The 60,948-nt window shown below is 38.7% G+C and overlaps 5 protein-coding genes across 8 annotated transcripts; 2 read left to right on the forward strand and 3 right to left on the reverse strand.

Moving 5' to 3' along the window:
• Positions 1 to 952: 952 nt before the first annotated feature.
• On the reverse strand, positions 953 to 3,652 carry LOC146569726 (kunitz-type U19-barytoxin-Tl1a-like). The gene is made up of 4 exons (XM_085281374.1): positions 3,596 to 3,652; positions 3,231 to 3,354; positions 2,109 to 2,285; positions 953 to 1,792 (listed from the first exon to the last, which is right to left on the reverse strand). Exons 1-3 carry the CDS (start codon positions 3,650 to 3,652, stop codon positions 2,122 to 2,124), a joined length of 345 nt encoding a protein of 114 aa, XP_085137500.1. The 3' UTR covers positions 953 to 1,792; positions 2,109 to 2,121.
• Positions 3,653 to 25,799: 22,147 nt separating this feature from the next.
• On the forward strand, positions 25,800 to 34,805 carry ca12 (carbonic anhydrase 12). The gene is made up of 9 exons (XM_085282217.1): positions 25,800 to 25,947; positions 26,241 to 26,261; positions 28,518 to 28,697; positions 29,713 to 29,855; positions 32,210 to 32,305; positions 32,391 to 32,454; positions 32,639 to 32,796; positions 32,960 to 33,086; positions 33,740 to 34,805. The coding sequence occupies exons 1-9, from the start codon at positions 25,884 to 25,886 to the stop codon at positions 34,390 to 34,392; spliced, it is 1,506 nt and encodes a 501-aa protein (XP_085138343.1). The 5' UTR covers positions 25,800 to 25,883; the 3' UTR covers positions 34,393 to 34,805.
• Positions 34,806 to 39,398: 4,593 nt separating this feature from the next.
• Positions 39,399 to 48,636, forward strand: man2c1 (mannosidase, alpha, class 2C, member 1). The gene is made up of 26 exons (XM_085282216.1): positions 39,399 to 39,606; positions 40,125 to 40,250; positions 40,338 to 40,461; positions 40,549 to 40,619; positions 40,717 to 40,894; positions 40,983 to 41,172; positions 43,560 to 43,666; positions 43,760 to 43,870; positions 43,951 to 44,043; positions 44,155 to 44,271; positions 44,350 to 44,445; positions 44,536 to 44,681; positions 45,031 to 45,154; positions 45,624 to 45,745; positions 45,831 to 45,916; positions 46,196 to 46,342; positions 46,432 to 46,511; positions 46,593 to 46,687; positions 46,765 to 46,869; positions 46,968 to 47,124; positions 47,212 to 47,355; positions 47,479 to 47,588; positions 47,680 to 47,759; positions 47,883 to 48,025; positions 48,136 to 48,239; positions 48,319 to 48,636. The coding sequence occupies exons 1-26, from the start codon at positions 39,506 to 39,508 to the stop codon at positions 48,428 to 48,430; spliced, it is 3,069 nt and encodes a 1,022-aa protein (XP_085138342.1). The 5' UTR covers positions 39,399 to 39,505; the 3' UTR covers positions 48,431 to 48,636.
• neil1 (nei-like DNA glycosylase 1) lies at positions 48,626 to 53,639 on the reverse strand. Of its 4 annotated transcripts, none has more exons than XM_085282220.1 (10): positions 53,202 to 53,639; positions 52,327 to 52,786; positions 52,119 to 52,238; positions 51,550 to 51,655; positions 49,823 to 49,919; positions 49,628 to 49,749; positions 49,518 to 49,545; positions 49,366 to 49,436; positions 48,847 to 49,042; positions 48,626 to 48,762 (listed from the first exon to the last, which is right to left on the reverse strand). In XM_085282220.1, exons 2-10 carry the CDS (start codon positions 52,779 to 52,781, stop codon positions 48,728 to 48,730), a joined length of 1,230 nt encoding a protein of 409 aa, XP_085138346.1. In that variant the 5' UTR covers positions 52,782 to 52,786; positions 53,202 to 53,639; the 3' UTR covers positions 48,626 to 48,727. The 4 variants fall into 4 exon arrangements, with proteins under 4 accessions (XP_085138346.1, XP_085138345.1, XP_085138347.1 ...); XM_085282219.1 differs by having other exon boundaries at positions 52,327 to 52,805; XM_085282221.1 differs by having other exon boundaries at positions 49,823 to 49,916; positions 52,327 to 52,811.
• Positions 53,640 to 53,790: 151 nt separating this feature from the next.
• On the reverse strand, positions 53,791 to 60,719 carry commd4 (COMM domain containing 4). The gene is made up of 8 exons (XM_085282222.1): positions 60,574 to 60,719; positions 60,246 to 60,317; positions 60,075 to 60,140; positions 59,938 to 59,977; positions 55,783 to 55,902; positions 54,530 to 54,610; positions 54,251 to 54,427; positions 53,791 to 54,157 (listed from the first exon to the last, which is right to left on the reverse strand). Exons 1-8 carry the CDS (start codon positions 60,574 to 60,576, stop codon positions 54,117 to 54,119), a joined length of 600 nt encoding a protein of 199 aa, XP_085138348.1. The 5' UTR covers positions 60,577 to 60,719; the 3' UTR covers positions 53,791 to 54,116.
• Between the last annotated feature and the right edge of the window lie 229 nt (positions 60,720 to 60,948).

A 60,948-nucleotide genomic window follows, 5' to 3' on the forward strand; every position in this document is an offset into this window, starting at 1 on the left:
CTAGTTCATGCATTTATTGCTTCTAGGCTAGACTCCTAAAAACTTTAAAGGCCTTTAGCTGACCTGAAATGCTGCAACAAGACTAAAGGGTGGAAATAGAGAGCACATATTTCTCCTATATTGGCTTCTTTTCATTACTTCCCTGTCAAATCCAGAATCCTTCTCACCACTTACAAGGTCTTAAATAATCAGGCTCCATCTTCTCTTAAAAACCTCACAGTAACATCCCAAAAAGAGTACTGCAGATTTACTTTTGGTTTCTGGGATATTTAAAAGTAGAATGGGAGTTCAGAGCCTTTGGCTTTGAGGCCCTTCTTCTGTGGATCCAGTTTGGATTCAGGAGACAGACATTAAGGGCAGACATTTTAAGATTAGGCCCAAAATTTTATTTTTGGTAGCGCACATAATTAGAACTGGATTGGGTGACCCTGAATCCTCCCGTATTTATGCTGCAGTTGGTATAGGCTGCTGGGGGGGCCTTCCCATAATGCCCTGAGCGTTCCTTCTTCACTCACTATGTGTTTACACATCAATATGCATTCAATCATTAGTTATTATTAATCTCTGGCTCTTTTCCAAAGTGTGCCTTTGTTCTGTCTTGTCTTTAAGTAAAAAAGCACCTTAAAAAGAAGACTTGGTAATACACGAAGAACAACACTGAGAATATTTCCTGCAGTGGATAATAAACAGTAGATGGCAATTAACATATTTTATGAACCTTTAGGACTGTTAAAAAGGCACTGAATACTGAGAATGCATTTTATGCAGCTAGTACAATACTCAAGCAACATAACATTATATTGTAAGATTTATGAATATCTAGCAAGAAAACAGAGTCAAAAGGCATCACAGTGCAAAAACAGGTTTAAACATATCTGGTGTTTTTTAATTGGCACATGCATTCAGATTTAGTTCAGTTTTCAAGAAAACACTAGCTGATAATGCTGTTATATTTAAATAATTATAAGACCACAATACTAAAAGACCTTCAGGCAATTGTGCACAAGTGAATAAGTATGAGAACCTAAAATTATACGTTTAGGTTCTCATACTAAGAAAACCTAAAAGTTTGCTGTTGTTGTTGAGTGTTTTTCCCTCTTTTCCTGCTTCTGAGTGACAGGTGTCCAGAACTGCTGAAACACAACTCATAACACGTGAAATTACTTTCTGTATCTGACCAACAGTTTAAAAAAGACAAAATTTTAAGTTTGTTATAACACAAGGCAAGAAAAAAATTGTCAATATGAAAAGTAGTTATTAAAAAGTGCTCAGAAAAACAATAGAATAAAAAAATCATTACTTTACATTTGTAATGTTGATTAAGTAAAATGTAAAATTGGGGATCACGTAAGACTTTTAGATACACGAGGAAGAAAAATCAAAAGTTGAACATTGAATCAGTGACCACCATGATATTATTTGATGGAGTCAAATGTTGTCCTGAATTATCCAGTCAAGTAAGGGCCTAAAGAAAAGAAAACAAAAGTTATATATAAAAAATAAATAAAAATTATTATATAAAAATAAAAATTATATAAAAAACTGCTTAAAAGTGGACAATCAAAACTCCACATAGTATAGCAATTTAAAAAAGACCTGTTTAATGATTAAAGACATTAAAGACAAAAGGTTGTTTCACCCCTCAGAATCTTCAAAAGCTGTTAAACAGTACATATATTTATGTTGGCAACCAGGTTGGACTAAAGCAAACGTATCCTACATTGTCTCTTTTTAAATAAGAGTGTGATCTACTGACCAGTCGGAGTATCCACCTCATCCTCCTCAAGACCATCTAAAATCCAAAACAGTTCATGTCAGTCTTGATGCATGCTCCATCATCTACATAAGGACATCGAAAAAACATTGATTCTGTTTATTTGGACGTAGCATTTTCGAAATGTTTCTCCCACTGAAAACGTTACTTCCAGATGAACAGAATCAACTTTTTGGGAGTTCAGGTCAGTATGTATAAACACATATCACTGTGTTGTTTTGGACAGAATTATCACTGACTAATTCGTTTTTACAACATGTAATGATTTATTGATATATGAACATGTGTTAATATCCGAAACTGTATAGAAAAAAAGAGAGCACATCGTGCTTACACTTGACACCTGATCAGGTGGAGTTGCAGCTGTTGTAGTCGTGAAATCTGTTTCCATTTCCAACGCATCCGGTCCAAATGAATTCTTTGCATTTTTTATCACTGGAATCATAGTAGTACTTCACACAGTTGCCATTGCATCCACCTTCAGCTCTTTTTAGGAGGCAAGCTTTAGATGCTGTTCAGAGAAAATAATAATGATAATAATAATGGATTGGATTTATACAGCGCTTTTCAAGGCACCCAAAGCGCTTTACAATGCCACTATTCATTCACTCTCACATTCACACACTGGTGGAGGCAAGCTACGGTTGTAGCCACAGCTGCCCTGGGGCAGACTGACAGAAGCGAGGCTGCCATATCGCACCATCGGCCCCTCTGGCCAACACCAGTAGGCGGTAGGGTAAAGTGTCTTGCCCAAGGACACAACGACCAGGACAGAGAGCCCGGGGATCGAACCGGTGACCTTCCGGTTACAGATACGCTTCCCAACCCCCTGAGTGCTCGTCGTCATCATCATCATCATCCTCAAAATAGGCATAACATTTGTTTTGGTTGTTTTAGCATTTTTAATTGTCATTATATTAAAGGTTTTTATCAGAGGTAAAATTTAAACACAAATATTTTAAATACTAACACAACATGTTTGAAGGCATTCGACTTTCAGACATGTAGACATCTTAAGCCTCAGTAAACATTTACCAAAGCCTCAGGCATGCTGCCAGTAGATTTTACCAAACTTACAAATACTAAAAATTGATTCTCTGAGAACTTGAGAAGTTCATTTTTAGAACTTGGTGACATCTGACTGGTGCTTAGTGTGAACACTTTGTTCCTACAGCCTCTTGTGAAGTAATTATATGTAGAAATGGTTCATAGAAAAGTCTGAAAATCTTAACAAACCACAAATGTTCCTCTCTCTCTATATAAGATTCTGCCTTGTCAGACAATTCATCCTCCGAAGACCTCAGATAATAAAGAAGTAGGACAATGACATATTTTTCATCTTGTCACATCTGCTTTTGGTGGTCATTAAAGATACATGACATATATTTACCATCTGAAGGTTATCAGTTAAACACAATAAATTATGCAGTTATTCTTTTGTCCTTATAAATCTTACCATCCATAGGGTAGATATTCTCTGCATTATGTGAACAGTTTCTCATGCACTCTGCTTCATTTTCAAAGCGGTTTGCATTTCCTCCTTCACCTTTATATATGTTTGATTTTTTTATAAAAAGTTTCTAAATTGCACATTTAAGAGGATTGGTCCTCAGTGTTAAGTAACAAAGAATGAGTGAATTAATCATCTATTTTAAATATTTATTATTACCAAAGTCTAGAGAAAACACATGTAACTGTCCTGTATTTTGGATAGAAGTATCACTGACTAATGGTTTTAGAACATGTAATGAGTTATTGATATATGAACATGTGTAAATATCTGAAACTATGTGTAGACTCAACAGAGCACACTGTTCTTACCTTTGACACCTGAACAGGTGGAGTTGCAGCTGTTGTAGTCGTGAAATCTGTTTCCATTTCCAACGCATCCGGTCCAAATTAATTCTTTGCATTTTTCCTCCCTGGAATCATAGTAGTACTTCACACAGTTGCCATTGCATCCACCTTCCGTTCGTTTTAGGAGGCGAGCTTTAGACGCTCTTCAGAGAAAATTTTGTTATCATTATCAAAATAGGTATGACTGTTGTTTTTAATCTTTTGGTTTTCCATTTTGTTAACAGATTTCACCAAACTGACAAAGTCAAAGGACATTTTATCTATATTTCTTACATTTTACATAGTTTTATAAGTAAATAAAATTGTTAGTGTTTTCTCTCTTTTTTTCTTTCGTTGGTTAGTTCCTATACAGGCATTACCCAAAGTGGGGGGAAAAGAGCAAAACCACAAACCAAAACCACTGTAAGCCTACTAAGACCATTACACTGAGTTATAATATTACCAACAACCAAAGAGAAATCAGTGTACTGCTCACCTGTCAATCACGAAAAGAGAAGAAGAAAGACCTTTTTAGATACATATACTGACTGTCCATTAAAATAAATATTCTAGATACAAACAACCTTTATTTGTCACATACACAATCATACAGAGGACGATATGTAGTGAAATGCTTGTGTCCAAGCTGAGGACGTAGCTGTGCCATTCCAGGGCTTGGTTTTAGCATGGGCGGTCTAGCTAGGACCCTTACTGAATACTGGGTGGGAATCGAACTTGCAACTCCTGCTCCGGTGTGTAGTTTTATCACTATACTATCCAGATGCTGATACACTTCACTATAGAAGAAATTGTCAGAATTTAAATTCTAGCAGTTTCACTAGCAATCTTAATTTGCACTGTCACAGGACTACACACAAAGATATACACTGACATATTTGTGGAAAAAGTCTCTGACCCCTTGGGCTATTATGGCTAAAGAAGATTGACATCTCTGTGACTGATGATGGATTCAAAGATGCTTAATCCCAAGTGTACCATGCAAAATCATCACCGTTTTGTATAAAATTTGAGTTCATGTTAACTGTAGAGTAAAGCATAATAATCTTGCAGGTTATCTACAATGTTTCCCTGCATGTTTGATCAGTTTGGGACAATTTGTCTGCAGTGCCAAGAAAGTTAGAAATGTTTTGAGAAGTATGCTGAAGGAATTGTAAAATCGTAATTAGTAGTCCGGCTGCTCTTTGAGCACTTGGTGGCATATGGCTATTGCACAATGTGAACACTTTGTACATGGTGTACATGACATTATATTTTGCATCTTACCATCTAAGGGTTATCAGTCAAACATAATAAATTATTCAGTTATTCTTTTGTCCTCTTACCATCCATTGGGTAGATATTCTCTGCATTGGGTGAACAGTTTCTCATGCACTCTGCTTCATTGTTGGCATTTCCTCCTTCACCTTTATATATGAAAGGACTGCACTGATCTTTGGTGGAATCATAATACCAGCGAAGTTGAAACTTGAGCCATGACCTTCATTAGGAGTTAAATGACATTTATCTGATGGAATAGAAAATATAAGACAGTCACTGCACAATACACTGTGTTTCACTTAAAATCAGTGGATGCATTGCAGAAAACAGACTAAAAGAAAATCTATCAGACTAATACATACTGATAGATTGCAGGTAAGAAATCCAAAATTATTTTTATTTTAAATGGTGGATTTCATTTCCAGTAACTTGTAACTAATCATCTGTTGTCCACATTAATCATTAAGAAAGTCAGAAAATCTGGAGAAAACACGTATAGGTGTCCCGTGCTTTGGATAGAATTAGCACTGACCTATTAAACATACAGTGATTTATTGACATATGAACACAGTATCTGGAAGTGTGTGTAGAAGAAAGAGAGCCCACTGTCCTCACCTTGGACAACAGCACAGGTGAAATTGCAGCTGTTGTAGTCAAAAAATCTGTTTCCATTTCCGAGGCATCCTGTCCAACTGAATCTTTTGCATTTTTTATCAGTGGAATCATAGTAGTATCTCAAATATTTGCCATTACATTCACCTTCAGCCTTTTCTAAGGTGCAACCTTTAGATGCTGTGTAGAGAAAGCATCACCATAATTATCATCATCATCATAGTAATTAAAATAGTCAAAGCAGTTGTTTTAATGTTTCCAGTTATTTTATCTACTAAAAATCTCAGGTGAGTTTGAATCTCAGTAACATTGACCTGAAAATTAGATTAGTTTTGTTATCATTAGCTTCTGTAATTTTAGCCTTTTTAATATAATTGATTGAATGGTTTTTGTCAGAGCCAAGATTTAAGAAATTCACCACAGATATGAAGTTTTCTCATTTCCTTATTGTTAAAAACTTAGTAGTAACTTAGCTAGTGATCTCTCCACCTGGGTCAAAAATAGGTCTTAGTTACTGTTCCTCCAAGTGAAGTGTAACCAGGGCACACTTGGGGAATCTGTAACAGACTGTATTCTTTTGGTATTTTGTTATTTTTAGTGAAATGTTATCGCTCTATAAAAAACATCTAATTCACAAACATGACCTGCAGACCAGCGCCCTATTTCAGGAAGCCGGTTTAGAAAACTCAGAGTGAAAAACGATACTCAGGGTTGAGTAACCCCGAACTGTCCAACTCGGAATATTCGGTTTCAGAAAGGCTGATAACAATTAGTTCAATCAACGCGGAGTTGCTTTAACCCCAAGTTAAGCGCGAGCACGAGGATACATAAAGCCCTGATTAGTGGACCACAGATTAAGCGAGTCACCATGGAGACGGAGGGAAAGAAGGCGCGGTCAATGTATTTTACAGCGCTTGAGGCCGAAATTCCGATGGCAGCATATGCGCATATGCCGATAACATGCAAATTTTGCAGAAAAAAAGTAACACAGCCTCAGCTGCAAAACAAAGGGAACATGCATGGCAAAACATAGCCGACAGAGTCAATGCGTGAGTTTTAATTTAAACACTGATCTAGGGATTTCCACCCATTTAACACGTTATTTTATTATATTTTATTTTATTTTTTATTTTATACATTTTATTTTGTGATGTGAGCGCAGGTGCAACCCAACAGGCCCCAAACGTTCCTGGCAGCAAGTAAAAATGAAATATAAAAATATAGTCCAAACAGGTAAGGTGTAATTGTATTATGAGCCATAGTGCTTGGTCTGTTTGTCCGATGTAAATCAATTGCAGTTAGAGGCTACATTAATTTCCCCTCTGTAAGCACTTATTGAAATTATCTGAGCACATTACAAGTACATATTTGCTTACTCTGTATGCTCAAATGTGACCCGTTATAGCCAACAGAAAAAAAGCGGAGGCCCGAAAAACAGGTGGGGGTCCTCCACCACCACCACTCACAGAGGCTGAGCAGTTGGCTTCCACATTTGTGATAATGTTGGCAGCATCACATATGATCTTCACAGTGCAGAGAACACAAATTAGCATCCATTACTATAATGAAATAATTTGTTAGTTTGAAATGCTACAGGGAACTATGTACCTGTACATTAATGCTGTGGAAAGACTTCCTGTTCACATAGTCTCCTTCATTTACTGAAGGAGCAATGATTGGAATGTGAGTACCATCTATACAGCCAATCACGCCTGGGAACCGTGAGAATAAATGTAAAATTTAAGTAGTAGTTCAAGTATCACCACATCATGAATTAAGTTTCGTTCATCCTGATACCTGCAATTTTGTGGCATCCCTCTTTGATAAATCTTGTGGGTCTATGACCGGGGAACACCACAAACGAGTACAGGAGACGTTTCAGTGCAACTGTAACATTCCTGACTGCCCGACAGACGGTAGCCTTGGAAACGTGCTCAGCGTCACCAATATTATACAGAAAGCTCCCGTTTGCAAAAAACCGAAGTGCGATACAAATAATATGTACAGAACTGAGAGAATGTCCACGATGTGTCACATGAGCAATATTAGTCCTGAGGATGTTATTCAAATAAATTATAGATTGTGCTGAAAAACGGTAACGTTCACACAGAAAATCATCAGGAAATGATAAAATGTCCAAACGCGCTCTAATCACTCTCTCCCGGCGAAGAGCTCTGCGGAGAATTTGGGCTTCAACATCTACTGGCTCTTCAAGGAAGGGGCACGCCATGTCTGACACTTCCTACAGTCAGGTTTCCGACAAAGAGGCGGAAAACGTCAGGGTTAGTTGAAGTAAACCTGCTAGGGGGCAGGTTAGCTTCACGGAGTGTGTCGTCATAGTAACTCACTCAGAATTAATCTAAACTCGCTTTGTGAAACCGAAAACCCAGAGTTTTCGTTAACTCAGCGTATACTTACTCAGAGTTTGAACTAAACCGGCTTTCTGAAATAGGGCCCTGAAGTCTACAGTTTTCCTGGTCGCCATGTGAACAATGTCACGATTTTAACACTGATAAAAGTAGTAACACAGAAGGCCAAAGCAAGACAAAATGAACCTTAAGTAAAGATGTCAGGACAGAAACTAGAGCTTCACCTCACAAACACAAAAAAGCTATTGTGGTTGGGCATGAAAATCAATAGATCCTCTTAGTGGATGGGGAACATCGGGTTTCACAGGCTGTGACCTCAGGTCTGTTATGTAAATATGGACAAGTATGGTATCCACAGAAACACTGGAATCTCAGCTAAAAGCTCATACAAACCATTTCTATGACCAGCGGACACAGCTAAAACAAAAAAGAAATAAACGAGCAGGTAAACAAATTCTGCAATCCCTCATTCACCTCACGCCACATAAGCAGACAAGTAACAGCTCTACTGAAAACCGACATCTGACAGCTTCATCACGCTCTGACCAAAATTCAGCAAAACCAGCAGAAAAACAGTAAAAACAGTAGTATGTAGCATGAATCTTTATCTTACATGTGTGGTCTTGCTTCAAAACTTTGTACATCACTGCTACTGAATAACTCCATCTCCCACAATGCCTCAGAGCAACACCCCCCCCCCCCCCCCCCCCCCCCGCCACACACACAAACTGTTTCATCATCTGATTTAATATTTACACCTCTGCTGAAGTCTCACAAGTGCTAGCTTTATTGTGATACCAAGATTGTTCACAAAGAGTTTGTAATTACAGAGAAATACTATATTCATTTTGGGGCATGTCATTTATGAGCAGGAACATCAGAAATTAAACTTGGCGTCTATTTAAAGCCATGTAATGAACATTTGGATGAACAAAAGTTGTTCAGTAAAAAGGGAAGTTAAGTTTTCTAAGAGCATATACTGATATTCCATTAAAATAAATAAACTAAATGCATTTCACTGTAGTAACGAAGAAATTGCCAGAATGGCCCTAATTTGCACTGCCACAGACAGAGAGAGGCACACTGACACATCTCTTTGATGGGAAGGTATGTTGGAGAAGATGTTCTTTTAGTGCAAATCATAACTATCTTGCAGGTTATCTGCATTATTTCCCAGCATGTTTGAGCTGTTTGGGGCAATTTGTCTGCAGTGCCAAAAAGTGTAACAGTCGTGCTCTATAAACAGTTGATAGCATTAGTGCTTTGATCCTACAGTCTTTTGTGCGAGGTAAATACATGCTAAAATGATCCAAGAAAAAGGTCAACCTTCACATCTCAAGAAAGTCTCTCTCTCTCTCTCCCTCTCTTTCTTTCTCGACGTGAGATTTATCTTATTAGTCAATTCATGCTCCAAAGTCCTTAGAAAACAAGGAAGTAGGAGAAATCTTTAGTTTACATCCACTCTTGGCACTCTTTGAAGATTACATTACATTTTGCATTTTAAGATCTTAAGGTCAGACGTTAAACATTGAAAATTATTCAGTTGTTCTTTTGTCCTTATAAATCTTACCATCAATAGGGTAGATATTCTCTGCATTGGGTGATGCACTCTCTTTCATTTTCAAAACGGTTAGCATTTCCTCCTTCACCGTTGTATAGGAAAGGAGTGCACTGATCTTTGTTAACATCATAATGAACTGCTAAAGTGAAGCTTGTTCCCTGGCCCACATCAGGAGGTAATAGACAGAAATCTGTTGAAAAAGAAATAATGTACTGTAAGATTTCTTGTATAGGCGAAATTTGATTTAGGTGTTTTGGTTTTAATCAAGTTCTGCACTTCATAATGATCATACGTAGCGCTGGGCCACAATATGTTGTTTTAGTAGAAAACACAAACACATATTTTTTCACATACATTTTCAGACCTCTTGCTTTTGAATGATTTCAAAAGTTCTTTCATCTAAAAATTCACTGGACATTGTTGGAAAATGATCCTGTTATTACCTCTTGGGTGCTAAAATTAATCTCATCATGCTCACAACTGATGGGCTCGGACAGAAATTATCTCATTAGTTAAACGTTTGGCATTATAGAGGAAGAAATCATCCAGTCAGCTTTGAAAGGCTGTCAGGAGTATATAAATAACATTTCCGGGGGATTAAATGTGCAGTAAACACCATTGGTAAAAGCAGAAGACAGTCATTATTCACTTGTAAGTCACAATATGAACATGAAGTCAGTAAAGACCTAAAATACAATTTTAGGATTTTAGATGTAAGCTTAAACATAACCCTGACAGAGAACGACCAGAGGATCAATAAACTTTGTTTTAAATAGTGCCTTCTTTAAATGAACTGTAAATTACCTCTAATTTAAGACAAAAACATTTTTATGTACCTGGAATGTTTGAATGGCTGATTTTGAAAGCTGAAAGGACAAACCCCCAAAACAGAAGGTGCTTCATCTTGCTGCTTGTCTTCAGGATATCTTTCACAAGTGAGAGAAGGTTGTAAACTGCAGTCTGACCTTTGGAATTTCTCTGCATGGTGACACCTTCCAAACGTAAGGTAGTCCTATGGCTTTATTACCGCTACTGTATTGAGTTTATAGCCAGATATAAATGATCTATAGATCACAAAAAACCTGCATTATGACCACCTGCACTACAGCAGAAATCTACACAGACGGAGTGAGGCATACTCTATGTCTACAAAAGCCAGGAAATTTTTGTAAACCAACTTGCCCTGTCCTAGCGTTACAAGAGAGAGTTACTCTGTCTTATTATTTGGCTGTTATTTCTACAATACTTACATCAGCTTTCCACTCTTAGATTTTTAGCATTAATGTATGATCATGTTTGATGTGAGGCTTTCTGTTAAAAAGAAAGTCATCCATCCATTTTCCTCTGCTTATCCAGTTCAAGGTCGTGGAGTTCAGCAAAGCTGGAGGGTATGCCAGCTGTATGTCATAGGGATGAGAGTTAGGCAACACCCTGACTAGGTCACCAGTCTGTTGCAGGGCTAACACATACAGACAGATACCACTGGCATTCACGTTCACTTCTGGAGTCAATTTAAAATCACAAATTAACCTGAACCCCATGCACAACTTTGGAATGCAGGAGAAAGCCAAAGTACCCAGAGAGAACCTGCACAGAGATGCTTCCATCCATCCATTCGCTTCCGCTTATCCTTTTCAGGGTCGCGGGGGGCACTGGAGCCTATCCCAGCTGTCATAGGGTGAGAGGCAGGGTACACCCTGGACAGGTCGCCAGTCTGTCGCAGGGCTAACACACAAGGACAGACAACCATTCACACTCACATTCACACCTAGTGGCAATTTGGATTATCCAATTAACCTATCCCCACAAGCTGCATGTCTTTGGACGGTGGGAGGAAGCCGGAGTACCCGGAGAGAACCCACGCAAACACGGGGAGAACATGCAAACTCCACACAGAAAGACCCCGGCCTGATGATGGAATTGAACTCAGGACCTTCTTGCTGTGCGGCAACAGTGCTAACCACCGTGCCACCGTGCTGTGGAAGCACCACACAGAAGGGGCTCAGACTGGATTCAAAACCAGGATCTTATTTCTGTGAGGTAACCACCGCACTAACCAAAAGAAAATTACATTTGTCATATCTTCAAACAGCAAGTTACAGAGACAGATTGATATCCTTTAATCAGGAAATAAAAGTGGCGCTGGCAATGGTAATCAGGTTCCGCTGTGCTGGAGGAGTGGCTGAGAGTAGTCGCTGTAACCATCATCACAACCTCAGGTCATTTAAAGACATGTTTTTTTAAATCTGGGCATGCATTTCTACCCATATTGCATTTTGATGCTGTCCCCTTAGTTACACCTATTCAACGATGATCTCATGTATTTAGATATGTGAGTATGAATGTACCTACCATTTGTAATATTTAAAAAAACACAGTCCAGTTGAATGGATGTGTGTTTTGTGAGACCCCTTATGTTGGTAAATTGGCTATACAGTTTACAGTTTTTCCCAGAGTTTAAACACAGAAACAACTGTGGCTCAGTTTCTCAGAATGAGTAGTTGCAAAGTTGTTAACTTCTCTGACAAGAAGTTAACTACTTTGCAACAATTCGGCATATCTCTCAAAAGGAAACAGAGCACTCAAGGCCGTATTCTTAAAACGCATTCTTTCCTCCCAAATAACAGACACAGTTGTTTTACACTTTTGGCTTACAGACAATCGAACACTGATGTGATTAAGTGATCAAAACGCTATCAAAAGTGTTCATGTATACTTTGGTTTCATGAAGCCATGTTACATATTTAAATGTATAAAGTGTGTGTGGAAAGGCCTTTTCTTTTGTAGGGTACTACATGTTACACCTATGCAGTGTAAGAACAATGAGAAGCATTGCAAAGAAAGGAGTGGTATCAGATACAAAAAATAACAAAATTAATATTTATTCCTTACTGAGCTGACAAGCTTCAAGGAAATAGGAAAATACTTTTCATAGCCCTATAAACTGATAATCAATGAAAATAAATAAATTGAATACATTTGATTTCACTAGATTTTTGTTCTCTTAGCTCCAAGTTTCACTGACACAGGCAGACACAGTGTCAAATGGATGGCCAAAAATAAACTGTGAGATACATTTTATTGTTGAGAATAGCTTCTGACTTGATGGGCAAGTATGTCTAAAAAAGATTGTCAACACTGACACGTTACTTGATCATGTCTGTCACTTTGAATTCAACAAAACATCGCATTTAAAATGATCAGATTTTTGGATGCAGCTTTAACTTCGGGTTAACTACAGTGCAAACTTTAATTCAGTGCCAGGAAGTTTAGAAATGTGACCATGCAGCTAACAAAAAAATGGTCCCACGGTTCTTTAACCATTTGGTGGCATATGTCTGGTGCTCAGTATGAACAGCCTACAGCCTCTTACATGAAGTAAGTTCACCTAGAAAGGATTCATGAAAAGTAAAGATTAACAATGCATAAACATAGATAGATTTTAGGGTAGTTATAAACCAGTTCCCTTCTATGACTAACACAGTAATCCTTTACAAAGTTGGGTCTCTCTCTTGCTATCAGACCACGTCATCAGCCAGTTCAAGGTCCAAATTAAGTAGGACTCTTTTTAAAAGTGCATCAGTAATATCAGTCATATAACATTACATTTTGCATGTCAACGACCAAAGGTTCATGGTTAAACACAATGCATTGTTCAATTGTCATCCGTTAGGTAGATACAGAAACTGGCTGACATTGCATACTTTACCTTTGTAATATGACTGCACTGATCTTTGCCTGAATAACACAGCGAGGTTTAAGTGTGAGCCATGGCCTTCGCCAGGAGCTAATAGACACATTTTATTTTTTGTATTGTATATAAACTGGTTCTTGGATTTAACTTTAAATCAACAATCACTCGTTTTCTTTAAGTGATAGAGTCATAAACAACAGTGCGACTTTTGGACAAGACAAATTTTAAAAAGACAATGGCAGTGCTGAACATTTATCAGAATCAGAATACTTTATTATTCCTCATTTACAGCGAATACTTTTATTGTATAGGCAAGATATGAATATGTGTACATATATTGCTGACCTACACCCTCAGTATCAGAATCAGAATCCCTAAGGAAATTATGTGGGTTACAGTTGATCCAATACAGTAACAGTAGCAGAAACAGACTAGACTATTTAACAATACTATAAGTTACAGATTTACAGATTTAAAAAATAGAACAAATATATACAAATCACTCAAAAATATATATCAAGGATTGACAGAGGTGATCATAAATAAATATCAAGAATATTGACAGCAACGTTACTGAGTAGAAAACAGCGTGTGCAAAAAGGGTGTAGCTATTGCAGTGTCTACAGTGTATAGTGTGTATAAATGGAGGAGTTGTACAGGGAGATGGTTTCCTGTGTCGTTCAGTGGTGCTTTTTGGTACTCTCAGTCTCTCATTGAACGTGCTGCTGTGGCTAGCCAGCACGTCATGGAGCGGGTGGGCGGTATTATCCAACATTGGCTTTATTTTGGACACCACCTTAAGGGAGTCCAGCTCCATCCCGACAACATTACTGCCCTTGCAGAACAGTTTATTTAGTCTGTTGGCATCTGTGACCCTCAACCTGCTCCCCCAGCATGCAACAGCATAGAGGATAGCACTGGCCACAACAGACTCATAGAAAATCCTGAGCATTGTCTGACAGATGTTGAAGGACCTCAGCAGCCTCAGAAAATAGAGACGACTCTGGCCTCTCCTGTAAAGTGCAGTGGTGTTTTTAACGCAGTCTTGTTTATTGTCTATGTGTACTCCAAGGTATTTATAGTCCTCCACAATGTCCACATCGACCCCCTGGATTGAAACAGGAGTCAAGGGTTTCCTGGTCTTAAAGTCCACGAGCAATTCCTTGGTCTTTGCCACATTGAGCTGCAGATTATTCTGCTTGCACCATGTGACAAAGGAGTCACCCACAGCCCAGTACTCTGACTCATCACCCTTGCTGATGCATCCGACCACCGCAGAGTCATCAGAAAACTTCTGAAGACTGCAGGTCTGTGTATAAAAGTGTCTGTAGCTAAGAAGGTAGAGCAGGTCATATACCAAGCTGAAGGTTTAAGCGGGACAGTGCGTGGAGGTTATTTTATATATTTTTCTAAAAACAAATGTCTCTATGCACCTGTCATTGATTCAGGTGTGCAGTTTTTTTTTATTATTTCCATCACAAAATGATTGTGTCTGCCTGCAGCAGAGTGAGAATCTACACTTTTGGTGAATACAGTGGTTCTTATATACTGTTTTTCTACTCTACTTGTGCGCTCAAAGCACTTTATACAATGTGCGTCATTCACCTAAGTTGAATGCTTCCTATTCACACTCCCACAGATACATCGGAGAACAATTTGGCGTTCAGCATCTTGCCTGAGGATACTTTTTGCATGCAGACTAGAGCAACCAGGAATTGAACCACTAAACCTTAGTGGCTGACCAGCTCTACCTCCTGAACTACAGCCACATTTTGATGGTGTGCGTCAACAACAGCATGCCTAGGGTCACGAGGCCCACTAATGGTGTAGTGAGTAAAGGAAGGCCTAGTGACCTTAAAGCATTTTTGACATATATTGTGTAATTCATTTAGTACAAAATGACATAACAATGGCCAGTGGAACCAGAATTATAAACCTTTTCAGGCAAGGGTTAAAGTGGGATTTGGCAGGTGGAGAACCTTAACCTCTTAAGCCCCAACGCCCCCTGATACGGGGGCAAAAGGCAGGAGATCAGTTAGGCTTGGGGCTTAAGAGGTTAAGTTCTCACCTAATAGGGAAATGAAAGAGAATGTTACATAAACCTTATCTGTTTAAATTCAATCTGATTACTCCTTCCGGAAACAAGTCATGTTAGTCAGCAGCCATAGTGAAATGCACATGGGCACCGACTTTAAAGTATTTTCTTTTATTTTCATTCTAATGGTCAATGAGACATAAAAACGCATGCACAGAAAGTTATAAATGTGTGTGAAAAACAATAACCTAAAAACATTAGCTTACTTGCCCCACAAATAAAAGCCTTCCCCCTAGATTTTGTCTTTCTATCACTACTTTTGCTCTTGCAAAACTCTTAAATTCTTACATTTCCATAGCTGTTTCTCTTATAATGGTGATACTGAGGACCTAAATTAATAATGTCCATGTAAACTCTACCAAAATACTGCAAAACCAGTTTTGCATTTAATGTCCATCATAACCTTTGAATAACATCAAATTCTTATCATGTAATTTGTTAAACACATTACCCAGTATCATAACTTCTGCAAAACATCAAATACAGATCCTCTATTTGATTAAGAAAAATCTAACATGAGCTCGGTCATTACATGTAAGGACAAAATTTCCAGTTTATCGAATGTTGAATGTCACTTGCTAAGCAGGTCTTATCTTTGAAGATTGTTTTTAGTCTTCAGTAGTCTTCAATTTGAGAATATCTTTGACAAGCTCATCTTCCTCTTGAGTCCTCTCTGTCTTACATTTTTCTTCATATATGATAGTGAACTTCTCACATGCTGTTTTTTTTTCTACCTTGCAAATGCAACTACAGTAACTGTGGGCATCTGGAAGATGCAATGTGTGGCTAATAGCACACAGAGCAATATGTGTGTTTGATGATATTTGTTGAGCTTTTTCAAGTGTTGCAAATTAGCTGCCACTTCACTTCTGTTGTGCCTGCAGCTCGTGGTGAAGTTAAACCTCATCTTGATATTATTGGGTTAATGAGCTGCCTATCAGATTTAACTGCAGAAACCATTTCCACATGTCAACACCGACAGCTGAAATATTTTCTCATGCAGTGTCTTGAACTGCTCTCCTAAAAGCCAAACCGCTAAACTTATGTAAAGCTGAAGCTTGTGTGTAAAGAAACAGAAAGTTTAATATGCATTTGATAAAACAAACAAACAAACAAAGCAAACAAAGAACATGTCACGGTTCTGTGTCGGATTGACCCAGCATTTTGAGTTTATTATGTTTTGGTTTATCTCTTGAATCATCTTTGTGTTACCTTTGTGATTTGTTGCTTACTATTTGAGTTCCATGTTTCTGTTTACTCGTGGTTAAGGATTTGTGTTCTCATATTTTGTGTGAGTTTAGTTCTGTGTCCTGTCTGCGTCCTCGTGTAGTGATCTCTTGTTTCCTGTTTTTGTGAAGGTCTGTGTGTCATGTGAATGTGTTCAGTTTTACCTCTTGTCTCGTCTCGTTAATTACTCCCAGCTGTGTCCACCACCTGTGTGTAATCCCCCCTGTGTTTCTCTGTGTGTATTTAAGTCATGTCCTCTGTGATTGTAGTTGCTGGTCCGTCTGTGTATCCACCATGTTTCATCCGTGTGTTCCCTGCCGGCATCATCATGTACCATCGTCTTCCTTCCTTTATGTCCAGGTTTGTGTTCTTGTTCATGCTCAGTAGTTTAGTTGTCCCACTATAGTTTAGTTCTCCGTTTTGCCGTTTGCCTATCTATATTTTGTGTTCAATAAATCACCTTCACACCTTCACAACTGCCTGCGTTTGGATCCTCCTTTACCTTTTCCACACGGCTCTTCTCACTCGCCATGACAGAACATTGCATTTTTAGATACAAAGCATAGTACAATTTCAACCTAAGAATGAGCAGAATGATAATGCAGAAAGCTGCAGGAATGACTTGTGTAATAAAATGTAATACTTAAAGCTTTAAACTTGGAGTATAGCTTTAAAATTTATGTTACAAAGAGATGACTAATTTAAAAAAATAGAGTTGGGAAAATACCAAAAACAAACTTAGTTTAAATATTTTGATCCTGGCATCGTGACTTAAAAACAAAAAAGATCTAAAATGAAGAATCTTAAACAAAGGGCCAGCACTCACAACATATAATGTGACTTTTGGTTTTCAACTGCTCCACCAACACAGATATTGATCGCCATACTGTGAATGCTGACCGTTGTATTATTATTATTATTTTTTGCCTGTCCCGTTCAGTACGAAGGCCAGGAAAGAGCCCAACGGATTTATTTTTTCAAGTGGAGAAAATATGCCAATGCCATATTGTTCCACTTGATTAGTCTATATTATCATTGTTTATTTATTTTATTTTATTTTAGACCCAAGAGAAGTTACTCTTTTCACTGCGGTGGGGGCAAGCAGACCACCACAGGGAGGCCCAGCGTCACAGACCCCAACCAGACTGCCAACTCCTCCCAGCCCCCCAGCCTCTATGGAGTGCAACGAGGGTGTGAAGACCCCATACCTCACTCCGCCCACTCATATGTCGTTTTGCTGCATGCTGTTCTAAAGTGCATTTAAAACATGGGACGAAAACGAAAACAAAATATTCCAGAAACATGCTTTGCCGATCCAATCAGCTGTTCATTACACTTCCTAGTTGGAATAGACGTCAGCGCGAACTATTGCATATCCGCCATTACCTATCCGAAACCGGAAGTGATGTCATTTTCATGGAAAATGTAGTTTTTTATCTTCAGGGCCTTTTTTTTTTTTTTTTTGCAAATTTGCATTATAATATTTATTTTCGGTTTTCCTGCAGTATATAAAAATTGGTGTATCTCAAAAATAAAACTATGAAGTGGTTTTGTATTTTTTTATATTTACAGTTTTGAGGGATAAACCTCTTAAAAAATTCTCGAAATATATGTAAAAAAAAAAGACTACAACGATTTTAAATTATTTTTGTAGTTTATTGCACTTTTTGCAATTTATGTAGTTACTATGGACTTATGTCTGTGAAGGTTCTCAGTCATCCAGGTCATCGTAGTCAAAGGAGCTTGCAAAGAAAAGCGTCTGGACTTCTTTAAGTTGCTTGAAGACGTTTCACCTCTCATCCGAGAAGCTTCTTCAGTTCTAAGGTCAAATGGTGGAGAGTCCCAGATATAAACCCAGTGGGAGTAACCCCCCACAGAGGGACAAAAGGACCCCCTGATGATCCTCTAATCGCCTGAGCCAAGGTGTGAAACTGGGCGTGGGTCCCAATCAGCCAGGGTTTCGGGTGTGTTCATTGTGAAACCTGGCCCCACCTTATCATGCGAATTTCTGAGGTCAGATGGCCCAGGATGTGAGTGGGCGTTAAGGCGTCTGGGAAGGGATCTCAAAACTGGATTATAGATGGCAGAGAGTTGGTGTCGTAAACCCCCGCCTCTGTTCAAAGATGGTCGCCCACTGTGAGCGACCATCTTTGAACAGAGGCGGATAAAGATGCAAATAAAGTGCAAGAACATAGTATGTTATTGTTGTTGACGTTGTTATAATGTAGTCTTCATGTTTTCATTTAAAACAGATTGAGAAAAATTAGAAGGAATAGAGTTTGGTGTTGGCCTGGTATTTTGTGAAGCTAACTCTGTGGGAAACGCTATTGTGCATTTTTTACTTACCTTCATTGTTATGGTGCTCACTGAAACATTGTTAAACCCCCGCGGAGCCATCATTTTGCGTTTTTTTTTTTTTTTATTATTACAGCTTCATTAATGTCCCAACCAGCCCATCTACGAGTGATTCTTTCAGAACATGATGTCGAGAAACTGGCATTACCATCTGGAATCCCTGGAACAGTTGAGGAACTTCATTCAGTTGTTCAAGATACATTTAGGATTTCTGTTTGCATTACAAGGATGCTGATTTTGGTAATGAGTTTTTCTCCTTTAAGGATAAGGACACTATCAAGGTGATCTATATCCAGGAACCTCCTACAGTAACTCTGACCTTAACAGATGTAGACAGATCCTTTACAAGCCTTGCTGATGATCCTCTTCAATTTTCTGATGATGCCTGCTCATCTGCATTGTCACATGACACATTGCCTGTCTCTTCAGAATTAGAGACAGAAATACCAGTCCAGCGATCAAATGGATGGCCCATAGAATTTCCAATCCCTCGTTTCTCTACCAGTACGGAGATTCTGCTGCAGTCCGGCAATCAAAACTTCAGTTGTTCTGGGACTGTTTTTGGTACTAAAGATCTCATCACACTACTTCCAGACATCCTTGGAAGTTTAGCTGAGGCTATTTTTGAGTACACTGCTTATCCATCAAGTGCACAACTAAGTCAAGTAGCAGAGACCTTGACTAAAAAACATCCCTGCCTCAAAGAACCAGGTTCTTTTCATGGATGTTATGGATGGATTCAGCGCCTCAAATATAAAATGAACAACTTCAGATCCAATCTTCGAGGTACTGGCTGCCCGGAAATTGTGGTGAACTCACTCAAGAGGAAACCAGCACATGAGCAGGCTCCTGCTAAAAATTTTAAAAAGCCTAAAAAGGCGAAAGTAAATTACCTACCTCCACATCCTCAAGGGGAAACAAGTGGAAGTTTGGAGAAGGAAAGAGTGGACCTCTTGTGTGAAGTGATGAAAAGGGATAATTGCCAGGTGATTGCAGGGAAAATGGGTAAGACATTCTCTCTTCGCAGGCAAGAAATCGTATATGAGGCACCCGCTATCAGGAACTTCATGGAGCGTTGGCCTGCATTATTTGATGCGACACAGGTAACAAAAAATTTTCTTACATTTCATACATAATACACTCATATCACTCCCCATATGTTCTATATTTGATTTTCTGATTACAATCTTAATCCTAATGCACAAAGTAAAAAAATAAATAAATAAACATACTCATACACAAATATTTTTGAATGCAACAGTAAATAAGCAGAAACATGACTCCAGCATTACAGAATAAAATTAAAAACAATTAAATGATGAATGTGGTGGATTATCAGTTTAAAGCAAGTTGATCTTAAATGCTTTAAAAACAACAGGTTTCTTTTAAAGATAATTTTGGTGAAGTCTGCAGTTTCCTATAACAGAGTATTTAACTGGTCCAGGTTTTCACAAGTGACTCATTCAGCTTAGGTGTTGGGCATGGCAAAAGGCTCCTTGAACAATTCAACTAATGATTGTAGCGTTTCACTTAATCATTTCAGCTAATCCAATATGTCAAAGCTAATAATTATGTATATGTTCGATTTCAGTTTATTGTTTTCCTTAGTTTTACATTCTAAATTGATGACCAAACCTGGCATACTGTTGTTTAGTTTTCTTAAAAACAAACTAGAATGCTGTCTTTAGGCCTACACAAGTGAACCTCACATTAAGCAAGTAAATCCCATGTTAGAAATCGATTTAGGTAGAGCAGGTCAAACTGGTCATAGAAAATGTTGTTCATGTTGTGTGGTTAAAAAAAATCAAAACAAAAAGCGGGCTGTGTTTTTATTGATTTGTCTTATGATACCATAATTTTGTCTCATGCTTATTGATACATCCTATTTGGGTCAGTGTGTGTGTGTGTGTGTGTGTGTTTGTTTGTGTGCACTGATCTTCTGAATTATTACGATTCAGCAAGGATAAAAGTCTAATCTATAATCAACTAACCTATTTTTTAAATGTGCTTTACAAGGACACAGAAGAATTTGAGGCCAACCTAGAAAGGCAGGTGATGAAAATTGCCATCATCGGTGACCGGTATACCCCTGGATCTGACCACAAGACTGCAACCATTGTGGTAGAAGGAACAAAAATCCTGGAGGGCCCGGATATCCCAAGTTGCTGTGCGTTACTCATGGGCATAATATATGCTCTCAATCTGAGCTATTGCAAGGAACTGAAATATGCTTTCGAAGTCTTTCAGAAGCTGTTGCTTGATCTTGATGGACTGAGAGCCAGTGCAAAAGTAACAAGTCTCAAGAACAGTATGTTCTAAAGATGTCACTTGTTTTGAGCACTAAGAAATTTTATTCAGATTGTGTTACTTTGTATTTGGAAGTCCACTGGGAAAAAATGATAGTGTTGATAAAAAATAGAAGACACTAATTTTTTTCTATCTAGTTATTTTTGATATTATATTCAAGAAATGTGTCTTGACAGTTGTTGTACTACCCTGTCCTTAAAACTTATCCTGCATTTAATCCTCAAAGAGATGTGCTGATGAATGAACCAGCATTATGTTAAACATGTTGACTCTGTTTCAAAAATTGTTAACCATTTTGAGTCCTGTATGTGTAAAATTAATCTTAAATGTGTTTACTGCATGAAAGTTTGAACACTGAAAGTTAACATTTACTGAACACTTAGTACAAATGTTTTCTAAGTGGATTTCTGGTTTATTTTCACTGTTTAACTATAAGGTGTTGAATTGCCTAAAGTAAAATATAAATTGTACAAACTGTACAAACAATAAAAAAAGTTAATTGCTTAAAAATGTTGAATTCATTCAATTCTTAAAAGCTAGTACAATAATAAAAACAAGAAAAAGCTAAAATTATGATGATAATGAAGAAAATCAGCTACTTAATATTTTAAATGATTAACTTAAAAAAATATTTTCGTAACTACTATCATTAATTACATAACACTTAAAAAACAGTTTTGAATAATATGGAAAAAGATACGGTGGCCCCTAGAGACAAAGCACGTACAAACTCCAAAACCCTTGCAAAATCCAAAACACTTGCAAACTAAAAAACACATGCAAAGTCCAAAACACGTACAAAATCCAAAACACTTGCAAGATCCAAAACACTTGCAAAATCCAAAAAACACATGCAAACTCCAAAACACGTACAAACTCCAAAACACTTGCAAAATCCAAAACACTTGCAAACTAAAAACCACATGCAAACTCCAAAACACGTACACACTCCAAAACACTTGCAAAATCCAAAACACGTACAAACTAAAAAACACTTGCAAACTCCAAAACACGTACAAACTCCAAAACACTTGCAAAATCCAAAACACGTACAAACTAAAAAACACATGCAAAGTCCAAAACACGTACAAACTCCAAAACACTTGCAAAATCCAAAACACGTACACACTCCAAAACACTTGCAAAATCCAAAACACTTGCAAACTAAAAAACACTTGCAAACTCCAAAACACGTACAAACTCCAAAACACTTGCAAAATCCAAAACACTTGCAAACTAAAAAACACATGCAAACTCCAAAACACGTACAAACTAAAAAACACTTGCAAAATCCAAAACACGTACAAACTCCAAAACACTTGCAAAATCCAAAACACTTGCAAACTCAAAAACACATGCAAAGTCCAAAACACGTACAAACTCCAAAACACTTGCAAAATCCAAAACACGTACAAACTAAAAAACACTTGCAAACTCCAAAACACGTACAAACTCCAAAACACTTGCAAAATCCAAAACACTTGCAAACTCCAAAACACATGCAAAGTCAAAAACACATGCAAAGTCCAAAACACGTACAAACTCCAAAACACTTGCAAAATCCAAAACAAGTACAAACTAAAAAACACTTGCAAACTCCAAAACACGTACAAACTCCAAAACACTTGCAAACTCAAAAACACTTGCAAATTCCAAAACACAACGGAAGTGCTCCAGGACACTAGGGGGCAGTGTTGAGCTTTTGTTACCTAGTAACTACACAAGCCAGGAAGTGCCAATGACCGGATTTGGGGTTTTAAGGCCGATTACGTCACAGCGACAAGAGAAGGCTTTCCCAATTCAAAGGCTGCTCGAAATGCGGCCCTCAAATGCGTCCTTAATTTCCCTGAATTTTAAGGATGGGTCGGTGAAAAAAACAAAACAAAAAAGCTTCCTCAATACTCAGCTCAACAAGTAGTCCATTCTGAGTGATTCACTCATTGAACAAATCATTCTTCAGCATCAGTAGACGCCCTTTCAGTGGTTTTTTGTCCTCAAGGCACATCACAACCTTCTGGATAAATGTGAATGTAAGCTCAAGTTTCTTTTGGTATTGTAGGTCTAGTGCATAGATGTACCCAAAGAGCAGGAGAAATGAGTCAGCCAGATTTGTGGGACCATTCACAAGTATTTCATCCTCAACGACAATGCAGATGCTTTCGGGACTGAAGAGAGCCGAATCAGTAGTGTCATCCGTGACAACTGTCAGCAGAGCCACAGGAGTGTCAGTGAGTTCTGGACCATCTGCTGACTGCAAAACAAAAATAATACAAGAATGAGTTCAGCCCCACAAGGACACAAATCATGCTATTGATTAGAGGTGTGAATCTTCATAAGTCGCACGTTTCTTTTAGGATTATAATGTCAACGATTTAATTTGATATTGCGATACATCATGATGCATTACAATAATCTTAATTTGGGTTTGGTTTCAAAACATATGTTTAAATAAATGTTTTCAATAATAAATATATGCCAAGATATTTGTTTTTGTTATTTACCAAACATTTCTCTGACCACAACATGGCACCTCCAAAAAAATAGAACACTTGAATTTTAAAAAGGGAGATAGATTATTATACAAAAAAAATCTGCAGATAAAAACTTTCAACTATTTTCATGTTTTCTGGTTTATGCGTAACAATCTTCTTGCAATCTTATTCAACAATAGTTGATATATGGGAGAAAACAAGTCAGATGAGGACTGTGTTGAACCTCCTTCCTGATATACACCCTGGTTCTCCTTGAGTTCTGAGTGATGTCATATGGTTGATGCTGAGGCCAGTACACTTACATCACAAGTCCTGAATAACGTGGAGACATCTTCACGCAGGTACACATACGGAAGAGGATTAGGGCCACTGGAAAAAAAAAAAAGAATTCTGACTTTAATCTCAGAATTCTGAGATTAAAGTCAGAATTCTTTTTTTTTTTTCCAGTGGCCCTAATCCTCTTCCGTATACACAGGAAGTGCACGAAGGACGAATATATTTCCAGTAAAAAATAAAAAAAGAATGTTTATCGAAATTAAATTTAAACAAAACAAAAACGCGTTAGACTTACCAAATTTAGGGCAGTTGATGAAAAAAAATAAGGTGGTGGTCGTGGTGGGTTGAAGTTGGGGACTCTTAATCCACACGGGCTGGCCAAATCTTCCCCGCATCAAGGTAAATTCAAGATGGCTGACTCAGCTTTCCTGAAGGAGCGACAAGACTCCACCCACCAGAACGTCACTAATATATGCTTCTTAAACTTTTTGAGCGTTCCAAAAAAATTAGCTAAAAAATATTGAGCCCTATTCAATTAAAGCTGCATAAAAGCCAACAGAGCTCAATACTTTATAGTTTGCTCAACTACAAAACGACATTTGAGTGTTATGAGCAGTGTTGGTCAAGTTACTTGAAAAAAGTAATCAGTTACTAATTACCAATTACTTCCCCCAAAAAGTAATCCCGTTACTTTACTGATTACTTATTTTCAAAAGTAATTAATTACTTAGTTACTTTTTAAAAACACGATTTACAACCTGAATAGGTGATAAAGCGATAGATCTTTCAGCCCAATTCTACTTTTTCTGCATAATCCATCATACAAAATGTAATCAAATGGAAAAGTCTCTTTTTAAAACTTGTTTTATTAGTTTTAATCTTTTAACTTTATGCATCAAGCAAAAATGTAATTATCTGCAACATTCTCTGACTGGAAGAAATTTGTTTAATATTTAAACCTATTTTCTGCACATTCCAGCACATAAAATAAAATATTTTTTTTTGTGTTTACACTCAGTCTTTCAAATCGATGCAAGTAAAACACAGCAGAAAATAAATAAAGTCAAAGACTCAGCGGTCCTGTTGCTCTATTTTCACCTGTAAAGCAGGAGTAGGGTAGGCGGAGGTTTACCCTGGTGCAGGTGTGCCGCAGTCAGTGGAAGAATCCGCGAGTTTCTCTGTGAGTTTCCCATTACGTCGTCGGTGCTTGTTTGGAAGTTTAGGGGTTTTTTCGCTGTAAAAAGAAGTTTTCTTCCCACGCACAGCGGACACTAATGTTTTTGTCACTTTTTACGGAATCAAACTCAAAGTAAGGTCAGTACTTCCACGCTTTAAACGCTGCACGCTCATACTCTCTCTGCACTCCATATATGATCCATTGTTGATCTGCACACAGCTGTTGTCACAAACGTCGCACTGGCTTATGTCACTGTCATGAGACATTCTGCAAAAAAAAATCACGGTTCTAGTAACGCAGTAACGCAGCGTTCCTACGGGAAAGTAACGGTAATCTAATTACCCTTTTTGCAATAGTAATCCCTTACTTTACGCGTTACCTGAAAAAAGTAATCAGATTACAGTAACGGGTTACATGTAACGCGTTACTGCCCATCTTTGGTTATGAGCTTATTAGTTATGAGCTAGAACAACTGTTAGGGATTACAGTCTAGTAGTTGTATTTTTTTTTTTAAACTGTTAGCAAATACAGATGTTAGGAGTGTGTTTGGAGTGTGTAGGTCTGTATGTTTTGTCTGCTGGTACATCGGACTCGGTAACCTAAATGACTGACTGTACTTATATGCGGTCGTTTCTGTCACAATCCGGACCGTGACCAAATGACTGTGGAGGCTGGTTATGTTGTTGCTCTGACGTCAGCGCAAGCTACAGAGAAGCTGACGGCATGAGTATAAAAAGCCGGCCGGTTTGAAGGCTGGGGCTTCGGTGCTTCAAGCTCTTGCTCCGCACCGGGTTGACAGCAGACTGCGAGGGAGGTCTGAGGCGATCAAGATGCACTTTCTGACTCGCACTGTCATCGTTTCCCTTCAGCTGACTTTATTCAGCGCAGTGCATGGTAAGCGCTCCTACAGTAAAGAAATAAATACATAGAAATCTTACCATGCATTGCTAAGATTTTCTGTGTGTGTGGGTAGAAAATGATGCTTTAAAGCAGGTGTCTCAATCCAGCTGCATGCTTAGTGACGGAGATCAAGAAGTTTTTCTTTTTTACTTTTTCTTTTGTGTTTCTTTTGTGTGTAGTTTGATTCGTGATCGTTTTTAATTCATCAAAAGTTGGCTTTGAAATTTTACCATTTGTATGTACCGTAAACTCTTGTTCTACAAGTGCTTTCTTTCTGTCTTGTTTAGGTGCCAAATGGACATATGATGGTAAGTGTGACAATATTTCACACACAATTTGTAATATATATATGGTAAATAAAATATAAAAAGTTTATATGATATAATAAAGTTGTTGTTGATGGGGGGTTTTGTTTTTTTTGGCTTTGCCTATCCAGTAAGAACTGACATAAAGCATTTTCTTTTTGGCTCTTCATCAGTGTTTTAAGTCACAGTGTCAAACAGGAAGACAAAAGTGATGACAGTGTGGTAAACACCATGCACAGTCACCACTTTTGTCTGTGATGAACAAAGTCGGACTCTACAATTATAACATTTCATAAGTGGCTGGCTGCCTTTGTCTGGTGCCTTAAGCTTCATGGAGAGGGACTTCTTGAATCATGTCTATCTCTTACATAAACTACTCTTACTAAAACCTCTCGTCGTTATTTTACAGCAAAAAAAATGTCTGAATGCTAAAGCAAAATCTTTGCAGGTGAAGCAATGGAAATGTATATAATCTGTCTTGACATTTTTTTTGTTTTTGTTTTCTGGAAAAATCTTAAGCAATCTTTGGGGAAAAAAATCATTGATCAAGTCCTCTATTACCTTTAAAAGTTACCCAAACGGTGGAGGGATTCTTTACCTCTGGTTCCTTTGGGCTGAATAAGAAAATACCCACTTCTCTGGTCAGTAATTTGTAGTCATGATTAATATAGTTTGATTAGAATGTATCTGTTCTTAATTAGGATAATGACTGACCTTATATGTCAGTACGGTGCACTGTGACAGTGCTTCTTGGTGCTTCATCCTGAAATATGCACAATATAAATATACAAAAATAGATAACATAGAATAACATAGATTAAATACTAAATTCCACATTATAGTAGTCAGCAGTCTGTCTACTGGTAGCACTTTCTGTTGGTGGTGGTGCTACAGCTGAGTCATATAAATTATCTCCACCTCAACACTCCACCCTCTGGCAAAGGACATACAATGAGTCTTTGCACGAGAATAAAATAAATGAGATTAACAATGTCTGTTGTATTCCTCTCGCCCTGCTCTGCTACCAGTGTGATGTTTAGAGGATTGCTTAGAAAAGTTTGTTAAAATCTTCTATTTTAAGATTTCTTTTACGTAGAAATTACCCACAGTCATCTATGTTCTACCAAGTACTGCCTAGGGACCACCAAGGGCCACTAAACATCCTATATTAAAGGGCACCCAGCATCAAAGTAAAACACAAATGTTATGAATAGTGAGTAACAGAAAAAGTAAAATAAGAACAATTTTCTTCTTAGTTAGAGACGGTTTGCCTAGATTGAACTTGGAGCTTTTCATCAAACAAGTATTCAGTGATTTTGCTACTTTGGTTGACGACTTCTGGCATGTCTTATACAGTCAATCCACATTTGTCTGAGAGGGAGGTTGGGGGCAATCTTTTATATTTAACCATGGTCAGCTGGCATATGGTGAATGGTGAATCTTTTGATGAATGCTAAACAGATAATGAATTAGCAGCAATTGTGCTGCCAAGATGAGAGCATACGCACAGCTTCTTCCATTTTGTCACAAATGTGACATTTCAAATTTGATGAAGTCCATTCATTGCAAACTATTAGCCTGACTTGTTGTTTGAAAAGCTCAGTGCATAGACGCTTACACTTAAAACATCACGCAATGAAAATGCACATTCAACAGCTTCCTGTTTTTCTTCTCAGTCCATTTTTAAAAAATAATTGTTTCCCAATTTCTGTATTATTTTAAAGCACACTGTCCCTCGTGGCCTTGGAGGAAACATTTTTGAGAGTTAACCCCCTGACAAAAAAAACTGAGGTCGCTTTGTAAACCGTATGACTCAATTGTAAATGTGGCCATTTTCGGTGTCTTGCACTTTATAGAAACCTCTCATTTGGAGAGAGACGGCATTCTCACTGCGTGGCGCTGCCTGCAAGCAGCAGGCTGGTTCTCTTTTCTCACTGCTTCAAAAAAAGCGCATGAGCAGAGTCGTAGGCTTCCTCCCACCATCTTGTTTATAGATAATAATAAGTCATTTGGACCAAAGATAAAACATTTATTACACACTAAAACAAACTCTAGCCCTCTTTGGAGCCACCCACTGTTTAGCCTCACACTGTGAGATGTTTGCCTGATAACATTAAACAGTTTAGTTTCTGAAAAATGTCCATGCTAATGTTTTCTGGTGAATCCACACTTTTAAAATTGAAATCTAGGTATTCAGATTCAGATAGGTAAATTCAGATTCAAAAATTGCATAATGTAATAATGTTAATGTTGTTGCAGGACCCCAAGGACAGGACCACTGGTCCCAGCATTATCCGTATTGTGGTGGAGCGCTACAGTCACCAATAGACTTGAAGTCAGATCTGCTAAGGTTCGATCCCACTTTACGTCCAATTGAGGTTCAGAACTACAACCTGTCTCCAAATGAGCAGCTCACTCTTGGAAACAATGGACACTCTGGTGAGTATACATCAACAGTGTTATCCAAAGAATATGTAAGACGTGCAATACGATGTAAGATGTAATGTGTACTTACACTCATCACAAGTAAGACAGTGTGTATCAAACTAAGCAAATATTTAAGTATGCCATGCTTTGTTTGGCCTGAAATCTAAAAGTTTTTCAAATCAAAGTGATGTGCTTGTCTATGCATTCATTAAAATGTCCACACATAAATGTGGAGACCTATTTTCTGGGCCAAACTTAGGAAAATGATAGGCAGATCTTTTTTCTTCATTTGCCACAACAATTTTCTATAATCAACCTCTTATTATCTTAACTGCCTGGGAAAATATGACCAAAGACTACTCATCTGATCCGCCTCTGCTTGGACTGACGCATCTTAATGAAGGAAACCAGCTTAAATTTAATGTGCAATATTTATTTAGAACATAGCGAAGTGAAGTGAAACTATGCAATAAACTGTGCGCTGCAAAACTAGTTAGATACGCTTCTGTCATGTTCCCTCAAACATCATGTACAAACTGCTCCATTAGGAATTTTTGTGACAATCATGTATAGCTGAGGATGCATGTCATGCCTTCCGAATGTTGGCAAGGATGCATTGCTGTTATATCTGCATAACAAAACTGCTTTCTGCACACAGAATGCAAATAACACAGAAATGCTTATGTGTGCATACCTGGTGAGCCTCAACACCACAAACTGAGTGGCATCATCAGTGTGACGTGTATTCCAAATGGGCTGACAAAGCGTTTTCATGTGCAAGCATTCGTCATGCACTGACGATCATGCGAAATGCACTTTGCGTCACCCGGCTATAAATGGTCTTAAAAGCAGCTACACCACTATGACAGAACAAGACAGTGGGGATAGGGAAGGGTGGGGGGTTGGGGATTTGGCATGCTGACTTCCTCAGTTTAGATAAAGCTCATGTTTTGTGATGCCCCAGTGTTTACTGGTGCAGTCATGACTCTTTATGTTGATGTGTGCTTTCATTTGCTTTGATTCACAGTGCAGCTTTCATTGTCCCCCACGATGTCCATCTCAAGCCTACGTAACCGATACACTGCGGCTCAACTCCATTTCCACTGGGGCTCCCCCAGTCGGCCTGCAGGTTCTGAGCATACGGTGAACAGTAAGCAGTATGCTGCAGAGGTAAACAATGCAAACTGCACTTTTCAGAGATGGTAGTGCACTACAGTGCTACACTTAAGTACAAATTCAAGGTAGTTGTCCTAAAGTATTTCAATATCTTTGCAACTTTCTACATGTACATGTCAGATATTCGTTCTGGTTGGTTCATCAACTCATTCATTTCCTGTTAGGATGAATGGTGTTAGGCGATAAGCTGTACCATCTTAATATCAACTGCAAGTGATATGACTAAGATGCAGCTTTCTCATCAGTCATGACCAAGCAGTAGCCTATCTCACTTTCTCCTTGACTCTACCAACTTTTAGCTACTGATTCACTTCTGCCTTTTCTTTGCTACTGGTCTTCCTGCCAGCTCAACACTCTCAGTTGAGAGGTAGCTTCTCGCCTCACCTCACCTCACCTCACCTCACCTCATCCCTCTGGCATGTATGAATAAACAGTATGTTTTTCTTTGTAGGTGACTACCTTTAGTCCTAGAATGATTCCAGCACAGAGACTCACTGACTCTGACTTTCCATAGTCAATGTGGGGATTATTGTAGAGTCTACCTTAGAATATAAAGCGCCTTGAGGTGACTGTTGTTGTGATTTGGCGCTGTAGAAATAAAATTGAATTGAACTGAATTGAATGAGAAAAGCAACCTTCAATTAATATGGATGAGGAGGACTAACAAAGTAAACTGAAGTAAACAGAACTGAAACAGAAGTTATAATATTTAAATGAGAGAGTGGAGTGAGGTTATTAAACATCACACAATATTTCTTCTGTCAGGATTTAAAGATATGATTATCTGTGTCTGCTTATTTAAATAAGTTTTACCCTTATCTGTACTTAGAAGTGACAACTCTGGCTTCAAGCAAAGCATTAATACTTTGTGACTGAAACGTGTGACATTTGACTGGCAGGGGAATCGAAGCCACTGACACCCTTCAAAGATGATGTTGCTAAATATGAAATATGAAAAGCATTCGCATGTCACTGTTGTGGTTTGTTGAGACTGCTGCAAATATGTAGCTCACACCCATCTGTCGAATGTGTTGCTTCTACGTGCTGCCTATTTCGATGTGCAGTCAAGTGTAAATTGAAATTATATGCATAAAAACTTTAACTCTAAACCCTCACTGCTAATATTACAGAGAACATAGAGGATTCTTTTACCAAAATAAATCATTGGTTTACAATCATCAAATCAGCATATTTGGCATTTAGTTGCATATTCTAAAAGTCAGAAAAAAGACATCGGTCGGTATCAGAATGTTCATTGCTAGATGGTATGTAGTCTCTTACTCAAAAGGGTTTTAGGGGATTGTATGTACCAGGCTATTATATACTGTGGTTTTAAACCACTTCGCTAAATGAGCGGCTGTCTGTGCTATTTAACGTGTGAAGCCCTGTAAACAGGTTTCACACAATAGTTTCATTTATTTACTTTGGCACTTCAGGTAAAGAAGACGATTTGAAAGTCAAGTTTAAAGTAAAGTAGGTGAAAATGGGATACTGTTGTATATAATTTGGAATTATTTGGATTACAGTGGGCAGACTGAAACGACTGCAACCTGTGTTCATTTTATGTGACCACGCTCCAGCTGCTGTGCAGCCACATTTAAGGTGCTGTGGTTTGACCTGAGTTTCTGTGTGGACATCTCGAAAACATGCGTCTTTTCAAGTCTCTCCAGACTCCAGAACCACAGTTCCTTGATGACATGTTGTTTTGGAGGCATGGCATGATGGGAAATTGAACATTTTCCTGAAATGGTGAAAAGGTCTTCCTTAATTCTCAAGACAGAGCAAAGTCTGTAAATAAAACTATTTGGTCAGAAGGGCTAAGAAGCCTTTGGGTTGTACAGAATATAGAATAATGTTCTGAAAGCTGGTGTAAAATATTTTCTTTTTGTATTTTCTTCCACAGAAGATTGCATTCAATGCTTTCTGAATACCTCCACTTATGTTCAATCCAACTAACATCTACTCTCTGCATTGAACAGCTATTATAAGTGTACACTAATAACAGTTGTCATTTAAATAAAAAGGAGATAACATGGAGAGCAGAGACGTTATAATGACATGATATACCAACCTCCATGCTCGCCCGAAACTAAGTAATAGTCTGAACACAGGGTAGTAGTCTTAAGGTACTTTAAGGTTTATCACAGGGCTGTTGCAGTGATGCAGTGGTGTACATAACAATCTGGCAGTGTATGTGTCACTTTTTCCATGACCCCACCAAATCGCTGCTATTAGTACTATGTCACAGATGGCGTGAGTTATAAAAATGAGAGTGATTTACATAAAATACCTTCTTGTTTTGTGTTTTTCTCCACAGGATCTTGACATATTGTTCTTTTTGTTCACAGTTGCATGTAGTGCATTACAATTCAGATAAGTATCCCAATATTTCCACCGCCGTGGACAAATCTGATGGCCTGGCTGTGCTGGGTGTGCTGGTTGAGGTGAGACCTTGTGGATAATGTTCTGTAATTTTGTTTTCTTCTGTAAAGTAGACCTAACTATTTCATTATTTGTGTTTCTATAAAGGTTGGGATGTTCAATCCAGCTTTTGAGCACATTCTGAAGTTCATAAATCGTATTATATACAGAGGTAAGACCTGAGTACTAGTTTTTTCTAAGTACTAATGTGGAGTAAACATAAGCCTATGCAAAACATAAGCTGTGTTTGTGATTCTTTATCTAAGTTTGAGGTGTGAATCATTCATATGACAGTCATGGATTTTACATTAATGTCACCCAACAGCTGATTTCTGTTTTGTCATTCCGACTGTCAGATCAGAAAGTGAAGGTGCCTGCTTTCAACATCAGAGCTTTGCTGCCTACGCGTTTGGATGAGTATTATCGCTACGACGGCTCACTGACGACTCCTCCGTGCTATCCGAGTGTCCTGTGGACGGTGTTCAGGAATCCTATAACAGTTTCTCGCCAACAGGTGCTTCAGCAGCTGAAGTGACTTTTAACCAGGTTTAATATTAGAATAAGAAAGCAGTTGCAAAAAATTTTTTAAGATGTGTGTGTGTGGCGTCTTTTAAACTTTATTGGTGTGGAAAAGCCTTTGTGCTAAACTTGCTTTTGTTTTGCTGTGCTTTATTTAGTTTCTGACCCTAGCAGCAACGCTCTACTCCTCGAATGCCCAGGACTCAGCCTCTATATCGCTGAGTAACAACTACAGGAAAACGCAACCTGTTGACAATCGGCTCGTCTTGGCATCTTTCAAAGAACGTAAGTATGGTCTACAAACATGGCTTGCTTTATTACCTGAGCATGGGTGAAAAGGTCACATAAGCGACATGGCTGCTGTGCTGCTTTAAAAAAAGGCTGAAAGACACATTTGAATGAATTGAGGGCTTTTATTCTGCTGCAGAGATTACAGCTGTCATGCTGGCTTTGGCTTGTATGGTGTAACCTGCTTGTGGCTTAGATTTGATGCTGATCATTTTTAAATTTGATTGAGCTTGATGAGCTTGTCTGGAAGTACGCCATCTTTTAAGACATGTTGATTTAACCACTCCTCTGACATGCTGAAAACATCTGCAACCCTTAAATTTGTCCCTAAAGCCTGACTTTTATGTGGTTGCCTGGTGTACCGCAATGTATGGTATTTAGGTCCATATTGTGTGGTATGAATGTGCATGGTTTCCTCAAAGCTTTCCACGCAGAGCTATGCTTTCCTAATGAGACGTGCTGTGACATGGCAGTGTGAAATCCCATGCTATGAGCTTCTCAGAAGCGCTAGCTAGCAGACAGCAGCTTGAGCTTTTACTGTATCGCTATGAGCAGCGCTGTTGCATGGTGGGCTTGAAGATCCATCATCGTCCAAATGAGCATCCAGCTTGCGGGGATGTTTAACAACATTGGCTCTGTGTCTGATGCAGGCAGAAGACTGCATGGTACTCTTACAGTTACATCTCCGTTAACAAGAAAGCAAATCATACAGCAGCTACTGGTTGGCGACTTAGGAGACCTGGCTGATGAAGACCTGTACAAGCTCCTACCAAGTGGCTCAGAGAAACACCATGCTGGCAAGAAGAAAGACCTCAAAACCCAGCAGAATGAGAGACTGGCCAAATCCAAACAACAAACGCTGAATCCATCCCTTGGGAAGAAAAGCCAGGCCAACCGCCATGTGGGAAAACTCAGGCTAGCAGAAAACACACTGAGCTACGTCTCACTGGAGCAGAGAGTTTCCCACCAGCTCAAACAGTCCCATGCTGAGAATCAGATGGTTCAGGCTCTTAGAGATGCAGTTTTCCCTGAGCTTAACCTAAAAAGCTACCTAGAGTGCAGATCAGACTTAGCTCTCCCTACCATCAGGTATATTCTCCAGGGACGGCCAACAGACGAGGCTACTGAGTTAAATCATTCCCTGACTAAAGCCATGATGAATCAAAGAAAGACTTCCACAGCATTGGAGAAAGACGTGCCAATGACACAATATAATGGTCATTCCACTGCTACAGTTTCCAGGAAACCACAAAGCCAGGGTTATCCACATCCTTGGCTTTTGCCTATGGAGTGGGAAGACTAGAGAGATGCCTGGCATTGTTGAAACTCAGTGTGACTTTCTGTAGCAGACATCAGTTGTGTGTCCCACACTGACAGCCAAATTTCCAAGCCACGCCCTGCATTCTTTTAACCAGTTTATGCTTTATGTACGTGATATTACAATTTTACTTTCCTGTGTGTGCACATATTTGTAGTTTTCAGAAACGTTAACAGTTTTTCTTTGTCACAGATTTTGTTTGTTTGTTTTTTGCACAAAATCAATCGGATGCAAAACCAGTGCCCAGCAGTGACTGTCCTCAGTATAATGATAGGACTATCTCAGTGTGTATATTTTTGCTCTGAAAAATTTTTTTTTAATTTGTTAGTACTTCTGGTATCTTTGCCCACATTTGCCTGGCTAAGCAATGCTTTTCAATAAACTATAAAAAATGACAAGTTTCCTGTGTGAAAATCTTTATGTGTCAACTTGTACGAGTGGGAGATGCCAAGGACCATTTAAAGTGTTTTACTGGATGCCAAGCTCAGTCCTATAGTATGGTAATTCTGGAGCCATGCTAGTAATTATTGTCATACACAATGTAGAAATGTGGCTAAACCAAAAGAATTTATTTTGAGCTAACATGATTTTTAGATCTTTGCAGGGTAACGGAAGCTTTTTACATTTCGCTTCTATATTTATATAAAATAATAAAGCATTAAAGGTTTTCAGTTGCACATCTATGAACAGAATTTAATGCTTAAATAGGAGAAATGACAGCAAGTTATTAGACTACATTATGTTTATTTTGCATGCCACGAAAAAGAAGTGTGTACTTTGTAGATTCTGCACCTTAACTATATAGAGGAGGATTAAAGAAGTAGTCAAATTAAAAATGTTGAGGGTTAACTATAGTTAAGATAAAGTTTTAGACTGCGCTTGTGTATTTAAAATTCTGACTTGATCCACGTCACAGCACAGATGATTTCTTCTGTTTCCTTCATCTGGTCCCAAAAGGGAACCACTACACACCCTCTATATGTCCTCCTCCACCACATCCATGAATATTCTCTATGGTCGTTCTCCTTTCCTCCTGTCTGGCATCTTCAGCATCCATTGTCAAATATATCCACTATCCCTCCTCTACACATGTCCAAGCCATCTCAGCTGTCTCTCTCTGACTTTGTCTCCAAACCACTCAACCTGAGCTGTCCCTCTGATGGAATTATTTGTAATCCTACCCATCCTGGTCACTCCTAGTGAATTTTACCATCTTCAACTCAGCCACGTCCAGCTCTGCCCTCTGTCTTTTTAAGGATACCACTGTTTCCATACAATACATCATGGCAGATCTCAATACTATTTTTGTAAAGCTTCCCTCTCAATCTTGCATCCTTGTGTCACAAATCATCTCAGACACTTGTCTCCACCCACTCCACCACGCTGCCTGCACTCTGTTCTCCACCTCTTTTGTAGATCACCCATTGCTTTTTGTCTGGCTGACCACAGGTATTTATATTCATCCACCTTCTCTATTCCTTGCATCTTCACCATTACACCTGTCTCACCATCATTCACAGATAATTCATTCATACATTATATACATTTTTTCAAATGGGTCAATGGGCTGCGGGAGAAATTTGAGAGGAACAAAAATTCCAATGTTTGTGTCATATGAGTGTCTGTTTCTCCTATGAAAATTACTGAAATGTAATTATTTTCCCTCTATTATCAGTCATGGGTCGTCCTTTCACTATTTTCCTTATCTGAGTTAAAATCTGTTAAAATGCATTTTCACTATTTCTCTCTCTCTCTCTCTCTCTGTTACTCAGACGACCTCTCTTGGATAAACACTGGTACGTTGCTTTAGGCTCAGTAAACAATTTTTAAACAGACATGTATAATCATGTTAAGCCACAATACATAACATGAAGGTTTATAATAATAATTTATTAATTATTTAAGTATTTCTTAGATCACTAAACACATCTAAGTCTAAAAGTAAAGCCTTATTATTAAGACTTACTAAGTATTGATTTCTGTTCATTTATGATATGTCACATGAAAATTCAAGTTTATATTTAGGCCTCTGAAATATAAACATACCCCATTAGAAATTGTTATTTAACAATAATCGCCACTTATAACAAAATATATATTTATGCTGCTCTGCAGGTTTACTGGTTCCCATACTGGTGAGCTGTACACTGGGACTTGTTTTCATTGTCACCTTGATGTGCTGCATATTAAGGCAAAAAAGGTAGGTAAAGGGCAAAATCACAGAAAACATCCCTTGCTGAACAATAACTTATTGTATGCATTTTGTTTTTTAACTAAACCACATCTGCTCTGCTTGATTATTTCCATTCCTTGAACAATGTTGTCAAGGCGGTCAAACCTGGTTTGCCCCACACTTTTTAAGGAAGTCTAAATATCTAAGTACAACAAGAATTTGACTGGCTTTTTATATGACTGGATATGGAGCCAAAGTACACAAGACTATGTAAATTTGACACATTGAGACAGATTGCTTTAACTGACAATCAAATATAGAGTTTAAAAGTCCAGGAGTTGATAGTGGTTGTGCCCTCGTTAAATGGATTTTATAGGTGGGAAACGTGTGTGCATTCACTTGTGCCACTCTTAGTCACTCCTTGGCAGTGTGACAACACATGAATCATAAACCCATTTTTGTGCAGTTATGGTTTTCTATAAACAACTAGTAGGACACTAGACAATGTTTATGGGGTTACTTTGTAACTTATTATGTAATTCTTGTGATACATAGTTACAAATATATGAAAATAATTGACCTAGAAAAACAAGCATGTAGAATTTTATGTCTAGAGGAAGTAATGTTATAGCTGTTTTTAAATTCTGATAACTTCCACACTGGTGAGGAGTGATATGTGAGTATACTACTGCATTCATACTTTTAGATATGGAAAACAATGTTAGTTTGAATATGTAAGGATAGGTTAGTATTAACCAGAGGGGAGAAATGGACCGACGTATCTACAGCACTTTTCTTGCTGACCACTCAAGCAGTTAAAGTGAAACTTAAATATGTTCATACAGCACTTTATTCTTTGTGTTTTTAATCACTTTCTGTACCTCAAATCACCAATTAATCTAAGGTGCAGTATCTTGGGAAAATCTATCCACACACAGGAAGAGCATGCAAACGCCACACAGCCTGCAACTATCCAGGATGTTCAAACCGAAGACCTTATTGTTGTGAGGCTCAGCAGTGCTGACAATGCCTTCCAAAACACATAAATGCATACTTTTGGAGATGAAAGGCTATGTCACAGTCTCATTCCAAATTACATCCTGGAAGGGATTGAAAGGTGTTTAACGTTACATCTTTGTCTAAATGCTCCCCCCATCATTTCTTACACCTCACTGGTAACTATAACTGTGTTTCTTTAAAGCACAGTATCACCTGTTGTTTTTTTTTTTTTTAGAGTTGCTGCTGGACGAGACAAAGGCATGCATGTTGGATACAATACTGGAGACAAGGACGAGTATGGCTCAAGAGTATAACTCCTTGTTCTGAATCACACTTCAAAGGAGCTCAGAAACTTCAACATCCTTAAGACTTTTGTCCCTTTGCATCACTCGCTTTATTTATTTTTTGCCCCATGGGTCACTTTGGAGATTTATAAAGGCATGCAAGGTTTAATCACATCACATGATAAAGTTTGTGTCTGGCTCTAGGGTTTTGGGAAGTATTTTTTTCTCTCAAGCCACAATCTGGAGTCCTTTTGCTGTGTTGTGGCAGGCAGAAGATGGTAGGCCTTCATGCTGGATGTTTTAAACTGCATGCAAGAGGAACAGCTGTCCTCTTTAATTCCACTTTATTTATCTGACATGATGTGGTGTGTTTCCTAAGGAGAGCTTCACACAGAGTCTACCAGGCAAGAGCCAAGAGCTGAACTGGTGAAAATCTCAGGTCAAGTCAGATCATGGCACCCATTCCCTAGGGCTGTCCTGGCATGGTGGAAAGCCCAACCACAGTTCAAACAATAAGGGGATAGGATTTGACAGACATCTCTGATGATAGGATGGCCCTAGAGGGATGGGCTATACCACAATTCCAACAACCCTGTACTTACAGTTGCTTTATGGATTTCATAATAAAAGGGTGCTTAGCTTCATTCAAACACAGCTCCTTCATTGTGAAAAATGTTGAGGAAAAAAAGGCTTTTGTGTTTCCAGCCACTCGTGGGCTGACCCCTAACCCTCTGTCCGGCAGTCGGATCACAAGACTAACTCCCCAGCACTCCTGATAGCTTCTTAGTTGGCCTGTAGGCTGTACAGTTAACCACAGGACTGCTGGAAAGTTAACATGTTATCCTCATCAGGTTTCCCTTAGCCTTTCTTTATGCCATTCTTTAGTATAATTTGAGATGAGTTATTGCTTTGTGTATTTTACAGACGTAGTCAGTTCCATCTTCCTGCAGTAGTAATGACCATGTGGAGCTGTTAATCCCTGGTTAAAGCGTGTTTGTCTGGTGAAAGCTGTAATGTGTGGAGGTGATGGATGAACTGGAAATTATATCAGAATGTTTGGACTGATTAAAAAGCCTGTGTAAATGAGAAGTACAATCTTAAAGCAAAATAAGCATGAGGTGATTCGTTTTGTCACAATAAAATGCTCCCTCCGTGTGCCAGGTCTTTAACACATTAATATATTTTTTCTTGTAATTGTTACTCGTTTATTTATTTTGTCTGCTCATCAAATTTTATTCTTGTTATACTGTTTTGTTTTGTTTGGGATTTTAAAAATAAATGCACCATTACATGTGTCAAGATGTGGCAAATGGTATGTTTGTCATAGTGAGCTATACAGTTTTTTGTGTACAACAAATGCAGACAAAACTCATCATTAAAAATGTTCAAATACAATCTGTCTTACATTTTTGAGTCAATCTGCCTTTCGTGATTTCTTAAAGAATAAAACGTGTTCGTTACTGTCGGGGTTTTTCTTTTTGGACAATAGTGACATCTAGCGGATAATTCCTTCAAGTGCAATAATAAAACCTTATTACTTCCGGGGTCTCGTGTGAAGAATTGAGCTAATTTTTCACATCAAGTCTAGCTGTTCTCGGTGCTGCAGCTGCAAGTCTGCGAGCGTTTGGTTGCTTTTGTCGTTATGTATCACCTGCCTGTGCTGAAGAACAGGCGCACTCTCCTCGAGAGAGCAGAGAAATTCATCTCGGATATTTACTTCACTGACTGCAATCTGAGAGGACGGTAAGGTTTCTTTCATTCAGCTGCACTGACGTGGAGAATCCGAATTTAACGATGTAGTACAGCAGAGATAAAGTTGTTGCTTTCTGTTACCTTATACGTCAGCGTGAGTCTCCGTGACTGCAAAATACTGCGAGGGGAAAATGCAATTTATTTAGCCCATTGCATTTATACAGAGAGTTGTTTTCTTAATAACTGTGGAAAGCATGTATGCAATACATATTGCAGGCAACATTGCGTTAAGTGTCCCAGTAGTTATGATGCATTAGAGTACAACTTCCTTTAAGTGAAATGCACTTTTTTTCCACTTTTCTTTATTATAAAAATTCAAAATGTGACTTTACCACAAAAAAGGCTGCTGTAGTTTAACTGATATTTTCATCAGTCACACAGCCAGTGTGAAAGGACTTTCTGATTTTAGAGTCTCAGTATGAAGGTATTTTAAAGCTTCAACGTGGAAATGGAGATTATGATTTATGATTATGGATTTCTATGAATTTTAAATGGTTTGGTCTTCCCAGGCTTTATGGAGACTCTTGCCCCCTGGAATCACTTGCCTGTTTCCTCACCCCTAAGCGGATCACGTTCGCAGAAGCTTCCAAACAGATCTTTGACCCATGTAAAGTTGGCGATACCTTTGGACCAACGTAAGTAAGATTAACAGATTTTTATCACTCTGGGATTTATTATTCCCTCTGATCTTGCCACTAATTCAAGTATGATGATTGTTGAAGGTGGTGGACTTGCTGGTTTAAAGTCACTCTGAAAATCCCAGAGTCCTGGAGAGGAAAAGCGGTTCATCTTCTGTGGGAAAGTGATGGAGAAGCAATGGTTTGGAGAGACGAGCAGCCAGTTCAGGTAACGCAGCGGCAGATTTATTTAAAGGCAAAAGTGCAGAAATATTCGGCTTAACCTCCACCTTATTCATGCTGTTTGTATTTGTAGGGCCTGACTAAAGAAGGTGAAAAGATGAGCTACATCCTCTCTGAGTGTCTGCAGGATGAGGAGCCGCACAGGTGAGTTGATCTGATCTTATTTTTGCTGAATCAGCAGCAACCACATCTTTTAGACAGCTTTAACCCCAAATTTACGCATATCTGTGTCTCTGTTTAGTCTCACCCTGTATGTGGAAATGGCCTGCAACGGGCTTTTTGGAGCTGGTCAGGGCTCTCAGATTGCACCTCCAGATCCAAACCGGAAGTTTTCTGTACAGAAAGCTGAGCTAGTTGTATTCAACGGGGATGTAAGAGAGCTGCTGACAGACTTTGAGATGCTTGTTGACATTGTAAAGGTACTATCAACCAAAAATAGTGCATGATGATACATTACTTAAAAAAACATTGTAAGCCAAACATGACATTCTGTACTCTTCTTCACAGGAGCTTGGAGAGGAAGAGCAGCGAGGCTACCAGGCGCTCTTCACCGTCAATGAGATGGTGAACCTCTGTGACCCCTCTGACCCCAGTTCTTTTGCTAAAGTACATAGTCTGGCAGGCACCTTCTTCAACCAGCGGAATGGAGAAAGCCAGCATACTGTCCATGCAATGGGTCACTGCCACATAGACTCGGGTAATGTTTTTATTTTAGGTTTGATTAAGTCCTAGTTGAGTCCACCTGGCCAGACAAAGTGTCGCTCTTTTCCCAAAGATGACCAGTTCCACTGCAGTCCAAAATGCAATGAAAATTGTAGGGTGAGCTCTGCCAAAGTAACAAACAAAACAATCCAGACTATGAGAAGAAAGAATTCAGGGGGGGTTGCAGCGATTCAGAAACTAGGGCTCTATTCCACAAAGCAGGTTTAACTAACAACTCGACGTAAGATGAGGGAAACTCAGGTTTTCTTTTCCAGAAAGAGAGGTTATTTCAATAATGAGTCAGTTACCAAGGTAACAGACTCAGAACCAGCTGACCCAGCTGGCTGACACTGATTCATTTCGTCATTCATGGTGCCAAACTGTAGCAGAGTGAATTAAACTGCAGAAGTTTACATTTTTACAAACACCTAAATGCTATTTCGTATACTTAACCATAGTGATTTTAAGGTCATTCAGTCTTCAGTATATGAGGTCGGAGAGCTAATTATGTAACAGATTTATAATCAGCTCAGAATAAAATCTGTGTGTCTATGAGTCTAACTCTGTGGACATTAATGGTGTCAGATAGTCAGTCTCCTTGTACCGCAGACATTTACTGTATGTTACTGTAGCAGTCGCAGTTTAACAATGATGTGCATAAAGCTTTAGAGGCACAACTCACTCAGTCATTTGTCGTGTTTGTAATCAGTTGCACTTACTGAAAATATGTATGACCGCTGGAATTTTAGAGATGATGTGAACATTTGATTGAAGATGAGCAATGCAGCCTGCAGAGAGTTTGATCGCACTCTGAGGATTTCATGTTGAAATTTGCTCACATATTGAGATTCAGACATTAAATGGTGTTAACATTTTGAAAAGTATGGTGTCTGAAATTTAAGCCTTCAGATGATTCCCAGGATTCATCTGAAGGCATCATTGGCTCTGTAACGGCTCTGGATCAGGCCTACATCCACTTCGGCTCCGGTCATTTCCCAGCTCGTCCTGCCTGGAAATGTTATGGCTTTATTTTTCCCCAACATGATCTGTGATTTTTATTTAAAACGACTCATCCTCACAAAACTAATTAATATCTATAACAGCTGAGACATTTCTTATAACATGTTTGCCTTTACTGATAAAACTTTACATTTATTAAAGACTTGGAAAGAGTTCATCCACTCAGAGTTTATTCTTAAACTCAGAGCTTATTCTACTGCCTTCCTGGAATAGAGCCCAGGACTATTCACAGCAGATATTTTCAATATATACGACAGATCTCAAGTCGGCACTGCTCTCCTCACCTTAAGTAGTAATCACTATACTTTAACGTGGATGGAAAATGTCAATGCCACTTACAATATGCTGCTTAAAATGTGATGGCCGGTGTTGATGTGGATCTGCTGTAATAAAACTACAACTCTATTTCCAAAACAGTCAAAATACTGTTTAAATGTAGATAAAAACAGAATTCAATGGTTCGCAAATCTTGTAAACCTGTATTTTATTAATGAACTTTATAGTAGCAGCATGTCTCGAATAAATTAGGATTGGGGCCAGGAAAAGGCTGGAAAAGTAAGCGGTACTAAAAAGAAACAGCTGGAAGAGCAATTTTGAAATATTTAGGTAAATTGGCAACAGGTCAGTAACACGACTAAGTATAAGCAGAGCATCTTGGAGGCTCAACCATCTGCAAGAAATCTGCGTCTACAATTTGTGGAACGATTTCAGAATAATGTTCCTCAGCGTAAAATTGCAAAGAGCTTAAATATCTCGTCATGTACGGCGCATAATATTGTCAAAGGATTCAAAGCATCAGACAAAATCTGTGGACAAGACCAAAAGTCATAATGAGGTCATTAAACAATAATGAATGTGATGGTCTTCAGGCTCTCAGGCAGCATTGCATTTAAAAACAGACTCTAACATGGAAATCATAATACTGACTTTTCCACTGAAGCCACGGTCTTGTTAGGAGCAAGTAAATATGGAGGAGGAAAGTATTGTTTATCTGCTGATCTGGCTGCTTGTGAATAAGGAAACAGCTGAAAAAATCTATGTAATCAGTTTTTTGGCCAGTCATCAGTTGTCCTCTGAAACTCAGCACACTGGGGAAACTCACAAAGACAGGGTGAACAGCACCACCTTCGGGTAGAGACAGAGAATACACAGTCAGACCACATTTACAAATTATAATCCAGGTGGATAACAAGCATTTATGCAACATCAGTAACAGTACTGTGAAATGGATGAAAAAAAATGTAAGAAATAGATTTCCATAGGTAGTATAGATTTTGTATTATTTTTCAATATACAAAATGTGAAAATCTAATAGTCAGTTAAGTTCAAATACTAACAATAATTATGATTCTTTACCCATAGCCTGGCTGTGGCCCTATGAGGAGACCATTAGAAAATGTGGCCGAAGTTGGGTGACAGTGATTCGTTTAATGGAGAAGAACCCAGAGTTCGTCTTTACCTGCTCTCAGGTAATTTCACACTAACATAGCTTTACATGTCTCGTAACACTTCTGAATATCTGAGCAGTCCCCTCCAGTTTTGACTGTTTTGTTTTTGTGCAGGCCCAGCAGTTCCAGTGGGTAAAGAGCTGGTACCCTGGACTCTTCTCCTCAATTCAACACTATGTGAAGAAAGGACAGTTCATTCCAGTTGGAGGCACGTGGGTGGAAATGGTAAACTTCATCTTAAAAGTAAAGGCAATACTATATATCATGTAAACTGCCTTGATATATTTGACATATTTGCCTGTTAGGATGGAAATCTGCCTTCGGGTGAGTCCATGGTCCGGCAGTTCCTGGAGGGCCAGCGTTTCTTTAACAAAGAGTTTGGGAGGTATTGCAAAGAGGTATGAACTCATAAGAGTTAACCTTTCTGGCAGCTTATCAGCTACATTTCTTGAGGCTTTTTGATTTTGTTTTGATTTGATTTAATGTGAATTTTTTTAAATGTCCCACAGTTCTGGCTTCCTGATACGTTTGGCTACTCTGCTCAGCTTCCGCAAATAATGCAGGGCTGTGGCATTTCCAACTTTTTGACCCAGAAGCTAAGCTGGAATTTGGTCAACACCTTTCCTGTAAGTGCACATCTCCCACAGTGCATGTCTGTAAAAACAGTTGAAGGTTTTAATTTTCAGTCTTTCTCTTTCTCAAAGCACAACACGTTTTTCTGGGAAGGCCTGGATGGCTCGACAGTTTTAACTCACTTCCCACCTGGAAATTCCTACGAAATGAAAGGCAAGGTCGAAGATGTAAGTTAGATTAAAGTATCCAAAACACGGTGAATGCTGAGTCTGTTCTCATGAAAGATTTAATTCAGGGGGATCTTTCTCTGCCCACAGCTGGTAAAAACTCTGAAAAATAACAAAGACAAGGGCAGAGCCAATCACAGCGCAGCACTCTTTGGTTTTGGCGACGGTGGTGGCGGACCCACACAGCTCATGCTAGACAGACTGCGCCTTGTTCAGGACACAAATGGACTTCCTAAGTCAGTTCCTGTCTCTTACATTAACATGTAATTCATTGATAACAATGACCAAGGCCCAGAAATGATCCAGAAACACTTCTCTTGATCGATTTAGTCATAACTCTTCTTTTGTCATTTCCAGGAGTTTTTAAAGGGAAGGGTGTGTAAATCAGGCTGATTCAAGCTTGTTTAAGTAAAAAAAAAAGGAAATAAAAAGGATGAGTTATGTCTAGCTATGTCATTGTGTTATTTTTACAAAATAGTACAGTAGATTAAATTTCAATAGAGTCAATGAGTCATTCAGTATTTGCGTCATAATAACTAACAAAGCTTTAACCAGAGATGTCATAGCTCGTGCTCATCTCTCCAGAGTCCAGATGTCCACTCCTGATGAGCTTTTCACTCAGCTGCAGGCTGACTCAGCTCTGCTGTGCACGTGGACGGGGGAGCTCTTTCTGGAGCTACACAATGGAACATACACCACACAGGCACAGGTAGAATAATAGTTATAGTCGTCATTATATAGTCCACAACTTGTTCATCTGTGTGGAAAAGAAAACAGATGGAAAACAGGGAGTGACCACAGTAATACTATTTGTAATAAAAAAAAATTATATGTGTGTATATATATATTCTTACAGTAGGTTTACATAGGATAGCGGCTTTGACAATTAGGTAGACTGTGTGGGAAGCTGCTTAGATCACTATACAGTCATGATTGTTTAATATATTTATAAGGAATAGTTAATTATTATGATAGAGAAGCTAGATAAGATACACAAGAGTATATAAAGGGATTTAAGAACTATTACCTGTAGAACAGAACGTAATCCTGCTTAGTACAGTGATTCATGCAAAGTTTATACCTTACATCTATAAAATTATGCTTCAGTTCAAAAATATTTCATGTGTTTGATTGCTGTATGTCATTTTAATTGCCTGCCTTTTTTTTTTTTTGTTTAGATAAAAAGAGGAAACCGCCAGTGTGAGACGCTGCTTCATGATATTGAGATAGCCAGCAGCTTGGCGCTGTACCGCAACAACACGTTTCCATACCCTGCTGAGAAACTGCAAGAGCTTTGGAGGTTCAAACACAATCTTTATTGGACTAAACACTGTGAGTCTTTGTGTCTGCAGGTTGAAAATGTGTTGTTAATTTCCCATTTGCAGGCTGCTTCTACTAAACCAGTTTCACGACGTGATTCCTGGCAGCTGTATAGAGATGGTGGTGGAGGATGCTCTGAAATATTATGAAGGTGAGTTTTTACAGCTTTTAATTGCAGCTTAAATCAGCGCAGTGCTTATTTACAGTTTCCAGAAAGTTTTCAATGTTAACTATTTAATTAGCATAATATGCTGGGAAATTTCTAATTTGAGCCATTTGTATTTATTAGAGCTTTTGTAACTTTGTAATATATTGTAATATTTAATTTCGTTTAGGTAGTTACTGTTCTTACCGACCTGGAGCGCTGTGCCCATCATTTCCTCTGGGATTAATAAAGTATTCACATTCTGATTCACACATCCTGTCTCAGATATCCACAGTGGTGGTGCTGCACTTCTGCGTGACGCATGTGAAGCCCTGGTGGCAAAAGGTAGCTCCATGGCCGTGTTCAATTCTCTGCCTTGGGAACGTCTTGAAGTTGTCCAGATTCAAGAGGGAGCTGAAAAAAGTGGTCTAGGTTTGTTGTGTATTTCCAGTATATCTATATTGTGCTCCTCACACAATAAACTTCATATCTGACGTTCACTGTTATGTGTGGCACTATAGCTCTGGTGAGAGCTTCCAGCATCGGTGTGTCTCCCGTGAAAGACACACCGCCAGTGACTCCGGTTTCTGTCACCGTTCAGGTGTGTGCTACATATAGAAAGATGATTGCATAAATTTCATCTATTTTGCCATTTGATTTAGTTAACTGTGTAAAATTGTAGGCTGATGGCACAGTCGTCATGGAGAATGGTCTTTTAAAGACAGCCATAAACAGAGATGGCACTTTGGCATCGCTGTGTTTGATCAGCGCAAACAGGTAAGATGTGTAAAAGGTGCATATTGTCTACTACTGTACTTGCAACAGTGAGTTTCTCACCACTGTGTTGATTTCAGGGAAAGCATTTCTGATGGTTGCCTTGGGAACCAGTTTGTCATGTTTGACGATGTCCCCCTGTACTGGGACGCATGGGATGTAATGGACTACCATCTCCAGACAAGGTTTCAGCCATTGCTGTCAAATGCATTTAAGTTCAAATATTTTAGTACTGTTCAGTATATCAGTATCATAAAACTAACAGAAAAAACAAACTTAATAGGAAACCAGTGGCAGAGGTGGTGCAGCCAGTTCATGTAGTGTCACCAGGCGGACTGCGGGGCAGTGTCAGCTTCACCCTGAGGATCAGTGATAAGAGCACAATCACACAGGAGATTATCATGGATGCCATGTGTCCTTACATCAAGTTCAGCACAGAAGTAGGCTGTAATGTTTCAGAAATGTGGCACTGAGGCATGTAAGATTTATTTTTCAGCAAAAAAACGTGCTGCGTCTTCCAATTTCAGGTTCAGTGGGCAGATTCTCACAAGTTTCTCAAGGTTGAATTTCCTGTGAGAGTTCGCAGCCCCAATGCTACCTACGAGATCCAGTTTGGCCACTTGCAGAGACCCACTCATCGCAACACTTCGTGGGACTGGGCTAAATTCGAGGTACGACACTGTAAAGCTGTGTTCACCTTAAAATTCACAAATTTTCACTGTTATGTCACACTTCACTGCTGTAACAAAAGTGTTACTCGTGGATGTCGTTGTGTCATCCGTTTCCTTTCTCAGGTTTGGGGCCACAAATGGGCCGACTTGTCAGAGCACAATTTTGGAGTCTCACTGCTGAACGACTGCAAATACGGCTACTCTGTGCACAAGAACACAATGACTCTTTCCCTGTGAGGTTCCCATTGTTCATTTACAACACTCCTACAAGCAGTACAATTCAGGCATACAACATTTTAACTCCTGCATCTCACTTTATCTCAGACTGAGAGCACCCAAGGCCCCAGATGCCACTGCTGATATGGGGATTCATCACTTCACATATGCAATCATGCCACACACAAGTAAGTTATGTTTTTTTGTTTTTTTTCCCTTTTGATGTGATCTTGGAAATAGGTAATAAGTTAAGCTTAAACCCAGTACGTTTAGTTATTTGTGTCTAATGTAATATTGTGCTGTTTGTATAGGATCCTTCCAAGAAGCCTCTGTCATCCAGTGCGCCTACAACCTCAATTTCCCTCTGAGGTTAATCCAGTGCAGCCCCGACACTGTGCCCTGGAGTGCCTTTTCTGTGACCTCTCAAGCTGTCGTACTGGAGACAATAAAGCAGGTATCAAAGTGAACAATCAGATCTGTATCGTCTTGCGTGGGAACTTTAGACTGCCCTTCCTGAAAACAATGTTCTCATTTTATTCGCTTTTTAATCATTTACCACAACAGGCTGAGGACAGAGGTGGGGTGCTCGTAGTCCGCCTTTACGAGTCGCATGGGAGCAGCGTGACTGCAACTCTGAGAACCGCACTTCCAGTCAGGGAAGCTTGGGTGTAAGTGTTTCTATTTTAGTTGGGTGGTTTTTCTTTTTCCTGTGTTGTATGAGTAAAGCTTTGTCTTTTCCTCTTTTAGCTGTGACCTCCTGGAGAAGCAAGACCCCAACCAGCCAGTACCGGTTACATCAGAAGGAATCACTCTGGACTTCAATCCCTTTCAGATTGTCTCACTATTGCTGATCATGTGATAACGTGGGATTTCACTAAGCCTTATGGAAGTGGAATACGGATTAACACTTACACATTACATGAAAGCTAAAGATTACATTGAATTGGCTGCTGTTTTACTAACAGTTTACGAGGACACTTTATATGATTGGTACTGTTTATACGCCGTTTAAAAGTAATTTGATTTGATTATTTTGTATCAAATTAATAAACAATTTGTACAACAAGTTTTGAAGAAATTTTTTATTAATAAAAAAGGATTTTTAATAGTATAAAACATAAGTGTCCAAAGTGGGGGTGCCTCTTCTTTTACCATCCTACCTGGTCGTTCTCATGGTTCGTCTCTGTGACCCTGCAACAAGGACAGCTATGAGATAAATCAGTTTTCATTTCTCCCCACTAGGTAAAATATTTTCATTTTTACTCATGGGCGCACCTGCAGTCACTCCCACACTACTGGTCTTTCTCCTACGTGCATTTGACCTTGTTTCACGCTGGGGTGTATTTACTTCATGCGTCTCGCCAGGTTTCCTTCTCTTTGATTCAGCTTCCTCTAGACCTGCATCCTTTTCTTTCTTTGGCGTTTTCATCCCACCTTCCTGTTTGATCCTTGCTTTCCTTTCTCTGGCCCCCTGGTGAGATGAAACTGATGTTGGATACAAACGACTGTGCAAATGTCTTGAGCCACCCCTTGTTTCTATTTTTTTTGGTATGACCACCTTTATTCTTCAACACAGCCTGAACTCTCTTAGGCAAGCTTTCTTGTTGTTTCTTTAAGAAGTCTACAGGAATAGTTCTTCAGACTTCCTGAGGAACATTCAAAGCTCTTCTTTGGATGTTTTCTTGTTGCTCTTGCTTTTAGCAAGCAAGTTAAAGAAAAAAAGTGAGGGTTGGCTCAAGACTCTTGCACAGTAACATGGAGCTCACTGTTGGTCAAAAGACAGTTCATGCTCACCTTTTTCTTGTTTGTGTAATCATGGTCATCATCTTTCTTTGCCCACTTTTTTGCCTTGGGTGACTTTGAATCTTAAAAAATAAATAAAAATTAATTAATGGACATTCTCATGTACATTTCACCTGAGCTGCTAAACTTCTTGAGAACATTACCTTTTGGTGCCATGGGCCCTGGATCCCCCTAAAATTATAAAGGTAGACACATAATTGTGTGACAAATAAAATCATCTGGCTTTGTTATGTTGCATTTCCTTTAAACTCACTCTGAACCATATTGTTCTCCCATTATGGTCCCGGAGTGTTTTCATCCCGTCCACATAGTAGCACTGCAGCCATGCCTCAAAGTCGGAGAAGTCCCCACTGGCTGGATCATATCCTTTCCCACCTAAAAACCACGAGTTGTTAAACACTGCGTTCATCTCATGAGCAACTCATACTGTAAACACTTGACTACCCACCGAGGTTCACCACTTCCAGAGGGACTGTATGACAAAGACTGAGCAAGTCATCCGTCTGGTGTGTCATCAGTTTCTTTTTTGTTCTTACCGATGTCTTCTGAGAAGAATAAAACAAAGACACTGTGAGAAAGAGTCTGGGTTTTATGGCGTTATTTTTGTCCCTCTATTCTGAGTGCACGGAAACAATTTTGCAAGTGCAAAAATGTTGCATTTTGAGGAGAAAATTATTTTGAGGGAAGAAAATTCATTCCTGTGTGAAAGAAATGCATTTCATTGTTTTCTATTATTCATATACACACACACCCACACACAATAACAGCCCTTCTCACCCAGTTGTTGGCATTTGCTCTGGCTCAGATGCTCTGTGTGCTGACAGACATCTGCAGACCTGCTCTCAGTGTGTTGCTCCCGTTGTCAACATGTCTGCTTCCTCCACACTCAACTCTTTCTCTACACCATTATAAATGTACCACAGAACCAACCAATCACAGACTTGGATACAGAAATTCTGATTGGCTGTTTTGGTCTCCAATCAGCTCGTTAGCTACTGCATTCCAGAAACACTGTCCAGAGTGTAGCTAAAATCATTTTTGGTTAGTATGTTTAATTATTTTAGAATATAATATAAAGACCATTTTTGTTTTTAATCTAGGTTAAAACAAACCACTACACTGGGTTTAGCTACACTTTGGACAGTGTTTCTGGAATGCAGTAGCTAGCGAGCTGATTGGAGACCAAAACAGCCTATCAGAATTTTTTTTAAATTTTTATTTAACCTTTATTTAACCAGGAATGTCCCGTTGAGATCAAAGACCTCTTTTTCAAGGGAGTCCTGGCCAAGAGGCAGCACATTTCAAGACAAATACATACGAACAAACAAAGTTAAAATTACACAAAACAATTACACATTATTGAGGCAGCCTGTAGGCCTTTGAGTTTAGTTTTAAAAACATTTAAAGACAACAATTCAGTTAGTTTCCAGTCTTTCTGTAACATGTTCCACGAAAAAGGCGCAGAGTGGACAAAGGCTTTCTTACCCAGCTCTGTGCAGACAAGGGGAACAGACAACAGCAGCTGCATCCAAGTCTGTGATTGGTTTATTTTGTGGCACATATATAAAGTGTAGAGCACAGGTGTCGGACTCCAGGCTTCGAGGGCCGGTGTCCTGCAGGTTCTAGTGATTCCTTGATCCAACACAGCTGATTTAAATGGCTAAATTACCTCCTTAACATGTCTTGAAGTTCTCCAGAGGCCTGGTAATGAACTAATCATTTGATTCAGGTGTGTGGACTAAGGGTGAAATCTAAAACCTGCAGGACACCGGCCCTTGAGGCCTGGAGTTCGACACCCCTGGTGTAGAGAAAGAGTTGAGCATACAGGGAGCAGAGATGTTGAGAGTGGGAGCGACACACTGAGAGCAGGTCTGCAGATGCCTGTCAGCACACAGACCAGAGATCTGAGCAACAGCAAATGCCAACAACTGGGCAACAGGGCTGTTATTGTGTGTGTGTATATGGATAATAGCAAACACTGAAATACATTTCTTTCACGCAGCAATGAATTTTCTTCGCTCAAATTAAACTTTTCTTTGCTCAAAATAATTTTCTCCTCAAAATGCAACATTTGTACTTGCAACATTTTTTTTTATGTGAGCTCAGAATAGAGTCACAAAAATAACGCCATAGGGTTTGGGAAAGTTATGTAAAAAAAAAAATCACTTTTTTCACCTTCGTGTCAGACTCATTTTTCACAGGATTCTCATTTTGACATGAATCGTCCGGCCCAAGACCTTCCAGCACAGTTTTGGCAGCCACAAAGGGAGGGATGTTAGACCTAGAAAAAAAAAAGGGAAAGAACAGTACTGAAGGTCTTTTCTTTTAGGAAACAAAAACACTCTTGTTAGCTCTCTGATTCAACAAAACCTTGTGTAGTTAAGCCATTGATATCACTGTTACTGTTTCTACCTTCAGTCATCACTAATGAAACAATCCATTTGCCATAGTTAAGGTCTTCAATTATCTGTATAATGGGTATTAGTAAAATTAAAATGTTTCAAAAATCCTGTATGATTTTTTTATGAATGTTTACACATCAGTCAGAATAAAAATGGTAGAGCAGAGTAAATCTTTCGAGGGGTAGAGATATGCACCTTACTTCAGATTTGGTGATAAGATAACAATTTACCGGTCGAGTGCAAAGATCTTGCTGTACATCCTCATAAGATGCTACTGTCTAATTAGGTCAGTATGAGTGCGGCCCTCATGCTAATCTATGTAATGTTGTCTTTGCGCATCACCTGAAAAGGATCTCAGCCCTCAGGTAGTTTCCAATACCGTTGAAGTACTTCTGATTGAGCAGGACTTCACAGATGGGTCTGTCAAAGGCTCGGTCAGACACGTGTGTCACAACATTCTCCCTGAAAATGTTTTTTTTACTGATCAGTGTGGCCGTGCTACTGTATTGCGTTCAGGCAGAAGACGCAAGTGACACTCAGCATCACTAACCTGAATTTTTTGTACTCAAACATAACGCAGGGACCTCTGCCAGGCTGCCAGGTCCCGTTGGGCTCCCAGCTCCCAAACCTGCGAGGATCCACAAAGCTAAGTACTCTGCAGGGCTTCTCTTTGGAATAAAAACGCAAGTGGGCATGTTTGGGCAGCTCATCCTCGCTGGTGAAGCGGAAATAGCCTGACATCCCAAAGCGAAAGACTATGTCCATGGGATGTTCCACTTGTCCCGCTTTCACTCGCTGTTTTGGTTCATCTGTCTTTATGGGCGTCAGCGTGAGCTTCACTTCCTTCCCTCTGGAAGCAGCTGTGATGCGATAGGCCTCAGAGGTGAAGGGCACATCAGGGTTCTTGCTGACCTCTGACTTTATGACGGGACCCCTGAACAGCACTCCTTCACACATTCTGTTCACATACAGGCTGGCCAGGTGGAGCTCTGGTCCCTCGGGCATTTTGGCTGAACAAATAAGGTTGGGCTGAAACTTCCAGAAATAAAACTTGTCATCAAATATTAGGTCAAAGCTTATGTCAAAAAATGTCACTTCCAGGCTTATAACATTACTTCCAAATAACGCATGTTTCAGAACCCTGTGTCCTCTATAGAGTGCAGGAGTATGGGTAAAACCTTCTCACTTGCAATCATGACTGTAAATGTTTACATACAGCTTTGGGGTTCAAAAAAAATAACACAATGCACATCTAAAAAAAACTCAAAGCTTTAACATTAAACTTCAAACCTGAGGTTCTCCTGAATATGCTCTTAATCCAATTACAGCAAAATACTGCTCTGTGTATTTGCATAAACCAAAACATGTTGTAAAAAAAAAAATGGCAATGCTGCATCTTTATCAAATTAGAAGTACATAACTCACCGAAACCAGGAAACGGAGCTCGGCGTTAAGTGCACTCAGCTTGTAGCGTTTACTGTCTGCACGGCAGCAGCTGCTGATATAAATTTACAGAGGATATGTCTTTGTGCTGAAATACCGTGCAGCTAAACATTTGACCAATGCTTTTATCGCATGCGTAACCAACAGTGTTACAAAACAAGTTGTACAATCACCACGCGCCAGTCATTAAAATGTCGCGAGACCTGCACAACTGTGACACAACCCACAATTTCTCATTTATTTTTGGTCTAATGTGTACGTGTGTTTGTTTGGTTTTCATTCTTAGCTGTTATTATTCACTTAAAACGGCTAAAATAAAATACTAGACTTGGGTTTCCTAGCAAATAAACCGATGCATGATGGGAATTGTAGGCGCTGCGGAAACCAGGAAGTGATTTCCAACTTTTTTAAAATGTCTAATATCTTTGATCACATTGTTAAATTGGCTGTAATCAACATGATTTACGGAGGCGTTATGTATTAAATAAATCATATGTGTCACAAGTATCTTGTGTTATTGTACCTACATTATAATCAATCCAGGTTTTTTTGGCCATCACTTTTTGACGGATACATTTTACATTGTTTTTATTTATAAGCATACAGAGGTAAAACACAAATAATTAACATAATTAAATGTGTTGAGTGATACAAGCAACATCTTTTTTAAACAATGATCATTATTTTTTTTACTTCAGTAACAAATATCACACAATCTGGACACATTTCTACTAATTTTTACTAAAATGGTAGAAAAATACAACTAAATATCAGTTGAGAGACACAAGGAATTACATTTTTTTAGGAAGAATACATAACACTGTACAACTTGTAAGTATGGCACTTTAGGCAGTTAATCATCATTATCGTCGATTTTCAGAAAGTCACGTCTGTTGTTCATTGTAGTGAGTTCATTAGAACCTGGGCTTGTTTGAGCTCTGAAAAAGTACAGAGACAAAAAAATAACATCACAGGTCTGGCAAATTAAAAGACAACAAAAAGGGAAGTATTTTAAAAGATACTGAACTTACCAGCAAGCAGCACTCTGAACTTGTCAGCAGAAACAGACACCACAGTTGTCTCTGGGGCACCTGATTCTGCTCCTTGCCTCTGCAGTTTAAGTTGAATTGTTGGTTGATTCACCTCCCTCAGTTCACTGGAGCTCAAAGTGTAGTCCACTCGCCAAGAAACAGAGTCCAGTCGACCCACTGATCACAAAGCAGAATGCCAGTGCTCAGTCATCAACTTCCCAGCAGCAGCCATCATTAATTTTCTCTTCTTTCTTGAATAGGAAGGGCAGAAATACTTACATCTCAGGCTTGTCTCTCTTAATTTCTCCCGCAGTGCAACATGCTTGTCTTCGTAGGACTTGCACAGCCCTGTAGTGTGCTCTAAAGAAATATTGAGTAGAAAAAAATAATTTGAGTGTTTCAGCTGACGATTAGCTGAAGAACTAATTATGCATTACCAGACGACTAAAAAGAAAATCTAACAGTTACAAAGTCCTTAGAAGTATTTCATATTTATCAAATAAAATAAACCTTTTACTATTTCTGAAACATAACATACAATCTCAAAATCTCAGGCAGAAAGCCATCTGTCATTTTTATTTATAATGAAACACACAAAAATCATGGTGAAACTTTGGGCTTCTTATTTTCCAAAGGGTGGACTGATGTGGCACAGATGGCCTTCCTGACACAAAGCTGTGATTTATGCAGGGAGGGACCACTGGAAGCGTGCTAGCTTGTGTCTCCACTCAACCTCAAAAGGGGGATTGTCCATGTGTAAGGCAAATGTGTTAACACCACTTTTATAGAGTTGTTGATACAGCAATGCACCACCCAGTCTGTAAATCAGCATCGCCTTTGTTGTTCATGATGTACTGCTTTTTTCTTTTATTGTCAATCCACATTCATAGAATGTAGTTAAAAAGGAAAGAACCAACACAACAGGCCATGAATAGGAAACAATAGAACAGACTAACTTTACTGTCCATGTTAGTGGAAAACTGTCTTTGGTTCACTAAGTCAAAAATCAATTCACAATATGAAAAACAATGATAACAATCAGCATGCATTCATACACATGCACACGTTAAAAAAAATAATAATTACAGAAATACATTACAGCTTCTCATTTTTCAGTATACCAGTTTCACTTGGCAAAAATGATCCCTTACACACCCATTTAATAACTATAATATCCTCTGACATCATCCTGAGGACATTTGTTAAAAAACACAATAAATGATTTTGAACTAATGCAATACAGGAGTTTCTAAAATCCTTCCTCTATTATACTTCTGTGCTCATACTCTAGAAATAAAATATTAAAATCCTGTAACATAAACTCTACATTTAGCTGCTCTTGTTCCACATTATCCCCATGTGAGACATTTCCCCAGGATATTAGATTAAACTAGTCACTTGTGTTTTTGTTAGAAAGTTTGGCTGTCCTTGCTCTTGGCAAAGATTCAGGCATGAGAACAGATCGGTGCATATCAAGTTGTAGACTGCATTTATTTTTACACCAACCTTTGGACACAAACACACAGGCTTACCTTTAGGCAGGCCAAGCTGTTGTAGCTCACTGGATAGAGATTCACTGTCAACATCATGCTTCGCTGCACTGGAGAAAATAAAGCTGAGCACTGCCACACTAGCTTTGATGTCTCCGCTCTCTGCAAAATGGTTTATTGACACAAAACAGCTTATCTGACAGAAATTGTAAAAAAAAAAACAAAAAAAACAAAGTTTAAGTTGAACAGTGTTAAAGACTTATGTGTAAGGCAAATTAGATAGACCAGGAATGCCGCACAACTTAGTGCATTTACAATGTGTAATCACCAATTTCTGTTCTTCCATAAAAAAAGAATTTTAATGCTTTAAAGCCAATTCTTGTGCACTTATGAACCCCTTTGAGTGCTCTTGCTATGTTTTAATGACTTTCATGAAGTCCTGTTCTAATAACTCACCTGTCCAGCCACTCATTCATGATAAACTACAAAGTGGCACAGTGAGAAAACAGACTTGTGTCAAACTGACCCATTTGTTATCATCAAGATCATCACTTGTCATGCGATCTGGGTCTCTGGCTACTACCATGTGTCTAATCAGCGGTGTCAACAGAAAAAACATGCAGGCTCCAAGCTCAAAGGTCACACGTCAAGTCAGGAGCACAAACGACAGAATGAATGAGAATGAGGCCTGGCCACTGAATTCAACCCCCAAATGTTTAAACTGTTAAGACACTATTCTACTGTAATGTTCTCAGGGCCCAGAAGAAGAAAACTCACCACAAATGATGTGAACTCAGGGTTGTGCTATCATGCCTTTTAGCAACTACTAACAACACTATGAAAGCTCAGAACTTTATTTCCACACCAACAAGACCAGCTTCAGGCCAGCAACCAGATTTGTTTGTTTTTTGTAGCTTTGTACTCTTCTCTAATATGAAATTAAGGTTTAAGAAGATATTCAATATTTTAATATGGTGGACTTTGCTGCTTTTTTAGACAGTGTTAGAAGCTGCACAGCACTACTTCCAGAGAAATTAACCTGAAGCTGAACCTGACAATGTTCAAATTTAAATGAGGTAGGATTACTGCTTTTTAACAGGCATAGTCACAAAACCTTTTTATCAAGGACCAAGCAGCCAAAGACTTAGAGGCACATGTGTAATTTACAAAATCTGGGTTACAATATCTCCCCCAAAAAGATTCAAAATAATATCAAAAATACACATTCATGGAAATAAGCTTGTACGGGCAGGGTGTGGTTTGCAACAGTTGCAGGGTAGGGGTGATGCAGCAATATCAGGGGGCAGTGCCACAGGAGGCTGGCAGTGATCACCTAATTAGGTCTCTCCTGTATTTTATGCGTTAGCATCTTGGGAGGGTGTGCGGAGAGAGGAGTCTGAGTTAGTGGCAGAGTAGCTAGACCTGTCCAGGGAAGCTCAAACAATAGCCATAGGTCAAGATTGCTTTCCACAAACAATGGTTTATTGCACAAATACTGTGTCTGCTGTGTCGTTTTGGAGTTGCTTTAACACTATTTTAAGAAATAAGTGGGCTCATAAAAAAGTCAACTTAATGAAACGGTAGTTATAAATAGTGTTTATCCAAAAAATTAGACAAGCAATTGGTACATCAACAGCAGATCCAGGATATGTACTGTGTCCACCAAAAAACTGTTTAAACACCATGAAACAGTTTCAACCTATTAACAGCAAAGACCTGGAGGACATCTTAGGTAAACTGAACTCCTCCTCCTGCTGTTTAGATGTCCTGCCAACAAGTTTTTTCAAAAAGGTCTCAAAGACTTTAGAGTCAGACCTGTTACAGATCGTCAACTTTTCTTTATTATCAGGTGTGTTTCCAGAATCACTAAAAACTGCTGTAATCAAACCTATACTGAAAAAGGACAATCTTGACAAGACACAAATGAACAACTACAGGCCGATCTCAAATCTCCCGTTTTTAAGTAAGATCATTGAAAAAGCAGTTTCTCAACAGCTCAGTTACTTCTTAAAACAGAATAACTGCTACGATGCCTTCCAGTCAGGTTTTAGACAGAACCACAGCACTGAAACCGCTCTGACCAAAGTGTTTAATGACATATGTCTGAATACAGACAGTGGAAAAATGTCAGTCCTAGTTTTACTGGATCTCAGTGCAGCATTTGATACAGTTGACCACAACATATTACTCAAACGACTGGAGAACTGGACAGGTCTTTCAGGAACTGTACTAAACTGGTTCAAAACATACGTAGAAAACAGGAAATACTTTGTATCAATAGGTAACTTCACATCTGAGCAGACAAGTATCACATGTGGAGTTCCCCAAGGTTCCATCTTGGGACCCCTTCTGTTTAACATCTACATGCTCCCACTGGCACAGATTATAAACAACAACAAAATAAACTATCACAGCTATGCAGATGACACACAAATATATATCACAATGTCACCAGGAGACCGAGGCCCTGTACAGGCTCTTGGTAAATGCATTGAGGAAATCAATGACTGGTTGTGCCACAATTTTCTCCAGCTAAACAAAAACAAAACTGAGGTAATAGTCTTTGGCGCCAAAGAAAAACGATTACAGGTCACCAGAGAACTTCAATCTATACATCTAAAAACCACAAACCAGGCGAGAAATTTGGGTGTAGTGATGGATGCAGACCTAAACTTAGAAAAACACATTAAGACAATAACAAAGTCAGCTTACTATCACCTCAAGAATATATCAAGGATAAAAGATCTGATGTCTCAACAGGACCTGGAAAAACTAGTCCATGCATTCATCTTTAGTAGGCTTGATTACTGTAACAGCATCTTTACAGGTCTACCTAAAAAATCAGTCAGACAACTACAGCTCATTCAGAACTCTGCTGCTCGAGTCCTCACTAAGACCAAAAAAGTGGACCACATCAGTCCAGCTCTGAGGTCCTTACACTGGCTGCCTGTCCGTCAGAGGATAGACTTTAAAGTTCTGATGCTGGTCTATAAAGCTCTGAATGGTTTAGGACCAAAATACATCAATGACCTCCTGACCCAGTATGAACCATCCAGATCCCTCAGGTCATCTGGATCCGGTCTTTTATCAGTTCCCAGAGTCAGAACCAGACACGGAGAAGCTGCATTCAGCTTTTATGCTCCTTATATCTGGAACAAACTCCCAGAAAGCCTCAGATCAGCTGAAACACTCAGTTTATTTAAATCCAGGTTGAAGACTCACCTGTTCTCAGCTGCATTTGAATAAAGCACCAAATCCACACTTTAAGCTTAAATTTCAAAACTTACATTTAACTACTGATTTTATCTACTGTTCTGATTTTATCTGTTTTGATTTTATATACTGTTTTGTTTGTTTGTTTGTTTGTTTGTTTGTTTGTTTGTTTGTTTGTTAATTAGTTAGTTAGTTTATTTGCTTGTTTTAATCAATTTTAAATCATGCTTTTTATTTGTTCTTGTTTCTAATGTCTCTGTAAAGCACTTTGAATCACCTTGTTGTTGAATTGTGCTATACAAATAAACTTGCCTTGCCTTGCCTTTAACAAAATAATAGAACTCAACAAGCTAACTGATTCAAATGAGAGATTAACTTACATAGTAACTGCAGAGGCCATTTGGTTGGCCTCTGCAATCAAACCAGCTCCACCCCCAGCCATCATTCCCCCCTAACTACCACAACAGTTAAATGTTGCGTCATTAACAAAAATAAATAAATAAATAATTTCCATCTCAAATCATCAAATACATGTAACATTTTCTGATCGATCATGCCAGATTTGCCTAAAAATGTTGTGATCCATAGTTTGGAGATTTTATATACATATCTTTTTTTATATATTTTCATACTTTAAGTACATATTTTCACATTTTAAGTACATTATCTTACATAGTAATTACACATCTTTACAGTTAATACATAAATATAAATAATAATAATAATAATAATAACAACAATAATGAATAAAGTGAACAAATACTTGTATTCCCACAGGGAGGGTTACTGGTCAGTTAGGATAGGCAGATGTTATGATTGATCAAATGCACGAAGATCAAATATTATAAAAATATAAAGTTGGAACTTCTAGAATCTTAAATCTAAATAGAAAGAGCCAGTCATATGTCTGCAGACAGAAATGTTAAGCGCCTTGAAATGTAATTGTTGCATCTCTCTCAGAGAAACAACACAAGAGACACTTACCAAACTTTGCATCTGCAGTAAGCTTTCCGACTTTTTCATACTGTAAATGAAGCAAGAGAGAAGACACCACAGATGTGTGTGTGTTTCAAAACTACAGTCTACATATGACGAGCCTGTAGAAATGTCCAACAACTTACATCAATGCCCTCTCCAAGCAAATCCTTCAGCACTTGAGCACAAAGTAGCTTCATCTTGACACTTGACTGTTACATTAATGGAATAGAAAATATATTCGTTATAAAAAAAATAATAAAATCAATAAACTGGTGCCAGTAACAACTTTATCTCTTATGGTTTCTTTTACTCACAATTTTTGCTAACGTGCTGATTTCGGCAAGTACCCAATCTGGGCAGTCTAAGTCTCCACAGAAACGGAACCGCTAGGACAAAGAGGGTCACTCATAAGTTCATACACTGTGCAAAAACTACAGTATTTACAGTCACAGAAGGCTCAAAAAATGGGCTACTGGCTTAGCCTGCTTGCTAACTAGCAGCAGCACTAAACCTCGACGCCTTTGAGGTAAATTATCCGTCATTGCGTTAATACGTAAAGCGACTATATAATCGGACAATTTCACAGAATTATCAATGAATTAGACAGCATTAAATAATGAGATAAAGAGCGAACGAGCTTACCATGGTTGTTGAAGAAGGAAGACAACCGGAAGACGAGTTTTTTTTCTTTGCATCTAATTGGACGACGTCTTAGGTCACGTGACGGTCTGGCTGCAGCACCCTTGTTCCTCCTTTTTTTGCAGGTTGTTCTCACTCTCCCATTCTCTCTCTTTCTGAGTTAGACAGTTTAGTGTGGGTTAGATGTAAGGTCCGTATTTATTTTTTCATTTAATCAGAGGTTTAGTACTATATCATAAAGTACACGCAGGTGACGCTTATGCACGTGCATGCGCATGGTAGAGCACGTAAGCGTGCACAGTTAACATAAATTAGTCAGCTATAACTGATCACATATTCAGATATTACCAGGGGCGTATTTAGAGGGGTGGAATGGGG

Source organism: Mchenga conophoros, linkage group LG7, assembly GCF_057382185.1.
Source record: "Mchenga conophoros isolate Kocher_MC1m ecotype Shallow Benthic linkage group LG7, M_conophoros_male_GT1.1, whole genome shotgun sequence".
Lineage (NCBI taxonomy): Eukaryota > Metazoa > Chordata > Actinopteri > Cichliformes > Cichlidae > Mchenga > Mchenga conophoros.

Bases quoted from the DNA above. Each gene is read 5' to 3' on its own strand.
- LOC146569726 (XM_085281374.1), bottom strand. From the start codon at position 3,652: ATGGAAACAGATTTCACGACTACAACAGCTGCAACTCCACCTGTTCAG. The intron at 3,355-3,595 runs GTAAGAACAGTG...TGTGCAATTTAG, and splicing joins CACCTGTTCAGGTGTCAAAG to AAACTTTTTATAAAAAAATC. The intron at 2,286-3,230 runs GTAAGATTTATA...TTCTCTGAACAG, and splicing joins GAATATCTACCCTATGGATG to CATCTAAAGCTTGCCTCCTA.
- neil1 (XM_085282220.1), bottom strand. From the start codon at position 52,781: ATGCCCGAGGGACCAGAGCTCCACCTGGCCAGCCTGTATGTGAACAGA. The intron at 49,920-51,549 runs GTGAAAAAAGTG...TATTCTTCTCAG, and splicing joins AAAATGAGTCTGACACGAAG to AAGACATCGGTAAGAACAAA. The intron at 49,546-49,627 runs GTGAGTTTAAAG...TTATAATTTTAG, and splicing joins GGAGAACAATATGGTTCAGA to GGGGATCCAGGGCCCATGGC.
- man2c1 (XM_085282216.1), top strand. From the start codon at position 39,506: ATGTATCACCTGCCTGTGCTGAAGAACAGGCGCACTCTCCTCGAGAGA. The intron at 43,871-43,950 runs GTAAACTTCATC...TTTGCCTGTTAG, and splicing joins GAGGCACGTGGGTGGAAATG to GATGGAAATCTGCCTTCGGG. The intron at 47,589-47,679 runs GTGAGGTTCCCA...ACTTTATCTCAG, and splicing joins AACACAATGACTCTTTCCCT to ACTGAGAGCACCCAAGGCCC.
- commd4 (XM_085282222.1), bottom strand. The intron at 55,903-59,937 runs GTAAGTGTCTCT...ACCATTTTGCAG, and splicing joins TACTGCAGATGCAAAGTTTG to AGAGCGGAGACATCAAAGCT. The intron at 54,428-54,529 runs GTAAGTATTTCT...CTTTGTGATCAG, and splicing joins AAGAGAGACAAGCCTGAGAT to TGGGTCGACTGGACTCTGTT.
- ca12 (XM_085282217.1), top strand. From the start codon at position 25,884: ATGCACTTTCTGACTCGCACTGTCATCGTTTCCCTTCAGCTGACTTTA. The intron at 28,698-29,712 runs GTGAGTATACAT...TTTGATTCACAG, and splicing joins TGGAAACAATGGACACTCTG to TGCAGCTTTCATTGTCCCCC. The intron at 32,797-32,959 runs GTGCTTCAGCAG...TGCTTTATTTAG, and splicing joins TAACAGTTTCTCGCCAACAG to TTTCTGACCCTAGCAGCAAC.